This window comes from Hemiscyllium ocellatum, chromosome 42, assembly GCF_020745735.1.
Source record: "Hemiscyllium ocellatum isolate sHemOce1 chromosome 42, sHemOce1.pat.X.cur, whole genome shotgun sequence".
Classification (NCBI taxonomy): Eukaryota; Metazoa; Chordata; class Chondrichthyes; order Orectolobiformes; family Hemiscylliidae; genus Hemiscyllium; species Hemiscyllium ocellatum.
In genome coordinates, this window is record NC_083442.1 from 27237366 (window position 1) to 27309454 (window position 72089).

Sequence of the window (72089 nt, forward strand, 5' to 3'; positions counted from 1 at the left end):
GCAGATAAGGTGCAGAGAGACAGACCAACATTAATATTGGAAAGGTCTATTCACAGTTTGATAACAGCACGGAAGAAGTTGTTCTTTAATCTGTTCATACGTGTATTCAAACATTTATACCTTCTGCCCAACAGAAGACGATGGAAGAGAGTATCACCAAGGTGAGAGAGGTCTTTCATTATGTTGGCTGCTTTTTCCCAAGTTAGCAGGAAGTAGATGGAGTCAATGAATAGAAGGCTGGTTTGCATGATGTTAACAACTCTCTGTAGCTTCATGTGGTCTTGGGAAAAGCAGTTGCTGTACCACACTGTGATGCTTACAGATAGGATGCTTTCTATGGTGCATCTATAAAAATTGGTGAGAGTCGTTGTGGACATGCTGAATTTCCTTAGCCTTCTGAGGAAGTAGAGATGTTGTTGTGCTTTCTTGACTGTCACATCGACATGAGTGGACTAGGAGAGATTGTTGGTGATCATTGATACAGACAGGGGCGTGCCCTCCAATCCGCGTCCTGAAGCCAATGACCAGCTCCTTCCATTTTGCTGACGTTGATGGAGAGATGGTTATCTTTACACCATGCCACTAAGCACTCTATCTCATTTCTATATTCTGATCGTTTGAGATCTAACCTACAATGTTGGCATCATTGGCAAACTTGTGAATGGATGTACCTGGAACATCAAGGGGAGTCACTCACCAATTAAGAGGAAGAAGGTGCTTTCGGAGTCTTAAAAAGGAAAAGGTGGACATTGCTTTGTTACAGGAGATACACTTGGATGATGGGGAGCATTTGAAATGACAGCAGAATGGCTTTGATTGGGTTTACTTTTAATCTTTTAATACCAGAAGTAGGGGAGTGGCTATATTGGTTAGGAGGAATCTCCCATTTAAGTTACTAGAGTGTGTTCAAGGCACACATGGTAGGTTTGTAATTCTCAAAGCTCTGATAAACGAAGAAGAATATGGTGTTTTAAATGTTTATTGCCCTCTGGTCCATCCCCTCAAATTTCTGGTAGATGTGGTCTCTAAATTGATAAGTCTCGAGTCCCAGCATATCATTACAGGAGAAGATTTTAATTGTCTCATGGAACCCATAGTAGACAGGTTGCCCAAAGGACCCCTCCTCAATACTCTCTGTATAAACTAAACAATTAGCAGATCTGTGTGTGGAGTTAGGGTTGGTGGACGTTTGGAGGCATCTCCATCCCACAGGCAGGGATTTGACATTTTTTTTCCAATCCGCACAGATGTCACACTAGGATTGATTTTTTTTTTCTGAACTTGGTGGCATCTTGTACAATTGGTAATATCACCATCTCTGATCATGCTCCAGTGTACCTGTTGGCTAAGATTAGGGACGTTACAGAGGGTCCGAGGCACTGGCGAATGGATCCCTTTATCCTTAAGGATAATAAGTTTGTGGAGTATTTCTCTAGGGAATTTCGGGCGATCCTGTACATTAACTCAGGCTTGGTTAATAGCCCATCCATCCTTTGGGAAACTGCCAAAGCCTATGCCAGGGGGTTAGTTATTTCCTACTCTGCCAGTAGGGAGCAGCAGAAGGACAAGCAGCAACGTCTTCTCGAAGCAAGGTTGAAGGCAGCCGAGAAGGCTCGCTGTTGAGGATAGAAAAGAATTATGCAGTGGGTAACTCTCTCGTAGTGGTCTAATCTAAAGGAAAGTGAATCGCACCACACAAACCTTGAGTTATTGACTGTTTATTTGGGGAGAGACAAGTCGACCTAATGGTCACAAGTCACTCCAATGAGATTTAGAGAGTTGCATGATTATATAGGTTACAATCATTTAACAATAAGCAAACTGTTAATTGCAGTATAATGAGTAAATGGGCACTTTAGTCAGTCACTAGCTTCAGTCACATAGTATCTGGACAGTGCTGGTTAGTAGCTGATAAGCAAGTATTAGTATACAATAGATTCTTTTAAAAGAAGAACATTCCCATGCTGGGAAAGAGTTCACTATCAGGTCCTAGTACAGCTGCAAAGTCAACCACCTGACTCAACCTGGGAACGTACAAACTTAACAAGCACACACTAATATGAGATTTAAAATGGATTCCAGGCTTTTAATATGTGACAAGATGGCTGCTTTAGTTATAATGAATCTCCCACACTTACTTTGACAGGCCCTCATTGATCAAACTACAGAGGACTACGGCGCTGCAGTCTGCATTGAATTCCGTGCTCACGCACACAGCAAGGAAGGAGCTTACTTTCACAAAGTAAAGGTTATGTGAGCATGGTGACAAGCCAGGCAAGTCCCTAGCATATCTCACATAACGTCCCTCAAGCCATAATGTCGATTAGGGAAGGGTCTGGGAACCTAACAAGTGATTCCAAAAGATTAATGTTGCATTCCAGAAATTTTACTTTAAAATATACCAATGTGAGGGTTGTGAGGAGGGGTGGAGTCCTTTTTCAAGGTGTGACCTCCAAACAAGAGTCTTTCCTCAATGCCCCCTTACCAGAGCAAGAGGTGCAGGCGGCTGTGCAGCAGCTTCAGAGTGGGAAGGCGCCCGGTTCTGATGGACTTCCCAGTGAATTCTATAAAGAATTTACAAACATATTGTCAGGCCCGATGCTCAGCATGTTCAATGACTCATACAGATATGATCGTCTCCCACCATCTCTGAGAGAGGCCAATATTTTGCTTATTCTTAAAAAAGGGAAGGTTCCGGAGAATTGTGCTTCGTACAGGCCCATTTCACTCTTAAATGTGGACTTTAAAATCCTCTCTAAGACTATCGCGTTAAAGCTGGAGACTGTGTTACCTTCTGTTGTTAAAGAGGACCAGACCAGTATGTTCCCTGTAGGTGTGCATAAGAAAAAACTTTTCAACATCCTCACTTTCTGTGCAAGAAAGAATATCTTGTTAGGTTGGGTATCCGAAATCCCCTGGGCCTGTCAGGTTGGCGGAAGATTGTTATGGAGCATATCCCCTTGGGTTTTTTCACAAGTATGGTACACCACAAGACTGAAACTTTCGGTAAGACATGGCGGCCCTTTTTGGAATACCTGGACACAGATTTATCTGCCACAGTAACAAGAGCTTTTATATAACCACAACGATTGTGCTTTACAAGTCCAATATCCAGAGAGGGGGAACTGTGAACGTATGATTATGTGAAAACTAACGCTCTCGATTGTTTTGTTTGGCTGAGCTGAGTTATTATTTATTAGTTGTTGTTGGTTATTAGTTATTTAGTTAAGTAGTTAGTTGGATTTTTAAAAATTATTTCTAAACATATTTATACATTTGTGCATGAGGGCAGTTTGTGTTTTTTTACTTTTTTTGGTGTTCTTTCTTTGTATTGTTTTGTATTTGTTGTAATATTAAAAATCTATTTTGCAATAAAAATATATGATGAAAAAAATAGAGCATTGGTGAATTTCTGCAGTGCATCTATGACTGGGCATCAGTGGTGGAGGGAGTGGATGCTTGTGTATGTGATGCCAGAGACAGGGTCTCCACACAGTGTGATTTGCCCTAGATTGGGAGTCTCCACTTGACTACTGTACGAATTAAAAAACTTATCTCCATCGATAATAATGACCACATCGACTGATCTCTGCAATTCTATAAACAACTTCCTTGGAGCGAAATAAAAAGCACTCCTAATTTCATTCTTATATGGAAAACCTTAATTTCTAACTGTTCTACATCCCCTGATAAGGAGCAACATGGTTCCATACTGTTAGTTAAAAATCATACAACACCAGGTTTTAGTCCAACAGGTTTATTTGGAAGCACTAGCTTTCGGAGCGCTGCTCCTTCATCAGGTGTTTGAAGGAGCAGGGCTCCGAAAGCTAGTGCTTCCAAATAAACTTGTTGGATTATACCCTGCTGTTGTGTGATTTTTAACTTTGTACACCCCAGTCCGACAATGGCATCTCTAAATCATGACCACCCTGTTAGTGGTAGCAATAGCTCAACGTGTGCAGTCCCAGTTACACATAGTTTTACACTGACAGCTGCTTGCAGTTTGGAGTGTACATTTATTTAGGTGTATTAAGGTGAGCAGTCAAGGCGTATTAGATAGTCTCTTTGTGCTCGATGTTCTATCTTGCCCTGCAGGAAATGTGCACCCTTACAGAGCCTTTAATTATTAACAGCACAGTAGGACAATAGTCTCCTTCAATTATATTTATTCAGTCGGCCTGCAGAGATGCTTTCAGTCACGTCAGTAAAGGGTTCTTTTCTTTTCCTTCTTTGGAAATCTATGTAAATTATTATTGAGGTGCAGCCCTCAGGAAATCTGAAGACCATATTCCAAACAGTTGAAAGGTTAACATTAACATTTCATGGCTCTCCAACGGTTAGAAGTTCTGCATCAATAGAACTGGCATCGATCATATTTCCTGGGCAACAGCAATCTTCTTTTCCAATTGTGACCAACTCTTCTGCTGCCTCTGTCTCACTATGTTTTAAAGTTAATCGTTAAAAGTTTCTTTTGTGGTAGCTTCATTAAAGCTGAGAAACATGTTGAAGACGTATATCAGAAGGGGGTTCTTTACCCCTCTACCACAAGGCAAGCAGTATTAATTTCCTCCCAGAGTAATGAATGAATGAATGATTTATTGTCACATGTATTTTACAGTGACATACAATAAAATACAATAAAAAGCTTTCATTCATTACCATAACCCAGCACCATTTTGATAGTTTAATAAGTGAAATTGAAAAAGGAAGTCCATCTCCAAACTAAGTTTTGAGATGGTTCAGAACTACCACCACTTCGCCAGGCCCAACCAACGTCAAAATTGCGGCTACTCAGGCACTCACACCAACATCAGAGACCATCACCATGGTCAGTGTTGCCTTGGTGCCCCTCCTGCCATTACTCTGCTGCTCACATTTCCAGGCCCAACCAACAACAAAGTCGCTCAATCCTCAGGCACCATTTTTCACTGCTGGGCCTACCTTGCTGACATCACCTCAGGGCTCACTCTCTTCCCCCTGCATTGGGCTCACTCATAGAACATAGAACATTACAGCGCAGTACAATGTTGCGCCAATGTTATGAAACCAATCTGAAGCCCATCTAACCTACACTAATCCATTATTATCCATATATTTATCTAATGACCATTTAAATACCCTTAAAGTTACTACTGTTGCAGGCAGGGCATTCCATGCCCTTACTACTCTCTGAGTAAAGGATCTACCTCTGACATCTGTCCTATATCTATCACCCTTCAGTTTAAAGATATGTCTCCTCATGCAGGCCATCATCATCTGAGGAAAAAGGCTCTCACTGTCCACTCTATCTAATTCTCTGATCATCTTGTATGTCTCCATTAAGTCACCTCTTAGCCTTCTTCTCTCCAAAGAAAACAGCCTCAAGTCCCTCACCCTTTCCTCATAAAACCTTCCCTCCATACCAGGCAACATCATAGTAAGTCTCCTCTGCACCCTTTCCAAAACTTCCACATCTTTCCTATAATATGGTGACCAGAACTGTACGCAATACTCCAAGTGCGGCCGCACCAAAGTTTTGTACAGCTGCAGCATGACCTCATGGCTCCGAAACTCAATCCCTTTACTAATAAAAGCTAGCACACTGTACACCTTCTTAACAACACTATCAACCTGGGTGAAAACTTTCAGGGATCTATGCACCTAGATCTCTTTGCTCATCTACACTGCCAAGAATCTTACAATTAGCCCAGAATTCTGTATTGCTGTTACTCCTTCCAAAGTGAATCACCTCACACTTTTCTGTATTAAACTCCATTTGCCACATGCCAGCACAGCTCTACAGGTTATCTATGTCCCTCTGTAACCTGCAACATCCTTCCAAATTATCTACAACTCCACCGACTTTAGTATCATCTTTAAATTTACTAATTCATCCTTCTAAGCCATCATCCAGGTGATTTATAAAAATGACAAATAGTAGTGGCCCCAAAACAGATCTCTGCGGTACACCACTAGTAACTGAAGTCCAGGATGAACATTTCCCATCAACCACCACCTTCTGTCTTCTTTCAGCTAGCCAATTTCTGATTGAAACCACTAAATTACTCTCAATCTCAAGCCTCCGTGTTTTCTGCAATAGCCTACCATGGAGAACCTTATTAAACACTTTACTGAAATCCATATACACCACATCAACCGCTTTACCCTCATCCACCTGTTTGATCACCTTCTCAAAGAACCCAAAAAGGTTTGTGAGGCACGACCTACCCTTCACAAAACCGTGTTGACTATCCCTAATCAAATTATTCCTTTCTAGATGGTTATAAATCCTACCTCTTAGAATCCTTTCCAACACTTTACCTACACCTGAAGTAAGGCTCACTAGTCTATAATTATTAGGGTTGTCTCTACTTCTCAAACAAGGAGACAATACTTGCTGCCCTCCAGTCTTCTGGTACTATTCTTGTAGACAATGGCGATATAACAATCAAAGCCAAATGCTTTGCAATTTCCTCCCTAGCTTCCCAGAGAATCCTAGGATAAAACCCATCCGGCCCAGGGGACTTATCTATTTTCACACTTTTCAGAACTGCTAACACCACCTCCTTGTGAACGACAACCCTGTATAGTCTAATAGCCTGTATCTCAGTATTCTCCTCGACAACATTGTCTCTTTCCTGTGTGAAAACTGACAAAAAATATTCAGTTAGTGCCTCTCCTATATCCTTGGACTCCATGCACAACTTCCGACTACTGTCCTCGACAGGCCCTAATCTTACTCTAGTCATTCTTTTATTCCTGACATACCTATAGAAAGCTTTAGTGCTTTCCTTGATCCTACCTGACAAAGACTTCTCATGTCCCCGCCTGGCTCTTCTTAGCTCTCTCTTTAGGTTCTTCCTAGCTAACTTGTAATTCTCAACTGCCCTAACTGAGCCTTCAAATCTCATTTTTACATAAGTCTCCGTCTTCCTCTTGACAAGGGATTCAACTTCCTTAGTAAATCACAGTTCCCTCGCTCGACCACTTCCTCCCTGCCTGACAGATACATACTTATCAAGGACACGCAATAGCTGTTCCTTGAGCATGCTCCACATTTCAATTGTACCCATCCCCTACAGTTTCCTTTCCCATCCTAATCTGACTCCCCAGACATTGGGCTCACTCTCCCCCTCCCCCACTCCCCCTGCACTGGCCTCACTCTCTTCCCCTGCACAGGGCTCAGGGCCCCCACATTGGGCTGACTCTCCCCCTGCACTGGGCTCTCTCTCACCCCCACACTGGACTCAGCCTCTTCCCCCTGCACCAGGCTCTCTCTCTCCCTCCACTGGGCTCTCTCTCCCTCCACACACTGCACTCAACCTCTCCTCCTGCACTGAGCTCTCTCTCCCCCCATACCTAGCTCACTCTCCAGCCATGCTGGGCTCTGTTAAATTACTGACAATGGAAATCCTGGAAGTCCCTCCTCAGTCAGTTGAACATCCTGGATGTCATCCATCACTTTGATGATTTGTCTCCATATCCCACGATCTGTACTCCCACTCTGGAGATCTTGTGGTACAGGGAATAGTGGCCCTGTCTCAGAGCCAGGTGCTCCAGGTTTAAGTCCCACTCCAAGACAAACGCATAGCAATGGGAGGTATTTGATATTGGTGAAGTGGTGACGTGTATATGTGTCTGTCAGTCTATGCTGCTCACTGCTTCTCCCTGTCTTGGGAACTGAACCGATCTAACTCTGATGCCTCACTCGGAGGAGGGACAAAGGGTCGGTAGCTGAGGTCTTGTTGACTGCTGGCCCCAGCTCTCTGTCAACCATGTGTATAAGATAAATTATCACCTCCAGAACAAAAAAGAACCTATTTCCAAAAGGACTGTAGAACTGATAAAACCATAATACAACCCTGGCTTGTATATCGACAAGCTGGACAGTTCACTCACTGGTTACAATTAAGAAAAAATAAGATTTAAATTTCTCCGGGGTCCTGCAAATCTTCAGGACACATTAGTGTATTTGTAGCCAATTATTTTGGATAGTACCTAATTAGGCACAGCAAGCTCCCAAAACAGCACTGTGAAAATTAACAGGTAATCTATATCAGTGTTGTTGTTTCGGGGATAAATATTTGACCAGAAACCAGGGAAAACTGCAAAGCTTGTAGTTGAACTCTTAACAACATAAAATAGGAATTGGAGTAAGCAATATTGTTCCATATTCTAATCCTGGGATTAGAATAATCGATTGCTTTTCCTAACCGGTGCAGACCTGATGGGCTGAAGGGCCATTTTTGAGCAGTAGACCTTTTTGACCCTTGGAGCCTGGTTCACAATTCAATGAGAATGGGGCTGGACTTCTACATAAACTGCACATTCCCCTCACATCCTCTCCTTATTCCTTCCCTTGTCCAACAATCTACTGACACTTTGGCAAAATGCAACACCATCCCTCCTGCTAAGCTTAGTGACAGAGAGGGCATTTATTTGGGGTGGGAGGTTGGCATGTGGGTACCCCAGCACTTTACCACCTCTGGGAAATATAAATACAGGGCAGGAAGGTTTGTGGGCAACACAGTTCATGCCCCTTTAGGAACTGCATTGTAATGCCACTTGTTCAAAACGAGAGGACATAATTTTAAGGTGAGAGGAGAAAGATCTAAAAGGGACTTGAGGTGCAGCTTTTTCAGAGGGTGGTGGGTACATGGAATGAATATCCAGAGGAAGTGGTAGAGGTGGGCACACTTATAACATATAAAATATGTTTGGACAGGTACACGAATAGGCAAGTTAGAGAAGGATATGGGCCAAACATAGGCAAATGGGACTAGTTTGGTTTGGTAAATCTGGTTGACATGGACTAGTTAGATCGAAGTGTCTGTTTCCATGCTGTATGATTCTATAATAGCTAGTGACCCCTGCACTGCCCTTCCTCTCCTGTTGGCCCTGGAATCCTAGACCTCTCTGATGCAGTACAGGGAGCACACTTTCTCAACCCATACAAGCCAGCCTCTCGCTGTGGACAGACACTCTGCTTGTAGTGTCCTTGGTCTCAGGTAATGTCTGCCACTGGCTGTTTAGATACTAGCGTGGTTCTTAAAATGGTGAGGCTTTGTATTAAAAGAAGTTGCATGCACCCCTCATCAGCTCAACATCGAACCTTGGTACCCCCAGCACTTCCATTTGCCACCTCAGTGTCCTATTTGAATCCTCATGAAACTCTGATCCCATATCTTCCTCTGCCAAGTCCATCTATGCCCAATTCCCTTACAAGTCAATCTACACTCCTGCTGCAGCCCACATATGCTTGTTATAAACACCAAAAATTGGGAATGTGGATAGATCAGAAGACAGTAAGGACTGCATTTGCTGGAAGCCAGGGTCAATAGATGTGAAACTGGAAAAGCACAGCAAGTCAGACAGCATCCAAGGAACAGGAAGGTCAATTTTACAGGCTAAAACTTTGACTTTCCTACTCCTCAGATACTGTCTGACCTACCTGTGGATAGATTAGGGCTGTTCTTGGCAAGGGAATGCTTTAAGGAGGAAATTTTCAAAATTATGAGATAGGAGAGGATGTCTGGACAGAGTTGATTCTCCATGGTAAGAGGATCTGAGGTCAACGATTTAAGGTAATTATGGTGAACTCTGTGATGCCTGTGATGTGAGGAACAATATGATTGCATGTTCCTCTTGACCAGCTCTTGGGGCAAATGGAAGAGTGGGCCAGCTCTGCAGTTTGGTCTAGGAGCTAAGAAAGAAAATATGCTTCTGCTGGCATTAAAAAAACAGGTGTCCTCCTCTGAATTAGTTAGTCCAGCACAACTACTGAAACCCAATGGACTGACATCTCTACAATTTGGAAATCCCAATTTCCGAAAAACTGTTTGATTGGATTTTTATTTTGCAAAACACCTCACAGCACTGTCACTAAATAATGAATATGATGGCCATTAAAGTTATTGTCATATTCTTGGTTTGATGAAGAATAGAGTAACAGGAATAGAGAAATCACCTATTTACATAGGATTGGAAATTAAAATTCAAAACGTATCGCACTAATTGCCAGTGCCAATCTTTCTGAATAAAGAAATTTCAACTTCATTTTATGGTTAGTAAGCAATTATTCAAACCAATCCTGACTTTAGTGACAATGCTAACTCTGGGTGACTGATCCCTTGGCATCGTTTTAGCACAGTGTACTACTTTGGGAATATTGAAGATGCAGCATGTGGAATGAATAAAACAATTTCATTTGTGCGTTATAATGGTTAATCAATGTTTAATGTCATGGAGACATTTATTGCTGGCTCTCACACATACGTTACATTTGAATATTATTCTGAAATTCATAAAATTACAAATTTATTTCCAGAAAGATATTTTTTGCTTTTATTCATTCTTGTTATGTCATGTCAGCATCACTGGCAAAGTCTATATCCAATGCCCAGCCCTACATACCCTTGACCCAAGTGCCTTACATTTCAGAGGGTAGTAATCAGAGTGCTAGGGTCTGGGTCACATGTAGACCAGATCAGCAGATCCCCATCCTTAAAGGGCATTAATGAATCAGATGTGTTTTTATGACAATATGACAGCTTCATGGTCACCAATGGGGGTGTAAAGGCCAAGTGACATTATCACCAGACTGTTAATCCAGAGACCCAGGTAATTTTGTGGGGACCCGGGTTTGAATCCAGCCACGGCAGATAGTGGAATCTGAATTCAATACATATCTGAAATTAGAAGTCTAATGAAACCATTAGCAATTTTTGGAAAAAAAAATCTGGTTCACTAATGCCCTTCAAGGGAGGAAACTGCCATCTTTAACATGTGACTCCAAACACACAGCAATATGGCTGATTCTTAATTGGGCAACTAGGGATGAGCAAAAAATACTAAGTCAGCCAGCAAGACCCTCATCCTGCAAATGAATTAAAAAAACATTACAGAGATGAGCTTTAAATTCCAGGTTGCTTGAATTTAAATTCTACCTGATATTGTTGTAGGATTTGACAGAATGTCCTTCTAGAATCTGAACTATTGGTTTGATGATATTACATCCACTGTAGGATATCAACTTAGTCACATGCATTTGGTATTGGTGAGTTACAGTGTAATTCAGATACATTTGTTGACCTGTGAAGAACAGGGAGCAGAATGCTCATTGATAACGTGATTTTTGTCCTTGAGAAGCAACAAGGCTAATTGACCAGCACTCCATTTTTCACACAGCGAAAGGCAAAGTCACCACAACCCCACTCTGTCATTTGAGGTTTTATAAAAGGTGAGGGTTGTCATACCTCAGGTGAGGCAAGGGGTGAGACCAAACAATATAGGAGCAAAATTAGGCTATTCAGCCCATCAGGCCTGCTTCACCATTCAATCATGGCTGATACGTTTCTCTACTCCATTCTCCTGTCTCCTCCCCTAACCCTTGATCTCCATTCTAATCAAGAATCTCTCTCCCTCTCTTAAATACACTCAGTGACGTGCCTTCAGCAGCAACAAGTTGCACCAGCTTCTGACTGAAGAAATTCCTTCTCATTTTAAATCTAAAGGGTCTTCCCTTTACTGAGGCTATGCCCTCTGCTCCTGATCTCCATGCTATCCAGCCTCTCAGCGTTCTGTAAGTTTTAAGGAGATTCCCCCCTCATCCTTCCACACTGAGTACAGACCCAGAATCCTCAACTGTTCCACATATGACAAGCCCTTCATCCCCAGGATCTCGTTATAAACCTCCTCTGAAATCCCCCTAATGCCAATACAGCCTCCCTTAGATACGGGCCCAGAACTGTTCAATATTCCAAATGTGGTCTAACCAGAGCCTTATATAGTGTCAGCAGTCCATCCCTGTTTTTGTATTCGAAATATTCTGACATTGCATTTGCCTTCCTAATGTGTCAACTGAACATACATGTTTATTTCAACAGAATCCTAAACTAGGTCTCCAAAGTCCCTTTGTGCTTCAGATTTCCAAAGCCTTTCTCCATTTTGAAAATAGTCTGCATACCCTCACCCTTTCTATTGTATTCCATCTGCTTCTTTGCCCACTCTGCTAGCCTGTCCAAGTCCCAACAGGACGACAGTCCTTCATGGTAACTTCTGCCAGTGTCAGAGTTGTGGGATCGGTCCACTAGTCTCTGCATTGCAGACCAGCCATCCAGCCAACTGAGCTAACCGAACAAGAGACGTTTAAACAGCTTCTTAGACTGCAGATAGATCAGACCCGTTGCCATGACAGTCCCATATGGGTGTTGCAGCACAAAATATGGGCTTCTCTGACTCAAAACACGCCAGTTGGCTGCGCGAGGATTCTCAAACTGTAATAGTCCAATTGCATCACAGAAATGGCAACAAGTTTCATTTAAAATTAGGTTACTGTAACTTGAGAGCCTGTTAGTGTGACCAATGTGCTGATTCATTACAGTTTCATCATGATGGTTGTGCAATGAATTGCCTAGCACACTTTCCCATAAATTGCCTGAACATTTTTGTGTAAAAAAAAAGACATACTTGAGGTGTGCTCAATCATGTCAGAACAGGTAACAGCCAAAATCATTTATCCTTGCTGTAGTTCATAGCTGCCCTAGAACTAAAGTTCTGCCATTCCGGTAATTTAGTATTTTTGTTTGGTTTAATTCCAATTTTTTTTTTAAAAACACTTCCATTTCAGTAATAATCACAAATGGGCTAACATTATAATAAATTATAAACAGTAAATTCTCTTGGATCAATGAACCAGACATATTTTGATCAGATTGATTAGGACAGGCTATCGGTTTGTTCGCCTGAGCTTTGTGTTCTTTCAAACAATGAACTTGGACATTTATCTTTCTGTTTCAAGTGAGCATAAGTGTCTCAATTTAGCATCTCATTAAAAAAAGATAGTGTCTGCATTAATGCAGCACAGTCTTTGTACCATCAAGGTGTCTTTCAGATGCTGTGTGCTAGATGACCATGAAACTACTGCTTGTTGTTAAAAAAAAAATCCAGTGGGTTCTCAAACATTCAGTAATCTGCTGTCTTTCAATTATAGTACACAGTTTCTAAATGACTCAGTAAACCTTGTAGCAATTTGATTAACTCTTCATTGCCCACTGAAACGGCCTAGCAAAACACTAGACTGTATCTCAAGGGCAATATTGGATGGGTAATACATTTCTGCCTTGCCAGCTGCACCAGAACCTCAAGCCTAAATGACCAAAAAAAAAGAGGGAGTAAGGTTTGAGTTTTATCGCTGGATATTACAGTAAGATAACTGGTCTCTACAAACAACCCGCACCTGTTTGGAAATCTTGTGGCTACGGTGATAGTATTCATTTTAAGAACTAGTGTTTACACTATTCCACACAGATCCATATTCAAAGAACAGAATAATAAACCATAGATTCGGGAAATTTTAAACATGAACCATAATACTTCCACTCCACTAACACCATTTTAGTTCATTGGTCTCTCTCGACTGGTTAATCCATAGATATTCCCTGACCTGCTCAGAGCTGTCAACACTTTGGCAATGGACTTAGTGATTCAAATCAGTAACAGAACACAAATTAGCAGATTAGTCTTGAACAATGGATCGAGTCGGTCACTGACTAGACAAATTAATCTCAACACTACTCAGACAGTTAATAAAATGGAGAAGAGGAAAAAACTTCATATATTTCTCAAATTCCCGTTCAATTAATAGCAGGAGAATTGGGGAACTAGCATTACCACACTCTGAACAGTCTAGCAACACAGACCAGGCAAGGAGGTCACGATACTGTAAGGTTACAGAAACATATGCATAACGACTAAGCTTGAGTACTTGGGTCCAATACACTTGAATTCAGCTCAAGGTGAATCAAAATCATTTGATCAGTTTTGCTTCCTTCTGTAATCGTGCACGAAGGGTGGTTTAAAACAGAACAGCTCAGTTGCCATGGTTTCAACATAACATGACCACCAAACCATACTGGGTTTGACACGTTTGCACAGGGCAGACTGTGTACATAATTCTACTTCTTCTCTGCGATGGTCAGCATCGTTAGCATCTCTAACATACTAGATTAGAGTTAGAAGCTTCAAATTTAATGAGCAAACTTACTCGAGCACCTTTTCATGGACTTCATAATGAACTGCCAGAGAAAGTTGCGAATGCAGGAAGTTACAACATTTAAAAGGCATTTGAATAAGTTTATGAATAGGAAGGTTTTGGAGGGATATGGTCCAAGCTCAGGCAAGTGGGAGTAGTTTAGTTTGGGAACATGGTCAGCATGGACTGGTTGGACTGAAGGGTCTGTTTCCATGCTGTGTCACTCCACGACTGCAGCATTCACTTAATCAAAGTGCCATAATTAGGTCATTTGTCAATCCTTTTCTTCGGACAGCATGCATTACAGAATAGATAATAAAAATACCATAAAACAGTCTCAAGGACGGACAGGAGAGCAAAGCAATATTACATACGAGCAATATTAAATAGACAATTCTATCCAGTTAGGCACATTTCAAAGTAATTAAACCTCCGCAGCACGAACTCTACATTTCTGGTATCAACTAAGGTCACTTGCAGCAATATTCTATGATATTCTTTTACAGACCTACATATACAATACCCAATGCATTATTCGTACTTTAAAGGGATTTTTTTTTAAAAAGCCAGAAATATCGGTTCTTAAACAAAGGTTACTTAATTCCCTCTCAATATTTGCAAGCAAAACACAATTTACTCTAATTGCACACTATGTCTTTTAAATTGTGGGCGGCACGGCGGCACAGTGGTTAGCACTGCTGCCTCACAGCACCAGAGACCCAGGTTCAATTCCCGCCTCAGGCGACTGACTGTGTGGAGTTTGCACGTTCTCCCCGTGTCTGCGTGGGTTCCCTCCGGATGCTCTGGTTTCCAAAGATGTGCAGGCCAGGTGAATTGGCTATGCTAAATTTCCCGTAGTGTTAGGTAAGGGGCAAATGTAGGGGTACGGGTGGGTTTTGCTTCAACGGGTCGGTGTGGACTTGTTGGGCCGAAGGGCCTGTTTCCACACTGTAAGTAATCTAATCTAATTTAACTGAAATCTCCCATCTACTCCCCAAAACAGGTGACTTCCCATGTGTTTTTTTTTCTTTTCCTGGGTACAAATCTAGACAACATTCATTGGTTGCACACTCACTTCAGACTGAGGTAGATCATTGCTGCACATAGGGAAGGTTCAAATTAGATTTTTTTTTAAGATTAGATTCCCTGCACTGTGGAAACAGACTCTTCAGTCCAACAAATCCACAGCAACCCTCCAAAGAGTAAATCACCCAGACCCAGTTTTCCCTCTGACTAATGTGCCTAACACTGTGGGCAATTTAGAATGGCTAATTCACCTGACCTGGAGGAAACCCACACAGACACAGGGAGGATTTGCAAACTCCATACAGACAGTCACCCAAGGCTGATATCAAACCCGGGTCCCTGGCGCTGTGAGGCAGCAGTGCTAACCACTAACCCACCAGGAGATTCAAGCAAGTTCTCAGTACAGTGAGGGAGTTCTGCACTGACAGATTATCCACTGGAAGGGTCACTCAAATTCCTATCTGCCTATTCCAATGAATAGGAAAGGTCTCTTGGCACTACTGCCCCCGGAACATGGAGTTCTACTGGTATCTAAAACAAATACCCTTCCTTTTAATCACTTTTTGGTGAATTGATCTGTTGAGTAATGTGTCTCAGTGACACAAGGAAGGTTTTGTGTATAGTTATCATTAACAATCAAATAGCCCAAGGCATTTCAATAAAATGGAACAAAATATCACCAAACCACAAAGTGATTTTAGATAAGATAACCAAGAACTTGGTTAGAGTTGGGGTTTCAAACAGTTTCTTGATTGAAATGAGGGGCACGGAGAGATGTTGGGAGGGAAATCCAAAGTTTTGAAAACACAGATTCTAATGCTGGAACGGTGTGCTGGAGAAAACTCCAAGTTCAGAAGTGTTTGAATGTTCTTTGACGGGCTGTTAGCGATAAAGGGGGAAGGATATGGAGGAAATGAAGTGATTTGAAAATAAATTAGCACAAAGGAATCACAGGCCAGGATATGGATGATGAGGTCTTTTTGAATGCCAGGTTTGCTGAGTAATAGTCACTGAACTTGATAAAGGTGCTAAATTTGTTAAAAAGTACAATCCGCAAATATACGTAAACCATGCCTTGCTTTCAAAAGTGCACAATGCTTTCAGTCGTAATGCGGCAAATGGATACATGGTAATCCTAGGGGACCAAGCACACACTGGTCACCTGTAATACGCAAATTTACAACTTGCACCCACAATTATACCCATCAGTGCTTTTAATAGAGTTTTATACTTATGCTAACATGTTTTCACAGCAGCTAAATGACATCACGACTGGAGGAAATATTGCAGACTGATGCAGACTCAACAGTTCGAGGGAAACCACACAGGATGCACAATCAAACTTAGTTCATCCAGTCTCATTTGAAAGAGTTCAAAAAGAATTATTTCACATGTGGTGACACTGACAAGATCAACAGTCATGACCAATCTTCAAGGTGAGTGACTGTCATCTTGATCTGGTGAAGTGAAGTCCAAGTGGTACAAGTGCAGAGGAACAACACAGGAGCAATGTGGGCCAGTCAATAAGATCATGGCTGATAAATCATGGCATACTACACTTCCAACACTCCCATATCCTTTGATGCCTTTTAGTGCACTGCCACTGTGCTGTTAGAAGAGCTCAAAAATTTCAACCTGACAATGAAGGAACAGTAGTATATTGTTTAAAAGGGCCAGGCTAGTGTGATTTTGTGGGGGGGGGGGGGGGGGGGGGGGGGGAGCGTACAGGCATGTGGGCATTTGCTTGTGCCTACTGCCTGCATTCTTGACAGCATTTTCCTCAGGCATTTTTAAGCATACCAACATATTAAATGTGTGAAGAAACTTTTTATTTCTCCATAGTCCTGACAAAGCAGATCGAAATGGAAATGATCAAATGGGAAAGGCATAATTAACCTCCTCCTGCACCATTCTATGCAAAATCAGATCAATGCTGAGAATATTTTGCATTCTCACTGTTTCAGTCAAAATAAAAAGAACCAATCATAAGAGGTTTTGTTCAACCTGAACACTTTGAAAAATGGAGTCGCAGGTAAATAGGATCGTGAAGGCAGTGTTTGGTACGCTAGCCTTTATTGATCAGTGCATCGAGTACAGGAGTTGGGAGGTCATGTTGCAGCTGTACACGACATTGGCTAGGCCACTTTTGGAATATTGCATACAATTCTGGTCTCCCTGCTATAGGATGTTGTGAAACTTGAATGGTATCAGAAAATATTAACAAGGATCTTGCCAGGGTTGGAGGATTCAAGCTATAGACAGAGGCTAAATAGACTGGTGCTATTTTCCCTGGAGCGTCAGAGACTGCGTGGTGACCTTATCGGGGTTTAGAAAATCATGAGGGGCATGGATAGGGCAAACAGACAAGGTATTTGTTCCAGTGTGGGGCGAGGCCAAAACTAGACAGTATAGGTTTAAAGTTGAAGGAGAAAGATTTAAAAGGGACCCAAGGGCAACTTTTTCACAGAGGGTGGTGCATATATGGAATGAGCTGCTAAGGAAGTGGTGGAGACTGCTAAAATTACAACATTTAAAAGGCACCAGAATGGGTATATGAATAGGAACGGTTGAAGAGGGAGATGGGCCAAAATGGGGACAAAAGGGACTAGATTAATTTAGGATATCTGGTTGGCATGATGAGTTGGACGAAAGCTCATGAATCCTAATGTCCATTGTAGATGTTATTTCAAAACTATTTCTGCATCGATACCAGGAAACACTCATTCCAAACACAAAGTGATCGCATCTATTGCAGTGTTGTGAATAGAGGTTAGAAAAAGAAATACTAATAAATGCAAGTTGAGGGAAACATTCAACTCAACTGGGATTGCATAATTATGACTTTAGTGTTTCTGGACAAAAGCTCACAATTCAATAAAGGTAGTGTACTAGACATTCCTGAAGGGCTTATGCCCGAAACGTCGATTCTCCTGTTCCTTTGATGCTGCCTGGCCTGCTGCACTTTTCCAGCAACACATTTTTAAGCTCTGATCTCCAGCATCTGCAGTCCTCACTTTCTCCTAGTGTACTAAAACACCACCATTACAGGATTCATCCATGGCATTTCAAAGTCACAGGAAGTCTATGGTAATCTTTAAAACATTCCTTTATATCTTTCAACCATCTCAAAAATAAGGCAGGTAGAATTAAGCAAATATTAATGGAGATTACCAGAAAACTCAGCATGAGATTTAACTTGCAATTAAGTGCGTTTGGAATACAAGAACACATTTTGTATTTGATTTACACCACAGTTTCAAAATTAATTTGAATGAGTTTGAACTGATGGAGACTTTAACAATTTTTAGCCAAGTATCTCAGAATGCACAGAAGAGATTTTCTAGGATAGCAACAGAGAAAGGGATTTCAAGTATAATGGAGTTGCAGTAAGTCCAGAAAAAGTTAAAGGGTTTAGATAAAAGTGTTCAAAATCTGTGCTATTTAATATAAACAAAGAGAAATTTGTTCTCAGCAAACAAAGGTTTGCAACTGGAGAATCAGATAACCGAAAGAATTCTTTTAATGCAGCGAGTTGAAGTTTGGAATGAATTGCCAAAAGGGTGATGGAAACTGGTTCAATAGCAATATTCTAGAGAGCTGGATAAATACTTGGAAGTGGAAAACTTTGCTTGGCTGTGGAGGGATGCATGGTATTCCTGAAGAAAGGAATATGCCAGAAACGTTAATTCTTCTGCTCCTCGGATGCTGCCTGACCTGCTGTGCTTTTCTAGCACCGCACTCTCAACCCAGGAATGTATGGCAGCAAGACTCTGAATAGTTCTTCAAAGAGATATGATGGGCCAAATAGCATATTCGACATCAAGACCACCTTATTTTCTCTCCCTCTCAAAAAACCAAGCTTCAAAAAGTTTCCTTTTGGATGGCAAACTCAATAGTTAAAGATGATAGATATTTTCATAAGGTAGTGCTAAATAGCCCAAGAATTGAAAAACAGATTAAGGCAGATTGACTGATTATTTTCTCAATGTTCAAAGACAATGTTCATTTTGCCCTATAAGTAGGCAATGTCAGAATGGTTTCACCCACAATACCTTATCTCCTATTCAGCTGGTCAATATGCTTGAGAGAGACAATTATTTAAGCAATAATTAATTTTTTATTGAAAAATAATTTAAGGAATTACCAATGCATGCGGTTCAAAATCTAACTAGTATAGCCAATGCAATAAATTGGAGAAAGCATTAATCTGATTTAATAGAAAATGCAACTTTAAAAGTGGCTGAGTGACCGTATCATGGTTTACAAGCTGATTCCCTCACTTAACAATTCCAGTCAAAGTCAAGAGCAAGCAGTGCTGTCAAGTAATATCAAATTTCATGAAGCTTGGTCAGGATTCAAAGCAAATCACCAGATGCAACTAAGGCTTTGGGAGAGGAAGCAGCAGTTATTTAGGCCACCACAGTCTCAATCTAAACCTTGGGCACAAATACATGTGAAATAGGAATTTAGCCACACATGAACAGCTAGAAAAAAAAATCCAGTTTTCTGTAGAATCAAGTTCAATATTTACTGAACAAATGACCTCTCAGCAACAATGTCTAATTTCAGTAAAGCCACATCTGACATGAACATCAGTGCAATCAGCATCTGTATTGGCATGAACACTGTAAACTTCAAAAGGCTGATACTTGAGACTGGAATTACCTGGTACTGCTGGTAGTCCAAAGGTGAACTTGGAACAATTACATTTAACACATCTGCTTAATAACTGGTGAGCACTAAGTGTTTAATCCCATTCTTTATTGAATTAAGTTCACAGGTAGGCATAATGCATGTGACAGAACAAACTTTAAACGCTCAATAAAGTAATATTTTAGGTTGCATCTTGCATCATGTACAATCACAATGGACGAAGGTCTGAAAACCATCTGGAAGAAAAACATTACACAAGATTAGATTCATTCCAGAAATTCTGTCAGCTGTTAAAACTGAATACAGGTCAACTCTAAATGCAAATCACTGTCACCTTAACGGGCAGATGAGAAGTCAGAGTTTGTACTATTCCCATTTACATTCGACATTTTTAAATAGTCCTCTAGTATATGGTAAAATATCCCAAGATACTTCATTAGCATGGTATCAGACAGTTTGACATCAACTTAAATGACTCTAGCATTGTTGGCCAAGCTTGACTGGGGCAGTTTTTGAGTAGTGACTCAAGAGATTTAGCAGGTAGTTTAGCAATTGAGCTTTATGCCAGCTGAAGATACAGAATGGAGAACACGTCCACAACTTTTCTGACTGGTTAAGCTTCAACATTAATTCGAGTACCAGCACTGCAGAATGTAGCAGCAGGGGTCAGAAGAAAACAAGTGGACTTTGAGCTTGTGCACCTCACCCTCTGTACCTATACATAATATCTCCCTGAACAGATACTCAATATTAAATGCATTAGTTATCAGAGAGAAAAACCCTAGAGCTTATCTCGTGGCTTTATCAGAACATATAAATCACTTTTCCTGGTGAACGTGGTGAAAGTAAGGCCTTTAAATTGAACATTCTTGCTATCTCCAACTGAGATTGAATTCACTCAAGCTCTTTTTTTTCTAAAGACAAAACTGAACAGATTCAAATAATCAGAAACACTGACAAAGGATCCATTCAAAGTAAACCTGACATAACGTAAAGTTGGAGATCTTGCAGAATCTTGAGATCTTAAAGTCAAATGGAATGCAAAAGCACGATCTTAAATTCAAGCATATTCATTTGTTCACACATTGACCAGGGACTGACTGCTGGGCAAATACTTTCCAAGTAGCTTAGACACAAAAGGTTGCCTTTCTCGGAGATGTACCAGCAACATGCAGAAATCGGTACATCATCTCAAAACGGGTGCTAAATACTTGAAATGCCATCCATAGGTAAGAGCAGGCTGCTGTATCTGAAACTATGGAAAGATATTTGATAGAAAGATGCTTGCATCACAACTATCTGAATTTTAAGAACGATTGACACTTTTATACTTTTGCAACATTTGTGAAGGAAGAAGTGCAGGTACAGGCAATGTACTTTGTTTCATTTTCAAGTGATATTCTCCACTGGTGCAAGAGAAGTGTTACGAAATTCAGTTATATGGTGTACTTGCTTTTGGAATTTGATAGAGAAACCTCCAATTAATTTTTTTTGTGGATCTAACTGCAAAGCAGGAACAATATTTTCTTTTGAGATGTTGCACACCTCAACATAGAATGTTTTCAATTGTCACAACTCCGTAGAAGTATTAGGCTGGGTAGTAGTTTGGTAAGACACCATCACAAAAGCTGTACGTTACAGGGTCAGAACAACTAGTCAAAGCAACAATGTACAGTCTTTTCCAAAAAAAATGAAAGACGCCTTCCTTTCTCGCTTAAGATGACAGGAATTTCATTGTAAAACTGGTAAAAAATTAGTTCATGCTAACCTTTTTCTGCAGATTATTGGAAAGACAAGCACTTCATTAAGTTGTATAGTGAAATTTCAATTAGGCGAAAGTGGGTACTGCAGATGCTGAAGATTAGAGCAGTGCTGGAAAAGCACAGGAGGTCAGGCAGCATCCAAGGAGCAGGAAAATCGACATTTCGGGCAAAAGCCCTTCATCAGGAATCATTCCTGGGGAAGGGCCTTTGCCCGAAATGTCGATTTTCCTGCTCCTCGGATGCTGTCTGACCTGCTGTGCTCTTCCAGCACTACTCTAATCTTGACAGTGAAATTTCAAACTCGTTGACAGAGCCAGTCCAACTGAACCATAACTGGGCAAATACAGCATCCGAAATGCCAATGTTAACAGAACTGAGAAAGAGCTGTTCAACAGCATTGGAAAAAACTTTGAATTAAAAAAATTTGAAGTGACAATTCCACACCTAATGTGCTTTGACAATTATATTTCACTTTCTCTAAATCTTAGACAAGACAACCAGATTCTGTTTGCATGGTTGCTACAAATACGTGTACTTAATAAATCATAAAATTGGTCTTAAAGATTCTGTTGTAAACTCACCAGGTAGAACGTTATAACTTGTTTAAACCAATCTCCTCTGGGGTTGGAATACCCAGTTCAGTCAATGTGGGCCTGAGTTCTTGAATAACGTAAGGATAGATATCTTTGTGAGGGCCAGCTTTGTCCTGAAAAGTGCAAGGAGTCACATTTACAGCCAGCCGCATGATGCATTTTGTTAGAAAAACTGTTAAAATGAGCTCTTGGTGACATGACAACAGACCAGTGCATCCACTTAATCACACCAATAATTCAATGGTGTAAATGCAGATAGGAGAACTTGCTCTAAAATTATCCTGACTAAAAGCTACCCTCCCAAAAACAGCAAGATAAATTCAAAAGATTTGTAATGATCTTATTTAACATACAAAACCTAATTTTTGTTTCTAATAAGATGGCATTAACAGTGCATTGCGAACCATCCGTTTCTAGCTAAATATAGGATATACAATGAGCAATACCTTGTAGAACCCATGAGATGCTGTAGTTATGGTCTGAGAGGAAAGAAAATTTTTAAAACAGGTCTGCAGTTGAAATATTATCCTTTCTCTACTGCATTAATGTCAGATTATCTGGTATTATTACAGCATAGAAAGAAGCCATTTGGCCCAGCATAATGTCACCAACTCTCCTGATGTTTTGTTGAATACCCTTTCAGGAATGAAACTGATAGGCAATGGAATTGTACATAACCATTATTAAAAACATAAGCTGTTCAAGCAACAGTATTCTACAAGTTATAGAAGCAGCACTGAAATTACAGCATTTATATGCATCTTGCTGCATACTTTTGAATTGCTGATATTACGTGAACACAATGAATGAATGTGTGACCAGGTTGATTTTCAGTGGCAGTGCACAGAGAACGTCAGTCTCTCAGATTTTTTAGATGTTCCTTGTTAAAATAAATGTAGACGTTCATTACTTACTAATTTGTTCTTGACATGTGGCTGTTGTGGCACCACTGTATTTATGATTCTAATTAAATACAATTGCCTGGAGGTTTTCAAAATAAATCATTAAACAGAGTTAACCTATTCACTTAAGTCAACTCACTTCCTTCTTTTGGGAAAGTTCTTATATCAGACTTCATTCATGTCTCCTTTGAAGTGAATTCAGAAGCTTTTAACTCATTTTAAAAAATCTGTCCATCCTATCTTTTGCTAAATTAATTTTTTTTCCCCTCGGTCATAAAACACCACAATACTAACGAGCTTCCATTAATATGCCAAGGCGAGTCATCTGCACTGACACACCTACTGATTCAAAAGTGTCTCTGAAAATACTTAATTATGAAATCTCTTCACAGAGAAAGGACAACACCCATTAGTTTAAAATTGAAACTCTGAAAAGGAAATAAATTACATTTCATCTCACACTAAGCTACAGTGTTTCAACTCAAACTGCATTAGTTGCACACAGTATTGTTAACATTTTAGTGGGACCTTAGCAGTGGAGCTCCATAGTGCATACTAGGAAACAATATACAGCATTGACTCATGTTAATGATCAGGTTCTTTTCCATGCTGAAGTTCAAGTAATAGGAAACATTTCAGTATTGAAGTGCTTTAGGATAGATTGGGATCATTACGTGCTACAACTTGACTGAAGTTAGTGCAAGTTGGTTACATAGAATCATAGAAACAGATTTAGCCCCTCAGGTCTATTCTGCCCTTCAATTAGGTCATGGTTAAACTGGGCCAGAACTTTTGTTCTGGGATGTCACAGCAAAGTGGCAGCGTGGGGTAGCGTTGGATGGATGAAGGTGACGGCGGTAAGTGTGCTGGGGAGGGTGGCAGGTTGTTGTGTGGAAAAACAGAAGAAACCCAGCAAGAAAGTAATAATGAATGAGAGAAAACACGTGGGCAATTGCATTGAGGTGGAGAGGGTCACTGTTGGGAAAACAGGCGAGAATGGGCAAAGCTGGGAGCAAGAAAGAACAGAAAGTAAGCAGTAGTAAGCTGTTTAGCCCTGCAAGCCTGCTCTGACATTATGATCATGCCAGTCATCCAATTCAATAGTCCATTCCCAAGTTTCCCATATACCCCTTGATCTCTTTAGCCTCAAGTGTCTTCCAATACCTTCTTGAAATCATACAATGTTTTGGCCTTGACTGCTTTGTAGTAGTGAATTCCACAGGTTCACCATTCTGGAGTTCCGAAGCTTCTCATCTCTGTCCTCACTGGTTTACCCTGCATCCTTCGGTTGTGATCCATGATTTTTCACACCCCCAACTACTGAGAATATTGATTCTGGATTCAACCCCTTACATCTCATCAAACTTTATAGGTTTTATTTGTAATCCTCTCTCATTCTTTTGAGCTCACAGATGTAATTCTAACCAATTCAACCCTTCCCCATCCATCAGTCCCATCACCCCAGGAATCAGTCTAACAAATTTTTGCTGCAGTCCTTCTACAGCAAGAACATCCTTCCTCGGATAAAGGAAGCCAAGCAGCACATGGAGGCAAAAATGGCCATTGGAAAATGATGCTGGAGAGATACAATGAAATGGCTGAGGACCTGAATAATCTCAGTGCAATATCCCAACGATGCGAAAGAGGGAAGGGGCACAAAGGAGTACAGTGGTCATCACCAAAGAAAAGGTGGATAAATAACCTAGACCAGATGGACTACACCCCACATCTAAGTGAGATAACTGAAGAGATAGTGAAGGCATTAGTGGTAATCTTTCAGGAATCGCTAGAGTCTCAAGACTGGAAATTGCTACGATGACACCCTTTTAAAGAGGGAGTAAGGCGTAAGACAGAAAATTAAAGACCGACTATCCCAACCTCTGTCATAAGATAGATCCTGGAATCCATTGTGACGGATGTGATTTCTGATTACTTAAAAATGTATCATAAAATAGGGTTAAGCCAGCATGGTTTCATCAAGGGCAGGTCATGCATGACAATTCCGCTAGAATTCTTTGAGGAAGTAAAGAGCAGGTTAGACCAAGGATAGCCAATGGATGTCATCTACTTGGACATCAAGGAGGCCTTTATAAGGTGCCATACAGGAGACTACTGAGTAAGATAAGGGCCCATAGTGTTAGAGGCAAGGTTTTATCATGGATAGAAGGTTGGCTGTCTGGCAGAAAGCACAGAGTAGGGATAGGAGGGTCCTTCTCAGAATGGCAGCTAGTGACAAGTGGTGTTCCGCAAGGCTCAGTGTTAGGAAACTTTTCACTAAGTATTAACGATCTAGATGAAGGCACTGAGGGCATTCTGACTAATGTTGCCAACGATACAAAGATAGTTAGAGGGACAAGTAACACTGAGACAGCAGGGAGGCTGCAGAAGGATTTGGACAGGTTAGGAGAATGGGCAAGTAAGTGGCAGATGGAATACAATATGGGAAAGTGTGAGGTCATGCACTATAGTAGGAAGAATAGAGCAATGGACTATTTTCTAAATGGGGAGAAAATTCTGAAGCGCAGAGACACTTGGGAGCTCCAGTCCAGGATTCTCAAGGTAAACTTGCAGGTTGAGTTAACAGTTAGAAAGACAAATGCAATGATGGCATTTATTTTGAGAGGGCTTGAATGTAAAAGCAAGGATGTAATTCTGAGGCTCTCCAACGCTCTGGTCAGACCACATTTGAAGTATTATGCATAGATTTGTGCCCCATACCTCAGGAAGGATGTTCTGGCCTTGGAGTGTATTCAGAGGAGGTTCACGAGAATGGTCGCAGGAATGAAAAGCTTAACATTGAGTCCTCAAACGTTCCTCAATCTCTATTCAATGGAGTACAGGAGGACAAGGGGGATCTAATTGAAACATACAGAATACTGAATGGCCTGGACAGTAGATGTTGGTAAGATGTTTCCACTGTTGGAGAGAGTAGGACCAAAGGGCACAGCCTTTGGGAAAAGGGAAGACCTTTTAGAATAGAGAGAAGGAGAAACTTCTTCAACCAGAGCATGGTGAATCTACAGAATTCATTGCCAGAGGTTGTGGACGCCAGGTCATTGAGCATATTTAGGACATAGATAGATGGGTTCTTGAGTATCAAGGGCATAGAGGGTTATGGTGAAAAAGCAGGAGAATGGGGTTGAGAAACCTATAAGCCACAATTGAATGGCAGAGCAGACTCAGATTCATGGAGATATACAGCATGGAAATAGATACTTGGGTCCAACTTGTCCATACCAACCAGATATCCTAAATTAATCTCGATGGGCTGAATGGCCTAATTTCTGCTCCTATGTCTTATGGTCTTACAATATCACTGTGATCCTGTACAACTGCAACAAGATATCCCTGCTCCTGCACTCAAATCCTCTTGCTATGAAGGCCAACATGAGAGTATATTTTGAACAGTTAGGGTCCGAGCACTGATCCATGTGGTACCCTATTTGGCACTGCCTGCCATTAAAAACAAACATTTATCTCCATTCTGATTCCTATTCATCTTAATACATTACCCCAATCCCATACATTTTAACTTTCCACACTAATCTCATGGGACTTTGCCAAAGGCCTTCTGAAAGTCCGGACAAACCACGTCCAGTGGCTCCCCCTTCAACTCCTTAAAGAATTCCGACAGATGTGTCAAGTGCGATTTTTCAATTACAAATCCACGTTGACTCTGTACAATCTTGACACTGTTTTCCAAGTTCTCGAACATCAAATCTTTTATAGTGGATTCTAGGATTTTCCTGACTATTGGCATCAGGCTGGTTGGTCAAAATTCCCAGTTTTCTTTGTACCTCTCTTTTAAGTACATAGCTTACATTGAAGGATGAATCAATCTGTAGGAACTGCTCTAGAATTTGGAAGATGAACACCAATGCTTCCACTACTTCTAGAGCCACTTCCTTCAGTACCACAGACTGTAGATTCAGGTTACAAATTATAATTATTATACAAAACATCAGAAAAGAAAGAAAATCTCACTCTCAGCCTTGAGAGACACTTTAATGCAAAGATATAAAAGATATGATGTTACATGTTATTTGACGTTAGGCAATAGTGTTGTGAACTAGGCACCTCATAAGGAATCCTACATAATGGCTTAGGGTTCTAACTTTGCTTTATATTGAAGCAAGCGGGTCTTCAATAAACATTCATACAATTTACAGAATCTCTAATTATTTCTCTAGCATGGCTTACATATCAGTTTTTTTTTTGGAGGGGGGTGTGCTCAGGGAGGAAAGAGGGAAAAGAGAGAGAAGAACATCCATCATACTTTCATGATGACAGCTGATGTTAAGGAGCCAAGAGGTGAAATCCTGAGAAATCCTTAAGTGGGAAGAACAGGACAGTCCACCTTAGAGTGGGGTGCACTCAACAGCATATGCGTGGCACATGCAAATAAATGGGCACTGAGAATAAAAGAGGTCACAGAATGTAACAACTTGCATTTATATAGCACTTGTGTGTGCTTAGGAATTTGCTGGACAACGTAAATCTGGTATGTTGTGGTAGGGTCATCAGATGATGAATCTTAAGGCCCAAGCTCATGCTTTCAGGAAATGAATTCAAATCCTACCACCTCAGATGGTGAATTTGAATTCAGATAATAAAATCTGGAATTGAAAGCCAGCATCAGTAAAACTCTGAGCAAATTTTCTAATAGTTCACCTGCTTCACTATATCCTGTAGTGAAGAAACTTTGCAATCTTCACCAGGTCTGACCTATATTCAACTCCAGACCCACAGCAATGTGATTGATGCTTAACACAGCCCTCTGCAATGGTTTAGTAAGCTACTCAATTCAAAGACAATTAGAAATGGGTAAAAAGTGCTGATCTTGCCAACAACACGCTCATGCCATAAGTAGTAAAAACTAGATGTTAATAAATTGTTAATAATACATACCTGAACTGGAAAAACAATTGCTGCACTTTCAAAATGGCTAATAGTCAGAAAGCTTCAATTCCAGAAGGCAAGCGCATGCCTGCTTTCACCCAGTAATTGAAACTGCATCATCTTTTACCTTCAGTCTTCAAGTTTACAAAACAGACAAGAATGTTGGACAAAGGAGTTTCAATTCCACTGACCTTCACGGCTTCTAGGATGCGGATTGCACTAGCTAGATCATTTAACCTACGGCAGGCTCTCAGAGCAGCATCGAGAATTTTAGGTTCTGGTACAAGATCATATCCAATGAGGGTGTTCATTCCTGTCAATTAACAGACATTTATTAAAACAGGTTTACAAAACAGTAGATTTTCAAAGCAATGTCAAAATTCAAGCATAGAATCTGTGCAAATATTTTTAACCATGAGAAACAAGCTGGAGTTTAAAACCAGCACAGTAGCAACTAAGGGAAAGGAAACACCATAGTGCAGAAAACCATTCAGCTCAGAATGAATAAACTTTATATCATTCGCCAAACTTTTCTCCATAACGCTGCACATTATTGCCTTGTTTGAATCTGCCGAGAGTGAGGTGCTGGAAAAGCACAGCAGGTCAGGCAGTATCCAAGGAACAGCAGAATCAATGTTTCGGGCAAAAGACCTTCATCAGGAAGGGGGCTTGATTGAAACTATCCCCAGAACGGTGCATTCCAGGTTCTGACTACTCACTAAATTAAGAAGTTTCTTCTTTTATTACATTTACTACTTTTGCACTAGTTTAATGATTAGCACTGCTGCCTCACAGCACCAGAGACCCTGGTTTGATTCCAGCCTCAGGCAACTGTCTATGTTGAGTTTGCACATTCTCCCCATACCTGTATGGGTTCCCTTTGGCTGTTCTGGTTTCCTCCCACACTCCAAAGATGTGCAGACTGGATGGATTAGCTATGGGAAATGCAGGTTGCAGAGATACACGGTCAGTCGAGTGGGTCTAGATGGATGCTGTTCAGAAAATCAGTATGGACTCAATGGGCTGAACAGCCAGCTGCCACATCGTAGGGATTCTGTGATCACTAAATCTGTGCCTTCCTCATTTTTGTTTACAAGTAACAATTCAAATCTGGTCTTTAACAATTAAGTAGTGCTAAAATGACAAGTAACAATTTTTGCCTAATGTTTGCCAAATGGCATATGGGCCCAAACATGGCTGGAAAAATGATAAATGGAGCTTTTTTTTGAATTTCAAATTTACAAGTTAAGCATTACTACAGTTAGGAAACAAAGATGTGACAACTTTGCACTGTTAATACTGAACATCAGAAAGACTGTCTCGATCACAAACTTGCATTGCAGGTGAGCATGGGGATTCAAGACATCTCTCTCTCACTCTGTTGCACCGTGTGCACATTAGCCACGTTTGTGTTAAACAACAGTGTGGTAGGTAAGAGATATGCTGAAAGTTCTGCATACCTCCAATTACTTAGCCATCAGTCTTGCAGAGATAGGAGCTCATTAAAATTTGATAGAACTGACCTATGAAATCAAAACATTCTTGCTTTAAGGTTATGAATTTAATTATGCATTCATTGAATAATTTACTTTTTACCTTTTCTGAGTTCCCAGGCATCAATGTCAGGCTTGTTGAAGTACGTCACCCAACGAGCATCAAACTCCTCATCAGTTTCCTGTTTGCCATGTGAATACCAGCGCAAAGCAAGGGCAGCTGTCAAAGAGACAACATCAGTGCCTTAACAGTTTATATCAGCCCAGCTAACTTCCAGCTTCCAAAAATAAATCCCAATTCTATACAGTTAACAGTTCCTTCCAGTGATCCATTTCACAAAGTCTGAAATATTGCGTTTTATATTAAATATTAGTTACAAGCTTTCCAAAACAAACTTTTCAAAATGATCAAGCAATAATAATATGGAGAAGCAAGGATACAAATGAATGATTAAAACATAACCAGTCACCTGAACTATGACAAGGTCAGACTACACTAGGTTATAATTCAATAGTTTATTTGAAATTCTCTTTGTGGGCAGTGCTCCAAAAGCTTGTGATGTCAAACCAACCTATTGGGCTATAACCTGGTACCGTCTGACTTCTGACCTTGTCCATTCCAGTCCAACACCAGCACCAGCACCTCCACATAATAAATTATGACAAAGCATTCCTATATCAGTTTTAACATTTAATTAACTTGTTAAGAGCATCATCACCTCCTTTCCCACTTTTTGCCGTAGAAGTACATAATATCAGCTGGTGCTCTGAGTCCTCCCCTAACCCAAATGATGAACTTGATGCACTAGAAAGCATTTCTCTTCTTTTTTAAGTGAAGATTTAAAGTTTAAGGTTTAATGGGTCAATGCTAATTCAGCACTAAGGTGCAGGAGAAACAAACTTTCTAGAAAGCTCAGGATCATCAGCATTAGAAACCGATTCCCAATTCCTGATTCCCCTCCACAAATTCTAACAGTTCGATTTGAAAAAATGAAGGGCAAAACTGTAATATTTTCAGATAAAGACAAGGTAAATAATGATTTGGAGATGCCGGTGTTGGACTAGGGTGTACAAAGTTAAAAATCTCAACACCAGGCTATAGTCCAACAGGTTTATTTGGAAGCAGTGGCTTTCGGAGCCCTGCTCCTTCATTAGGTGGTTGAAGGTGCAGCGCTCTGAAAGCTATGGCTTCCAAATAAATCTGTTGGGACTATAACCTGGTGTTGAGAAATTTTTAACAAGGTAAATAATGTAGTCACATTGGGTCAAATCTCATTCAGGTGATCAGAAGTAGTTCAATCAAAGAATTCAGGACAGTAAAAACAAAATACCAATATATGGTTTGACAGTTGGAAACCTTGGCTAATTTATCTAATCCTGTTTTCACTTGAAAAGTAACTTGACTGCCGGAACACGCCCCACAAAAAAATGCACTGAAAGTCCACACTACTGCTTTGCACGTACCATGGCTGCAAATCTCCGTTTTCTGCACTCTCCCATCTACACAGAACCCGTGACCCCACCTGGGATCCAATCCCAACTTTGGAAATCCATGATCTACCGTAAATGTCGAAGTGCATTTAAGTGTTACCTCTGCATGACTTGGCATCCAGGTCATAACATTAGTAAGACCAGACTACGAAGAAACAAACTGCACATTCACAGTACCTTAAACCTCACATAGCCTGTCACAGGAATATCATACAAAACTTGACATCCAATCACAAACATTTGAACAGTGCTAACAGGTTAGTTTAATGGAAACTCATTGGAGGACAAAAGGGTCACTGTTAAACTGATTAAACTAGAATGTGCAAGTACTCAGGATTAGAGTGGGGATCTCTCTGGAGGGCCACTAAACTAGAAGAAACCATGGATACTTATAAACAATTTTAGAATGTACATTAAAGGCATGGAATTAGACAACCTTGATAGGGAAGGTTAGAGGGTTGGCAACTCACCTGAAGATCAAATAAGATGCTAACGGTCACATAAGATACTGGAAGGATTCAATTTTACATTAAATGGAAGGGGAAAAAAAAATCAAAGTGCACTAATATTTGACAGCTATTAGATGGTATTATTTATAAGGACATGAATCTCTCTCCTAACAGTCAAACAAGTATAAAATTAACGAGGGCTCTTGTGGTACAGTGTTAGCACTCCTACTTTTGAACCAGAAACCTTGGGTTCAAGTCCCACTTGCTCCAAAGGTATGTTGTAGCATCCCTGAACAGGTCGACTCAAAATTTTCACAGACAGATACAGGGAAGGAATAGAGGGATACAGACCATGTGCAGCCAGAATGGATAAGATTAGAATGACATCAGGGTAAGTGCTGACATGATGGATTGAAGGGCATATTTGTGCTGCACTGTTCTATGTTCTAATAGCATTCCACTATAAACTTATACTAGACACAAGAAATTGTGAAACACCAACAAGCAACAGTAAGCCAAGAACAATTCTCATTTGAATGGAAAAAACAATGTGGTCAGAAATAAATGTGGCGGGGGAGACAGGGTGAGAGAGAAGGGAGAGGGCTGCTCAATCCGGAGACAGCTAAATCGAAAACAGGAAGCGACTTCTGTAGTTAATTCGCTGTACCCTAAACGCTACTACTACAACAATGTTGTGCAAAGGAACAAAGCAACCTTCACCCGATTAAAAAACTAAATGTTAAGCAGGACTGAAAGCAAAACAAACTGACAAATGTACGACATTTTGAAAACAACAGGAACTGAAGAGTTGTCAAGAACCATGGGGACACGTGAAGCAAAGGACTTTCCAAACACTGCCTTCACATTAAATAATGAACATTGTTTGGCAATGTACCTATTGGACTCATTGTGAACAGCATGGATTTAGTTTCAAGTTGACTGCTACGTTGCAGGAAGCGGAGTGGCACTAAACTTAGTGTTGGTTTACTTTCACCACAGGCTGTCCATTTGGTGATTAATCATTGACAGAGCCAAGCCTACAAGCAGTTTCCCAGAACTCAACAGCAACAGTTCCAATAAAACGCAACTGGTCACAAAAGTATGAAAAGGTTTTACCCATTCACATCCAGTTGCTTTAAAGCTTGAATGCTCTCTGGTCTATTCAAAAACACCATGCAAGAACGCTCTTCAAAGAATTTTGCAGCAAGTTGAGATACCGATGGATCATCATATGCAGGAAACTAAATAAATTGCAAATGTTGCCCAACCTGTATACAATATCCATTTTTCTTTGGTCAGTAAGAACAGACAAATGGAACATTTTCCTTTCCAGTTCCAATCTCTACACATCGCTTCAACCTTTTAACACTGCATTTAATAAGCAACCTTTGACAGGTTCCAGGGTTCCCAGGTTAGAATCTGAGAGTTACAGGGCTAGAAATAGCTACCAACATTTTATTTGAACTAAATCAAAATCCAGATACTTTGTTAACTTTCAATTCATGGAGCCACAATTCCATTTGCACGCAGTATTACAATTTGACAACAGACTCAATAACTGCAGCTCTACAATTAACTTCTCACACTTATGGACTCTTAGTGACAGCAAGTCAGCTGCAGCTGACATGTTGATCAAAATTTTAAACCATCTTAAAACACCATACATTTCTGAGAACTTTACAGCTAATGACAGGCTTTTATGCAACTGGCGCACTTCAAGCTTAGGCCATCAGGAACTGGATTAACTTTGCAAAATAATCTCAATGTTTACAACCTCAAACTTTACAGCCATTAATTCGAGTAAATTCAAATCCATACCCTAAAGATGAAAGCAGACAGGTTAACACACATTCAAAAGTCATTTACATACATACAAAATGCGATAACTCAATGCTCCACATACACGGCACTCAAACAGTCTGAGACAATTAGTCATAGTTGATTCAACCATTTTCTACAGGAAAATACAAACGATTCAGCCATTCAGCTCTACCGCCATGCCCATCCTTTGACTGAACCATGATTGTGAAATCAACTCTACTTTCCTGTCTACTTCCGATAACCTTCATCCAATACAGCCAGAGAGATATATTCAACATTCCAGCCTTCATTGCTCTCAGCGTAAAGAATTCCACAGATAAAAGACTCTCAGAAGAAATTACTCAACTGTCCTAAATGGAAGAACTATTTTTAAACTGTGACCCCTCATTCTAGCTTCCGCCATAAGGGGAAGAATCCTCTCAGATTTACTTTATCAAGTCACCTCGGGATTAACTGCAACAACTTTTGTAGCTTCCTCCCATTCCAAAAGGATCAAGGAAATCAGCAAGTGGTAATCAAAAGCACAGTGAAGTGGGTAAGGGTGAACATACCCCTCAAATCTAACTGAAGTCTTCACTCACTGCTGGATGGATATGGAGGGATGAATTAGGGCCAACAAGGAGGAGAGGCGCAAGAAATGGGGTGTGGGCAGGAGAAAATGGATCTGGGAAGTGTGAATGGGGGAGACATAGTAAAGAGTGAGAGAGATAGTGAGAGAAGTGGGCATGGGGGTGGAGGAACATCCCTCAATTCTCAGATCAAGATTGGACTGACCATTTTCACCTAACACTTCTAAACTTTGCAGTGGCAGCTATCCTTTTCAAGTACAATGAAGTCAACTGAACGTTAGCAAGTTTTGAGAAGATTTGTAGCTCAGGTTGAGGTTCTGGCTGTAACTTGGCTTACTGAGCTGGAAGGTTTGTTTTCAGACTGTGCAGGAAATTGGTTAGGCCACTGTTGGAACATTGTGTGCAATTTTGGTTGTCTTCCTATCGAAAAGATGGTGTGAAACTTGAAAGGGTTCAGAAAAGATTTATATGGGTGTTGCCAGGGTTGGAGGATTTGAGCTATAGGGAGTGGCTGAGGGCTGTTTTCCATGGAGAGTCAGAGGCTGAAAGGTGACCTTATAGAGGTTTACAAAACTATGAGGGGCATGGATAGGGTACATAGACAAAGTCTTTTCCCTGGGGTCAGGGAGTCCAGAACTAGAGGGCATAGGTTTAGGGTGAGAGGGGAAAGATATAAAAGAGACCTAAGAGGCAACTTATTCACACAGAGGGTGGTACGTGTATGGAATGAGCTGCCAGAGGAAGTGGAGGAGGCCGGTACAATTGCAACATTTAAGAGGCATTTGGATGGGTATATGAATAGGAAGGGTTTGGAGGGATATGGGCCGGGTGCTGGCAGATGGGACTAGACTGGGTTGGGATATTTGGTCTGTTTCCATGCTGTACATCTCTATGACTATGATATTTCGTCATCATGCTAACTAACATCAGCGAGTCTCTAGTGAAGCTTACTGATGACATTACCTAGTTTGGTAACGAAATGTCTGAAACAAACCTTCTAGCTCAGCGAGTCCACTTACATCCAGACCGAATGTTGTTTTAAATCTCCAATTGCAATGTCTGCAAACAGACATCCCCAAGTTACCTTGAGCTATCCTTTCCTACATAGCTAATAATTTAAGTACTTTAAATGTGCACCAAATACCCATTCCTGAAGTGGATACTGAACATTGCAAGAACTAGTGTTTGTTGCATATAGTAATTAAGAGAGTGCAGCTAAATCTAAATAATGAAATATAAGCAACATTACATGAAGGCATTGCAATACTTCAGTGAAGAGTCTGAAAACCCCAAGCAGTTTTGAATCCTACCTTCTTTCTTAATGCAATTAACATTAACAAAATGGAGTTTGCTTTAAATTCAGTATAAATGTTGCAACCTTTGAACAGTTCAACCACAGACAGATAAAATCTATCTTTAAAACTACTGAGAGTAAAGGAGGAAGTGAATGCAATGAGCTCAGAAGGGAGAGTACACAAGGTTCTGTGTAGGTTCCCATCACCTCCCAGTCTACTCCAATTACTCCATCCCTTTTATGTACCACTCCTGACCTACCCCTTGCCCTTCCACACATACAGTCCTAATCTCTATCTCCCCTCTATTAACACTAAGGGTGGCATGGTGACTCAGTTGTTAGCATGGCTGCCTTACAGAGCAAAGGATCGGAATCGATTCCACCGTGTGGAGTTTGCACATTCTCTCCATGGGTTTCCTCCAGGTGCTCCAGTTTCCTCCACAGTCCAAAGTTGTGGAGGTTAGGTGGCATGCCAACAGTGTGCAGGAATTGCAGGTCATGTGGATTAACCTTAGGAAATACAGGGTTACAGGATTGGGGGGGATGGGCAGGGATTTTCTGGGTGGAATATTCTTCATAGGTTCGGTGTGGACTTGATGGGCTAACTTGCCTGCTTCCATACTGTGGGGGGAGTCAACAGTTGTGTCTCCACATACCCTCATTTTTTTATCCCCCCCAACCTAACCTCTCATCCCTCCTCCCCACAGGCACATCCCAAACTAAATCTCTATTCCCGCCTCCACCCCCTCCCCTCCCCGAGCAGCATTAATTTAGATTAGATTAGATTACATTAGATTAGATTACTTAGTGTGGAAACAGGCCCTTTGGCCCAACAAGTCCACACCGACCCACCGAAGCGCAACCCACCCATACCCCTACATTTACCCCTTACCTAACACTACAGGCAATTTAGCATGGCCAATTCACCTGACCTGCACATCTTTGGACTGTGGGAGGAAACCGGGCACCCGGAGGAAACCCACGCAGACACGGCGAGAACGTGCAAACTCCACACGGTCAGTCGCCTGAGTCGGGAATTGAACCCAGGTCTCAGGCGCTGAGAGGCAGCAGTGCTAACCACTGTGCCACCGTGCTGCCCACAATTTACTCCATCTCCACACACCATCACTTGCCCCCACACACAAACCCAAATCCTAACCTCTATTCCCCCTCTCACCATGAGCACTAATTTGCTCCCAGTCTCCACACTACCCCATCTCTTGCCCTCTCTCCACACACTCACCAATCCTAACTTCTATTCCCCCTTTTCTCCATCAGCACTAATTTTGCCCCATCTCCACACTCCCCCATCACCTGCCCCCCCAAAACAAATACTCCAATCCTAACCTCTATTCCCCCTCCCTCTACCAAGATTGATGTACTTCCTGTCTCCATGCTCCCTTACACAACCCCACCCCTCCCCCCCCCCACACAGCCCCACTTCTCCCTCCCCCCCCCACACAGCCCCACTTCTCCCTCCCCCCCCCCACACAGCCCCACTTCTCCCTCCCCCCCCCCACACAGCCCCACTTCTCCCTCCCCCCCCCCACACAGCCCCACTTCTCCCTCCCCCCCCCACACAGCCCCACTTCTCCCTCCCCCCCCCACACAGCCCCACTTCTCCCTCCCCCCCCCACACAGCCCCACTTCTCCCTCCCCCCCCCACACAGCCCCACTTCTCCCTCCCCCCCCCACACAGCCCCACTTCCCCCTCCCCCCCCACACAGCCCCACTTCTCCCTCCCCCCCCACACAGCCCCACTTCTCCCTCCCCCCCCACACACCCCCCCTCTCCCCCCCCCCCCCACACAGCCCCACTTCTCCCTCCCCCCCCCCACACAGCCCCACTTCTCCCTCCCCCCCCCACACAGCCCCACTTCTCCCTCCCCCCCCACACAGCCCCACTTCTCCCTCCCCCCCCCACACAGCCCCACTTCTCCCTCCCCCCCCCACACAGCCCCACTTCTCCCTCCCCCCCCCACACAGCCCCACTTCTCCCTCCCCCCCCCACACAGCCCCACTTCTCCCTCCCCCCCCCCACACAGCCCCACTTCTCCCTCCCCCCCCCCACACAGCCCCACTTCTCCCTCCCCCCCCCCCCACACAGCCCCACTTCTCCCTCCCCCCCCCCCACACAGCCCCACTTCCCCCTCCCCCCCCCCCACACAGCCCCACTTCTCCCTCCCCCCCCCCACCACACAGCCCCACTTCTCCCTCCCCCCCCACACAGCCCCACTTCTCCCTCCCCCCCCCACACAGCCCCACTTCTCCCTCCCCCCCCCCACACAGCCCCACTTCCCCCTCCCCCCCCCCCACACAGCCCCACTTCTCCCTCCCCCCCCCACCACACAGCCCCACTTCTCCCTCCCCCCCCCACACAGCCCCACTTCCCCCTCCCCCCCCCACACAGCCCCACTTCCCCCTCCCCCCCCCCACACAGCCCCACTTCCCCCAACCTTCCACTTGAATACAAATCCCAGTTATTCTCAGCTTGCCCTCTGAAACAAAAAAAATGACGGCACCATTTGCCTCCCCCCCCCCCCGGTACCCTGTCATCCCGGTCTGCCTTCCCTCCCCCTCCCCCCACAAACACACGAGAACCCCCCCCCACCCCGGGGCAATGTCACTAGGCCCCGGAGCCAGACTCGAGTAGCGGCGCGGGTCATTACAAGGACACGGGGCTGCAGCGGGCGGTGGAGGGAGCCGGCGGCACGGCAATGGAGGGAGGGCGGGGGGACACAAACCTGCCCCCACCCCCGGGGAGGGGGGAGGGTGACAGACACCGGGGGGGGGGGTGGGGGGGAATCCGGCCGCTCGCTCTGACCTTACCCGCCGGGTGCCCTCGGCCGGGGGCCGCCGCCGCCCCCGCCGTCCGTCTCCAGGCGACCAGGCCGTTGCCGCTGTACCGGAGCGCAGCTCGGAACATACTGAGACCGACTGTGAGCGGGTGTCTCTGGGAGGGTAAGGGGAGGTGGGAGCCGTCGCTCGGAACCGGGAGACCAGCAGAAGGAACGCGTGCGCGCCGCCCGGGTCACGTAAACCGTCTGCGCTCTGACGTCAACGCGCACACGCACTGCCCACCCCCCCCCCTCGCGAGCATGCGCTCCTCCAGGAGCGCCCCAGCTTGGGCGCCGCCATCTTTGCTCCTGGCGCTTAGCTTGCCTGCACTGCGTGGAATCTGAAGTCGCACTGGTTGAACAGAGTTAAAAATCATTAGACAACAGGTGTAGGAGTAGGCCATTCTGCCCTTCGAGCCAGCACCACCATTCATTATGATCATGGATGATCGTCCTCAATCAGCATCCTTATCCCCATAACCCTTGATTCCACTATCCTTCAGAGCTCTAGCCAACTCTTTCTTGAAAGTATCCAGAGACTTGGCCTCCACAGCCTTCTGGAGCAGAGCATTCCACACACCCATTACTCTCTGGGTGAAGAAGTTTCTCCCCAACTCTGTTCTAAGTGGCCTACCCCTTATTTTTAAACTGTGTCCTCTGGTTCGGGACTCACCCATCAGCAGAAACATGCTTCCTGTCACCAGAGTGTCCAATCCTTTAATAATCGTATACGTCTCACATAACACCAGGTTATAGTCTAACAGATTTATTTGGAAGCACTCGCTTTCGGGGTGCTGCTGTGGAGTACACAATTGTAAGACACAGAATTTACAGCAAAGGTTTACGGTGTGATGTAACTGAAATTGTACATTGAAATGTACCTTAAGTCCGGGTGATATAGTCACACAGCACAGAAACGGACCCTTCATTTAAAATGTCTTGTAAATGTTGTAACTGTGCCCGCATCCACCACTTCCTCAGAAAGTACATTCTGCACACAACCCCCCTCGTGCAAAAACGTTTGCCCTTCATGCCTTATAGAGACAAAAACAACTGCAGATGCTGGATTCCAAGGTAGTCAGGCAGGAGGCTGGAAGAACACAGTAAGCCAGACAGCATCAGGGGAGGTGGAGAAGGGTTATACCCGAAATGTCAACTTCTCGCTGTTTCCATGCTGTTGTCTTCCACCTGTTGCTTGTCTATCTCATGTCTTATAGTCATAGACTCGTACAGCACAGAAACAAATGCTTTGGTCCAATCTTTCCATGCCGAACATAATCCCAAAGTAAAGCAATGCCGCCTGTCTGCTCGTGCCCCATATCCCTCTCAACATGACCTATTCATGGACTTAGAGTCATAGAGATGTACAGCATGGAAACAGTCCCTTCGGTCCAACCCGTCCATGCTGACTAGATAATCCAACCCAGTCTGGTCCCATCTGCCAGCACCCAGCCCATATCCCTCCAAACCCTTCCTATTCATAAACTCATTCAAATGCCTCTTAAATGTTGCAATTGTACCAGCCTCTGCCACTTCCTCTGGCAGCTCATTCCATACACTTACCACCCTCTGTGTGAAAAAGTTGCCCCTTAGGTCTCTTTCATATCTTTCCCCTCTCACCCTAAACCTATGCCCTCTAGTCCTAGACTCTCCAACCCTAGGGAAAAGACTTTCTCCATTTATCCTATCCGTGCCCCTCACGATTTTGTAAACCTCTCTCAGGTCAACCGTCAACTTTTGATGCTCCAGGGAAAACAGTCCCATCCTGTTCAGCCTCTCCCTATTATTCAAATGTCTTTTAAATTTTGTAATTTGCTCAGGAGGTTCAGTCTATATATGGACCACCCTCTATGCAAAACATTAGCCCCTCATGTCTTATAGTCACAGAGTAATACAGCACAGAAACAGATGATTTGGTCCAACCAGTCCATGCTGAACATAATCCCAAACTAAACCCGTCCCACCTGCCTGCTGCTGGCCTATATCCCTTCAAACCTTCCTATTCATGTACTTTAGAAGGTTGAGGAGAGATCTAATAGAAACTTACAAGATAATGCATGGCTTAGATAGGGTAGATGCTGGGAATTTGTTTCCATCAGACGGGGGTACTAGGACCTGTGAGCACAGCCTTAAATCAGAGGGGGTCAATTTAAAACGGAAATGAGGTGACAATTCTGTTGAATTCATTGCCATGGAGTGCAGTAAAGGCTGGGATGTTAAATGTATTCAAGCCAAATGTTGATAAATTCTTAATCTCGCAAGGAATTAAGGGATACGGGGAGAGTGCAGGTAAGTGGTGTTGAAACATCCATTAAGTAAAAAGTGAGGTCTGCAGATGCTGGAGATCACAGCTGAAAATGTGTTGCTGGTTAAAGCACAGCAGGTCAGGCAGCATCCAAGGAACAGGAAATTCAACGTTTCGGGCCAGAGCCCTTCATCAGGATGTGTTTTAACCAGCAACACATTTTCAGTTGAAACGTCCATCAGCCATGATTGAATGGCAGGGTGGATTTGATGCACCGAATGGCCTTACTTTCACTCCTATGTCTCGTGGTCTTATGATCTTACTTACCTAATTGTCTTTTAAACACTGTGATCTTTGAAAAATTGCTATGGTATCTTTCACTCTCATTTGAGAGGGCAGACAGGGCCTCAGTTGAGTGTTACAGTCCAATGATTCATTTAACATTACAGGCTTTTGGAACACTGCTCCTTTGTCAGGTGAAGAATCATAGAACCTTACAGTAAGGCACTTCAGCCCATCAAGTCTATGCTAAATCTACACCAGTCCCATTTTCCAGCACTTGGCCCCATAGCCTTGAATGTTATGGCATTTCAAGGGCTCCTCCGTAAAATATAGGAACAGAATTCGGTAATTTGGCTCATTCAATCAGCTCCACTGTTCCATACACTGTCTAAGCTACGCTCAGCATATGCTGACTGCAGCACAACTCTTTTTTTTCTCCATCCACACATGCAGTGAAGAGCGAACTCGCTCTCAGTTAATAAAAGCAAAATACTTCATTGAGCTGGCTTGGTGGCTGGTTTATGACGCCAAAAGCATGGGTCCAATTCCCACTCCAGTTGAGGTCTCCATGAATACCTAACCTGAAGGGATTAGGTAGCTCCTCTAGTGATGGGAACCAAGTGGATCTCATTGACTATGAGATCCTTGTTTGGGGTTGTTAATCTGGACCAATCAGAGAGCCCCGGCTGACAGATATACACAGGAGACTCAGATTCTTGTAGAGAGGATGCCATTCCTCATTTCCCCTTCCCCCACCTCATCCCAGCTCCAACCTTCCAGCTCAGCACCGCCCTCATGAATTGTCCTACCTGCCTAACTTCCTTTCCACCTATCCACTCCAGCCTCCTTCATCCCCAGCCCCATTCACCTATTGTACTCTATGCTACTTTCTCTCCACCCCCACCCCCCTCTCATTTATCTCTGCACTCTGCAGGCACCCTGCCTCTATTCCTGATAAAGGGCTTTTGCCCGAAACATCGATTTTCCTGCTCCTCGGATGCTTCCTGATCTGCTGTGCTTTTCCAGCCCCACTCTAATCTAGACACAGGAGACTCAGAGTCTATTCACTTCAGGGACTGAGTCTGAGCTGGCTGACCACAGTCAGTGTGTTGTGCACTTTTAAATAAAGGTAACTTGTTGATGTTATACCAGCCTCTGTGCATTTATTTCAGCTCCGTTGGCTGGTCTCTGAGGTAGAGTGACAGCACCATCAATGGATTTAATTCCCACACAGGCTGAGGCCACCATGAAGGTTCTGCCTACCCCCATCACCTGACTGTGGTGACCCTCATATTAAACCACCATCAGTTGTCTGTCTGCCCCTGATGATACAGCAGCCCTACGGTCTGGTAAGACTACAGAAATTTTACTTTTGCTGCATTGTAGCTATTTTCTCACCTTCTCCACAGGTTTTCAGAATAGGTCGATTAGGAAAATCTAAAGCAAGATGTCATAGTTTTAGGATGGGGGTGGGCAGACTTAAAACAGAGGTAAGGAGCAATTACATCTTTTGAAAGATCATGAATCTATGGAATTCACTACCCCCCCCCCCCCGAGTGCAGGAGATGCTGGGACAATGAAGAGACTTAAGAATGAGATAATCAGATTTTTTTTAATGAGTAATGAGTTGAAGCGTTATGGGGAGCGGGCAGGAATGTGGAGTTGGGGCTGAGATGAGTTCAGCCATCATCGTTTTTAATTGTGGAGCGAGTCTGAGGGGCTGAATGGCCTACTGCTGCTCAGGCTTCTTATGTTTTTATGTTCGGTGTTCCCTAGTTCTAGTGTTACCTCCCAAAAGAAAACTACATTCCATTATCCGGAGATTCACACAGATGATCCCTGAAATGGTAGGCCTAACACATGATGATTGGATGTGGATCCTAGCATTGTATTTTTTAGAGTTTAGAAGTTTGAGGGAAGATCTAATAGAAACTTGCAAGATAATGCATGGCTTAGAAAGGGTGGACGCTGGGAGGTTGTTTCTGTTAGGCAGGGAGACTAGGACCATGGGCACAGCCTTAAAATTAGAAGGGGTCAATTTAGAACAGAAATGAAGAGACATTTCTTCAGCCAGAGTGTGTGAGCCTGTGGAATTCATTGCCACGGAGCACAGTGGAGGCCGGGAAGTTGGGTGTTCTCAAGGCAGAGATTGAGAAAATCTTGATCTCGCAATGAATTAAGGGCTGCAAGGAAAGTGCAGGTAAGTGGAATTGAAATGCTCATCAGCCATGATTAAACAGCGGAGTAAACTCAATGGGCTGAATGGCCTTGTTTCCACTCCTATGTCTTATGGTTTTATGGTCTCATTATCAGGAGTGCAAGGGGGAGTTGAAGTGTTGAGCCACGGGGTGGTTGGGTTGGTTGGTCCGGGTGTCCCAGAGGTGTTCTCTGAAACGTTCCGCAAGTAGGCGGCCTGTCTCCTCAATATAGAGGAGGCCACATCGGGTGCAGTGGATGCAGTAAGTGATGTGTGGAGGTGCAGGTGAATTTGTGGCGGATATGGAAGGATCCCTTGGGGCCTTGGAGGGAAGTAGAGGGGAGGTGTGGGCGCAAGTTTTGCATTTCCTGCGGTTGCAGGGGAAGGTGCCGGGAGTAGAGGTTGGATTGGTGGGGGGTGTGACCTGACGAGGGAGTCACAGAGAGAGTGGTCTTTTTGGAACGCTGATACGGGAGAGGAGGGAAACATATCCCTGGTGGTGGGGTCTGTTTGGAGGTGGCGGAAATGAGATCAGATGATACGATGTATGTGGAAGTTGGTGGGGTGGGAGGTGAGGACCAGTGAGGTTCTGTCCTGGTGGCAATTGGAGGGGCAGGGCTCATGGGCAGAGGAGCGGGAAGTAGAGGAGATGCGGTGGAGAGCATTGTCAATCACGTCTGGGGGGAAATTGTGGTCTTTGAAGAAGGAGGCCATCTGGGTTGTTCGGTATTGGAATTGGTCCTCCTGGGAGCAGATGCGGCGGAGACGAAGGAATTGGGAATATGGGATGGCGTTTTTACAGGGGGCAGGGTGGGAGGTGGTGTAGTCTAGGTAGCTATGGGAGTCGGTCGGTTTATAGTAAATGTCCGTGTTGATTCAGTCGCCCAAGATAGAAATGGAGAGGTTTAGGCAGGGGAGGGAGGAGTCTGAGATGGTCCAGGTAAATTTGAGGTCGGGGTGGAAGGTGTTGGTAAAGTGGATGAACTGTTCAACCTCCTCTTGGGAGCACGAGGCAGCACTGATACAGTCATCGATGTAGCGGAGGAGAAGGTGGGGGGTGGTGCCAGTGTAGCTGCGGAAGATGGACTGTTCCACATACCCTACGAAGAGGCAGTAAAATTCCCCTACCTTTGTATTTCATTTCTCTTCCAATAAGTAACATTATAATATATTTGACTTCGTAATAGCTTACTTTATGCGATTTCATGGAATCCCTGTGGAAGCAGGCTATTCGGCCCATCAAGTCCACATCAACCCTCCCACACTATCCCTATATCTCCTCATTTCCTATAGCCAATCCACCTAACCTACGCATCTTTCGACAGTAGGAGGAAACCAAAACACCAGGATGTAACCCACACAGACATGGGGAGAATGTACAAACGCTACACAGACAGTCACCCAAGGGTGGAATTGAACCTGGGCCCCTGTTGTTTTGAGGCAGCAGTGCTAACCACTGAGCCACCGTGCCACCCAAATTTATGCAACAGGACAGCCACTTACTTCTGAACCACAAACTCCCCCAAACTCTCTCCATTTAAATAGATATATTTTTATTCTCTTATTTTATTACTTTTGTTTGAAGTTATGCTCTCTTCTTCCTTGGCTGGGGTCCATTATCTCAGTTGGCTGGTTTGTAATGCAGGGCGACCCCTGTATCCGGGGAATTGTTTCCATGGTTTCAGTTACCCGCAGTTTACCACAGTGGAACATATTATAGGGAATCTTCCGAAGCCAGGGACGAAGGGGCTGCCAGGAAGGTAAATTTCCCATTTAAATAAATGGGTTCACTGCTATCCGTGCTTTCGGACTTCCGCGGTAGATCTTGGAACATTTCCCCCATGGGTATGGTGGGGACGAATGCAAACAGTGTGGGTTTAGTTCCTACACCAGCTGAGGTTACCGTAAAGGATTCTGCTTCTCATCCTGTACCCTCACTTGAAGTTTGGTCACCCTCACATTAGTCCACCATCTGGACATGCTCTTCTGATGCTTGCTTGCTTTTTCCAGCCCCACATATTATCGACACTGATTTCAGCATCTGCAGTCCTCACTATCTCCTCACTTTGCTCCATTTCTGCATTTTTAAAAATCAAGCATTAATTCATGGATTCGTCTTTTCCCCAGGGTAGGGGAGTCCAGAACTAGAGGGGCATAGATTTAAGATGATAGGGAAAAGATTTAAAAGGGACCTAAGTGGCAACTTTTTCATGCAGAGGGTGGTGAGTGTGTGGAATGAGCTGCCAGAGGAAGTGGTGGAGGCTGGTACAATTACAATGTTTAAAAGGCATTTGAATGGGTATATGACTAGAAAGGCTGCAAATCCTCTTGCCAGGATGCCTGCCTTGAAGAAGTTTTCCTCCTCTCTCTACAAGAATCTCAGGGAGTCCCTCTCCCACTGCAACTCCCAGGTCATTTCCTCTGCCCTGACTCTATGCTACTCTCTCCCCACCCCCACCCTCCCCTAGCTTATCTCTCCACGCTTCAGGCTCACTGCCTTTATTCCTGATGAAGGGCTTTTGCCCGAAACGTCGATTTCGTTGCTCATTGGATGCTGCCTGAACTGCTGTGCTCTTCCAGCACCACTGATCCAGAATATGACTAGAAAGGGTTTAGAGGAATATGTGCTAAATGCTGGCAAATGGGGTTAGATTTATTTATGATATCTGGTCAGCATGGACGAGTTAGTCCGAAGGGTCTGTTTAAATGTGGACAGCTCTATGACCCTACAGGTCATTCTGGTACAACACATGTTACATCACCACAAATTTGCTGTAATGCAATTGACGAATTGGGGACACTGCCTCAACAGCACAAACTTTTAAAACATGTGTTGGCTGTGAAGAATGGGCCTGGCCTCGCTGCCGCGGAACGCTCTGAGTAGTTGGACCGTTCCATATCACCTGTCCTTCATGGAGAAATTTATGAAGAAAAACACCTTTGACCACAAGTCCATCAGGAAGTGGTCAGCACGTAGTGTCCTTGAGACCCTCCGGGAAAAGGAGAGGGCAGATCCTATCGAGCGGTTCCCTGAGCAGACTGTCAAAGCCATTTGGCAGAACGCCTCATCGCCAGAACTTTCCAACAAGCACCAAGACATGGCTTGGCTGGTGGTGAGAAGGGCTCTGCCTATGAGATCCTTTATGCACGTCCGGACTCTCAACCGCACCACACGCTGCCCTCGAAGCGGCTGCGGGGGGAACGAAACTGTCAAACACCTCCTTCTGGAATGTACCTATGCGGAAGAAGTCTGGAGAGGAATGCAGTGGTGTTTATTGAGGTTCGCCCCGAGCAGTGCCGTGACGTGGGACTCCGTGCTCTACGGCCTGTTCCCCGGGACACACACCGAGACGATCATCAACTGTGCCTGGAGAATCATCAACTCGGTGAAGGATGCTCTCTGGGCTGTCCGAAACCTGTTGATCTTCCAGCTGAAGGAGCTGACCCCGACTGAGTGTTGCAGACTGGCACATTCCAAGGTCCAGGACTATGCATCAAGGGATGCGCTGAAGCATGGGACAGCTGCCGCAGTGGGGAAAGACCACCGTGTAACATCTGCCTGCCTAAGAAGAACAGGGGGCCCACCCAGTCTTTTGGGCTCTGTTGACTCCTCAGCTAAATATATGGATGGTAAACGTACAGACCTGTATATACAAATGATAAATTCTGATCTCTGTATGCAAATGTTTACGTATGTATGGCATGACCAACTGTACAGACCATTAAATTATTTTATGAATAAAGTATATTTTTGGAAAAAAAAGTGTTGGCTGCAATGCGATTACATCACCAACACTTAAAGCGCTGTTTGTAAAGCACAGCTTTTCTTTCACACAGGGTAGCCCAAGAACGCAATCATCATGTTAATGAAGAACTGACTATATAGCTTAAGGTGTGACATTCTGTCAGTAGACAAAAATTGTTCATAATTGCAAGACTTTACTTGATGAAGGGGCAGTGCTATGAAAGCTTGTGATTTTAAATAAACCTGTTGGACTATAATCTAATGTCGTGTGACTTCTGACTTTGCCCCATCCCTGTCCAACACCGGCACCTCCAAGAAATCTGAAATAATAAGCAATTTTTTGGGGGGAAGCTATTTCGTTCACATCCTACAGGAGGTGCAAGCGAGCCATTTTGTGCAGATACAACATAAAGGGCCAAACCAGTGATGTATTCGACTGCCTCTTAAGTTGTGTTTCTGCGCATTTTTCCAAATGCGCATTTTCCTTTTCCAAATCTAACATCCTCTGACCTTTCTTTTAAAAAATAATGTTTAGGAATATTTCTCTTGAAGATAATTTCCGAATGAACGATCATATTTGGCAGTGAACTTTAAAAGTTGCACCTTTCTGCAAAACAAATTTTCACAAAGCCACAGAAAAACTGGAGTCTCGTGTTCAATTATTTTAGTTTTTTAAAATTTATTTACCTCAATATAAGTATACTTGTTGCTCAATCGAATGGCCACCTGAAACATCAACAACTGATTCAATTTCGAGTCAATTTCTCCTCAAATACCGATATTTACTGCAATGTCTGAGTAGTCAGTGTAATAACTACCTGACTGGCAAAATCCCTCTGTAATTTTAACAAAATTCAAAATTTTCCTTTTTATTTATGAAAAGTATCAGTTTCCTTGGAAATAATTGTTAATGACATCCTTGGCTTGAGAGTCCTTCCCTCAGTCCATGACAACGACACAGCAATAGCCTACAACAAGCAGGTAAACACCTCCATTCAAACACCAAACAGGAGTGTGATACAATTGCAACATGCAGTACTCTAAATTGCTCAACATTGTTCCCTGGCTCTCAAATCAAGTTAAAGAAATTCAGTGGCCGCAAGGTTTATATGCAGTTTGATCTTGAAGTATGATGACGTTTCACATCAATTCAACTGTGCAAAATAAGAAGTCATTGTAGGGACTAGTGTAATATGGTGGATAGAGGACTAGTTTGCTAACTGGAAACAGAAAGTCAGTATAAATGGGTCACAATTGGAGTTGCAAGATGTGGCAAGTGCAGTACTACCAGGAATTAATACTGGGCCTCAAATTTTGACAATTTAAATTCACGGCTTGGATGACTGGGCTGAATGTGAGGTGGCAAATTTTGCTGATAACACAAATATAGACAGGTAAGTAACTTGCAAAGAGTTCATTAGGAATCCACAAAGGGATGTAGCTAGGTTAAGGGAATGGACAAAAACTTGGCAAATTGTGGATAATGTGGGAAAATGTCAACTTGGCCACTTTGCCAGGAAGAATAGAAAAGCAGCATGTTATTTAAATAGAGAAAACTTGCAGGAGTATGAATTCAGAAGTCATGCAACACCGGATTATAGTCCAACAGGTTTATTTGAAATCACAAACTTTCAGAGCGCTGCCCCTTCATAAGTTGATCTGAAGAGAAGTCTTACAAACCCAGAATTTATTATCAGAGAGATCAAAAGATCATAGAAATGGTATCTTTTGTTAATTTCACTTGATAATGGAGCAGCACTCCAAAAGCTTGTGACTTCAAATAAACCTGTTGGACTATAACCTGGTGTGTGACTTCTGACTTTGTCCACCCCAGTCCAGTACTGGCACCTCCACATCATTGCAGAATTATGAAGTACAGAGTGATCGGAGTGTTCTGGTACATGAATCACATGAACTTAGTTTGAAGTTGCAGCAAATGATTAGGAAGGCGATTGAAAAGGTATTGTTTACCGCAAGGGGAATAGAACATTCCACTTGGGCAGCATGGTGGCACAGTGGTTAGCACTGCTGCCTGACAGCACTAGAGACCCAGGTTCAATTCCTGACTCAGGTGACTGACTGTGTGGAGTTTGCACATTCTCCCGGTTTCCTCCCACAGTCCAAAGATGTGTAGGTCAGGTGAATTGGCTATGCTAAATTGCATGTAGTGTAGGGGAAGTCGTGGGTCAGTGTGAACTTGTTGGGCTGAAGGGCCTGTTTCCACACTGTAATCTAATCAAACATTATAGTTGAGATATTTTGTGGCAGTTGTACAGACATTGGTGAGACCACATCTGAAATACTGTGTATAGTTTTGTCTCCTCATTTAAGAAGCAATGTAGTTAATTGAGGACAATTCTAAAAGGTTCACTCGACACATTCCTGGGATGAGGAGGCTATCTTATGAGGAAAAGTTGGAGAGGCTTGCCTGTGTCCATCAGTGTTTAGAAGAAGCAGTGATAATCTTGCTGAGCCTTGAGAGGTCTTGACAGATTGGATGCTAAAGGCAGATCCCCTTTGTGAGGGAGACTAGGATTAGAGGAGACACTTTAAAAACGCAGCATTCCATTTAAGATGTAGATGACAAGAATGTTTTTGTCTCAGGGTGTCCTGAATCTTTGGAACTGTTTTCACTAGAGAGGCTGACAAAGATTTTCATGCTAGAGGTAAAGATCTGGACAATATCCAGGTTTGGGCTGATAAGGGGCAAGTAACATTCACACAAGACAAATGCCAGGCTATGACCATCACCAATAGAAGACAATCTAGCCACCATTCCTTGATATTCAATGGTGTTACCATCACTGAATCCCCCACTATCAACATCCTAGGGATTACTGTTGATCAGGAACTCAAATGGACTCACCACATAAATATAGTGGCTACAAGAGTGGGTCGGAGGCTAGGAATACTGCAGCAAGTAACTCACCCCCTGACTCCCCAAAGCCTGTCCACCATCTACAAGGCACAAATCAGGAGTCTGATGGAATACTCTCCACTTGCCTGGATGAGTGCAGCTCCAACAACACTCAAGAAGCTTGACACCATCCAGGACAAAGCAGCCCACTTGATTGGCATCACATCCACAAGCATCTACTCCCTCGACCTCCGAGACTCATTAGCAGCAGTGTGTACTATCTACAAGAATCCACTGCAGAAATTCACCAAAGATCCTCAGACAGCACCTTCCAACCTCATGACCACTTCCATCTAGATACGTAGGAATATCACCATCTTCAAGTTCCCCTCCAGGCCAAACACCATCCTGCCTTGGAAATATATTGCTGTTTCTTCATTGTCACTGGGTCAAAACCTTGGAAGCCTCACCCTTAGGGCATCGTTGATCAACCAAGAGCAGGTGGACGGTAGCGGTTCAAGAAGGCAGCTCACCACCACCTTCTCAGGGGCAACTAGGGATGGGCAATAAATACTGGCTTAGGCAATGATGCCCAGAGGAATTTTTAAAAGATTCTTAACAAAGAAGGGAGTCAATGGCTATTAAAGATAGACAGGAAAGTGGAGCTCAAATTACAGTCAGAACGGCCATGATCATAATGAATGGTGTAGCAGGCTTGAGGAGATGAATGGCCTGCACCTACTTGTCGAGCAAGTGAGGACTGCAGATGCTGGAGAGTCAGAGTCGAAAAGTTCGGCGCTGGAAAAGCACAGCAGCTCAAGCAGCAGCCGAGGAGCAGGAGCGTTTACATTTCAGGTATAAGCCCTTCTGTTTGTCCATGAGCATTCATATACATTACCTTTGCCTAGTGCTTGAACAATTATAGCTGCAAATGTGTTGCTTGTCAAAGCACAGCAGGCCAGGCAGCATCTCAGGAATAGAGAATTCGACGTTTCGAGCATAAGCCCTTCACCAGGAATGAGAGAGAGTAGCCAAGCAACAATTATAGCCTGTTTCTCTTATGAAGTCATAGTTAAAATTATAAGTTGACTTTTTTTTAAGAAGTGGCATTAAATTCCCACTTTACAGTGCTACTCTCTTGTTAAAGGATTGAATAAATCCAACTCCTTCTGTACACGAAAGAGTTTCATGTTATTAGAAGACAGCTGTAAACTGATGCCATTAATGACCAGCGGAGAATTGTATTTTAATGAATGGCTGGAGGATGCTTTTATTTTTGACCCCAGATACAATAACCATGTTGTTAATCTTGCACATTTAAAAGGCATACTTATCCAGACTTTCATCACTGAGATGTTGCCTGGCCTGGAGAGTGTTAGTTATGAAGAGAGATTGGGTAGGCTGGAATTGTTTTCCTATGGGCAGAGCAGACTGAGGGGGATCGTGGTTGAGATGTGTAAAGTTATGAGGGTCACACATAGAGGAGAAAGGCATAAACGTTTCCCCTTGATGAAAGGCTCAATGACCAGTGGGTGTAGATTTAAGGTAAGGGGCAGAAATTTCAAGGAGAGTGTGAGAATTTTTATTTCACCCAAAGGGTGTGGGAATCTGGAACATGCTGGCTAAGGGAGTTCAGCATGTGCAAACAGACGCTTACCAAGTTTTGCAGATGCACCATGGCTTGTTACAGCAACTGGTCTACCCAGGACTGTAAGAAATTTCAGAGAATTGGGAACACAGCCCAGTTCATCACACAAACCACCCTTTCATCCATTGACTCCATCTATACTTCCCACTGTCTCGGGAAGGCAGCCAACATCATCAAACACCCCTCTCACCCTGGTTATAGACTCTTCCAACCTCTTCCATCAGGCAGAAGATACAAAACTTTCCAGCCAACTGCTGGAAAATGAGATTAGATTGGTACATAGAACAGAACAGCACAATACAGGCCCTTCAGCCCATGATGTTATGCTGAGCATTTAGCTTAATCTAAGATCAATCTAACCTACACATCCCCCAATTTACTGCTGTCCATGTGCTTGCCCAGCAATCGCTTAAATGTCCCTAATGTTTCTGACTCTGGCAGTGCATTCCACGCACCTACCACTGTCTACGTAAAGAACCTACCTCTGACATCTCCCTAATACCTTTCTCCAATCACCTTAAAATTATGACCCCTCGTGATAGCCAATACTGCCTTGGGGACAGGTCTCTGGCTATCTTCTCTATCTATGCTTCTCATTACGGGCGGCATGGTAGCTCAGTGTATAGCACTGCTGTCGCACAGTGCCAGGAACCCATGTTCAATTCCAGCCTTGGGCGACTGTCTCTGTGGACATTCTCCCCCTTTCTGCGGGGGTTTCCTCCGGTGCTCCAGTTTCCTCCCACAGTCCAAAGATGTGCAGGTCAGGTGAATTGGCCATGTTAAATTGCCCATAGTGTTAGCTGCATTAGTCAGGGGGAAATGGGTCTGGGTGAGTATCTCCTCGAAGGGTTGCTGTGGACTTGTTGGGGCCAAATGGCCTGTTTCCACACTGTAAGGAATCTAATCTAATCATTACCTTATACACCTCTATCAAGTCACTTTTCTCCAGTGTGAAAAGCCCGAGCTCACTCAACCTCCCTTCATAAGACAAACCCTCCGATCTAAGTGTGTGTTTCTGACTGATGCAGACTCAACGAGGACCTTGTTAGATGCTGTAGACCGCTATGATTTAATGATTTGAACATGGAAGAAAAAATCTTCTTGGAGTTGCTATTCCTGGAGCATTTGAGGTTGTTCTCCGATCTGCAGAGAAAGTTAAATGGAAATTAGCAAGTTTTGAGAAGATTTGTAGCTCGGGTTGAGGTTCTGAATGTAGGTTTGCTCAGCTACATGAGCAAGCATACACCAGGATACATGAACATCAACTAGCCACAAAACAACGTGACCCCCTCTCCCTAGTATCCTTACACACAGATAAGGGAGGGAAACACATCCATCCTAGGACAAGCCAACCAGAGACATGCACGAGAATTCCTAGAAGCATGGCATTCCAACCGGAACTCCAACAACAAACACATTGACTTGGATCGCATTTACCACCCCCTGAGAAAAAGGATAGGAAATTATATCACCGTGGGAAATGACATCACCACAGGAAATGACATCACCAACTCAAGGACACCCAAACATATAAATAGAAAGCAGGAAACACCATCAGTGTTTCAGTTGGAGGCCCACTAAAGATGTTACCTAGTGTGGTGATGAAATGTCTGAAAATTAACCTTCTAGCTCAGTGAGCAAACTTAAATGGAAGTGCTCCTGATTGTGAAGCGATGTGATAGTGTTGTTAGGTGGAAATTGTTTCCAGTGGGTGAAGGGCAAGAGAGTAGAGGGCAAAGACCAATGTTACATTGGGTAAAACAGTAATGGGGTGGAGAGAGGGGGCTGAGGAAATTTGTATTTCATGGAATGTATTATAGAAATGCACTACGCAAAAGGAAAGAAGAGGCAGTTTCCAGACCTTTCAGAAGAGAATTGGATAAATATATTGAGGGTGAAAAATATCATAGGGTTATAGGGCAAGAGGTGGGAGTTGTATGAATCAGACAGTATCTTTGCAAGGGTGGACACCGATACAATGGAACAAAAGGCTTTCTGTGACGTATGGTTCTCTCTTTTCATCTACTCTTTTTTGAAACAAGAGGAATTTCTCGTCCTTAGCTTTGTAAGTGGAAGTCAATTTCATTATATTTCTCACAACAGACATTTTTCAATATGTACCCTTCACCTGACCTGGAAGTATGAACTCAGGTTTTACATAATTTCTGTCTTTCTTCTGGTCCTGTTGATTCAAGGAAAGAAAAGATGGAAGAATTGTTTTTTATTCATTCATGGGATGAGGGCATCACTGGCTAGGCCAGTATTTATTGTCCTTCACTAATTGTTAAGAGTCAACCACATTGCTGTGGTCTTGGAGTGACATGTAGGCCTAACCAGGTAAGGATGGCAGTTTCCTTAGGTGTGTGGGGCTGCAAGAAAATCTCTGGATTGTGAAAAGATCCTTTGGGGCCTTGGACAAAGGTAAGGAGGGAGATGTGGGTGCAGGTTTTACACCTTTTGTGGTGACAAGGAAAGGTGGAGGGTGGGTTGGTGGGGGACATGGACCTAACGAGGGATTCGCAGAGGGAATGGTCTCTGTGGAATGCAGATAGGGGTGGGTAGGGAAATATATCTCTGATGGTGAGGTCTGATTGTAGGTGATGGAAATGGCAGAGGATAATGCGCTGTGTCCAGAGACTAGTGGATTGGAAGGTGAGGACTGGGTGGATTCTATCCTTGTGTGGTTGGAAATGTGGGGTTCAAGGACGGAGGTGCAGGAAGTAGAGAAATGCACTAGAGGGCATCATCAACTTCATGGGAGAGGAAATTGCAGCTGTTGAAATAGGAGGCCATCTGGGATATCCTGGAGTGGAATTAGCTCCCCTGGTAGCAGATACAGCGGGAAGCGGAGGAATTGGGAGTAAGGGATCATGTTTGTACAGGAAAGGTGGTGGGAAGAGGTGTAGTCAAGGTAGCTGTGGGAGTTGGTTGCTTTGAAGTAGATGTCCATGTTGAGTCAGTCGCCGAGAGTTCCGGGAAGGGAGGGAGGAGTCTGAAATGGTCCATCTGAACTTAAGGTCAGGGTGGAAGGTGTTAGTGAAGCTAATGAACTGTTCAACCTCCTTATGGGAGCACGAGGTGGCAAAGATACAGTCGTCAATGTAACAGAGAAAAAGGTGGGAGATGGTGTCAGTGTAACTACAGAAGATGGACTGTTCCATGTCTCTCCCAGCATCTGCTGTCCTCACTTTCTCCTCTCTGAATTCACAGTTCAATAATAATATCATTCCGGTCATCACCTCCCCCTAATTGGGACTATTTTTCTTGGAGAGAAGAAGGCTCAGAGGAGATCTGATAGAAGGTTTCAAAATCGTGAGGCTGCTGGGTAGAGTGAATAGGAAGAAACTGTTCCTGCTAATAAAGGGATTGAGAACAAGTTTAAAGTGGTTTGCAAAACAAGCAAAAATGATATGAGAAAAAAAATCTTTCACGCAGCAAGTGGTTCAAGTCTAGACTGTACAGCCTGAAAGCAAAACCAGGAAATTAAAGCATTGAATTCTTTTACTTTTAATGTAAAATTTCAGGTTACAAAAAATAAATGATCATATTTGGATTAAAACTTAAATGTTCTCAATAAGCTTTTTAAGGTATTATTACTGAAATATGTGGAATTTCTTTCTATCATAGTGAAGAAATTTGACATTCCATGAGTTTATAATTAGCTTCTCAAGGCCCATGAGGGTTTTTAGAAATAATTATTAACATTTAGAATCGTAATTCGACTTCATTCAACAAATCGTACTTTTTTCAAGTTTTTTTTTACATTGGATCTTAACAGCAAAAGTGTAAATGCTTTGGTCAATGCACTGAATAATTTAGGGTTTCACTTTTCAAGAAGACTGCAACAGTACACCGTCCGAACAGCTTCAACCTCCAACAGAAATGTCTGGCTTTGTTGTGGGGAGTTCCTCTTCCCTCACTCAGAACATTATGGGTCGACCCTACAGCACATGCGGTTCAGGAAGATAGCTTACCCTAACCTTCTGAAGTCCAGCTAGGGATGGGCAATAAATGCTGGCCCAGCTAGCAACATCCCAAAAATGAACTTTAAAAATGACCAGCTGAAAATGTGTTGCTGGTTAAAGCACAGCAGGTTAGGCAGCATCCAAGGAACAGGAAATTCGATGTTTCGGGCATAAGCCCTTCATCAGGAATCCTGATGAAGGGCTTATGCCCGAAACATCGAATTTCCTGTTCCTTGGATGCTGCCTAACCTGCTGTGCTTTAACCAGCAACACATTTTCAGCTGTGATCTCCAGCATCTGCAGACCTCATTTTTTACCCTTTAAAAATGACCATATTTGCATTTAGTAAAAGTTCCATTTCAGATTTCTTGATTTCAGACAAAACTAGGTCTTCAGTTGACTATTTACATTCTTCGGAGTATCAGGAGGCAGGGCATTTGCTCGTTTATTTCACTGGGAGGACTGCAGATACTGTCAACAAGTGTGGTGCTGGAAAAGCACTAAACAACTCAACCACACTGTGGCCAAACACTTCAATTCGCCCTCCCACTCCACCAAGGACATTCAAGTTCTGGGCTTCTTCCACCGCCAAATCCTAGCCACCCGACGCCTGGAGGAAGAACACCTCACCTTCTGCCTTGGGACCCTCCAATCATACGGGATCAATGTCAATTTCACCAGCTTCCTCACCTTCCCTTCCCCCCACCTCATCCCAGAGCCAACCTTCCATCTTGGCACTGTCCTGTTGAACTGTCCTACATGTCCATCTTCCTTCCCATCTATTTGCTCCACCCTGTGCTCTGATCTATCACCATCATTCCCCCACCTTCATCTACCCATCGCATTCCCAGCTACCTTCCTCCCAGTCCCACTCCGTCCCATTTATCTTTCATCCCCCTTGTTCCCCACCCCTCCACATTCCTGATGAAGGGCTTATGCTCAAAACTTTGACTCTCCTGCTCCTAGGATGCTGTCTGACCGACTGTGCTTTTCCAGCATCACACTTTTTTTTGGAACAGAATCTCTGACAGTCCGCTTCATTTTTTAAATTTTTTTTTTCTTTTACTCCTGTTTATTTTTTTTTCCTCCCACACTACTGCCTAACTGTGGTAATGGTGATTTTTTTTTTCCCTCGCACCCATGATGTGTGTGTGTGCAGATGTGAGACACAAGGTGCACAAATCTTTATTCGGTTTCCACCACCAGGAAGGAAGGAAACACCCAAGTGGCCAGTGACAAGCAGTGCACAGTCCTGTTAGTATCACACTTTTTAACTGCTTGTTTATTTCAATAATTTTTTTCCATTATTGATGACTGCATAAGGAGTGTGTGTGTGTGTGTGTGTGTACTCTGAAATATAAAAAGGAATCCAGGTTTCTTGTGAGGTACACATTAATGACTAAAGGAATTTCAAAAGGAATATTCATGTGCTTCTTAATAACAACTCCAATTTCAACCTCTAAAACCCAAGGTTATACAAGTGGATAGATGCCAACTATTCATTCCAGTTTCATTTCATAAAAGACAAACAGAAGCCCAGTAATGCTTACACATTGGTATAAATGAAGATAATTTTTTGAAGTGACAGCATTCATTTGGCTGCTTTATAATCAGGGTAATTTAAAACACATTGAAGTTCAAAGCATGGAATTATAACCATTTGAAATGCATTTGTTTAGATTACAAATTCTCAGAACAGCTGGAAATAGTTGGTTCACTTAGTTCAGTATTAAACACATGAACATGAGGCCATTCTGCCCCTTGGAATTGTTCCATCATTCAATGAGATTAGGGCTGACCTCTATCTCTTCATACTTGTACTGTACAAAAATCTTACAACCTCAGTTTTGAAATAGACAGTTGACAGTTACACCCCCCCCCCCCACCCCCACCCCACATCTTCAACAATTCTTTAGAGGGGAGGACAGAGTTTCAGTTTTTGACCAATCTTCATGCTCCCGACCATCAGTTTATTGAGCAACCTAACTCAATTTGAGTTTATATTCCCCTGTGTGGCCCTGCATTGAAGTTTTCTTTTTGATAAACATTTTTAATTGATTGTTTGACATTGACCTGTTTTGGTGGCATTGTTTCAGGTGTCAAATTCTAGAGTAAGAATATCAAACTTGATTTTTGTACTTAAATGCAGGAGAGTGACTTGAACCTGAACCTATTTACCTCAGAAGCAGAAATACTAACAATTAATGAGTTTTGAGAAGATTTGTAGCTCAGGTTGAGGTTCTGGATGTAGGTTTGCTCACTGAGCTGGAAGGTTTGTTTTTAGATGTTTCGTCACCATATGTGGTAACATCTTCAGTGAGCCTCCGGATGAAGCACTGGAGGCGTGGCCCACTTTCTGTGTATGTGTTTGGGTTTCCTTGGGTTGATGATGTCATTTTCTGTGGTGATGTCATTTCCTATGGTAATGTCATTTGCCGTTCTTTTTCTCAGGGGATGGTGAATGGAATCTAAGTCAATGTGTTTGTTGATAGAGTTCCAGTTGGAATGTCATGCTTCTAGGAATTCTTGTGCGTGTCTCTGTTTGGCTTGTCCTCAGGATGGATGTGTTGTCCCAGTCGAAGTGATCATCTGTATGTAAGGATACTAGTGAGAGTGGGTCATGACTTTTTATGGCTAGTTACTGTTCATATATCCTGCTGACCAATTTTCTGCCTGTTTGTCCAATGTAGTGTTTATTACAGTTCCTACAAGGTTTTTTGTAAACGACATTAGTTTTGCTTGTTGTCTGTATTGGGTCTTTCATCATGGTAGCCCATAAACACACCAACACACTCAGACAGAAGCTAATGAACTTGAAAGGCCATGTTGGTTTCAGGTTTTTCATATGTAAATTGCAAAACTTTCGTAAAAGTTACATTCTCAATTGAACTTTAACAATTGGTATCATGTTGGCCCAGATAATGATTTGAAGGTCATTCTAAAAGATAACAGACTTAACAAACAATCCAGGTCTTTTTAAATATATAATTCCAGTTACATCACACTGTATAAAAATTCTGTGTCTTATGATCTTATACTCCACAACCACCTGATGCAGGAGCGGTGCCCTGAAAGCTAGTGCTTCCAAATAAACCTATTGGACTATAACCTGGTGTTGTGTGATTTTTAACATCATTATTTATGGGATGTAGGCATTACTGGCAGGGCTAACATTTATTACCCTGCCCGAATTGCCCTTGGGCTTTTCTGGATGGTCACTTAAGAGGGCATTTAAGAGTCAACCATATTGCTGTGGGTCTGAAGTAGATGTCAGCTTTGATTTCCATTTCCTTGGGTGCATTATGTTCTCTCTAGATATCAGGAATCCGAGGGAATTACCATCTTTCGACTATCTGCATCTTTCGACTAGAAATGGGACATCAGCTGGGTGTCCCATTAACTATGGGTTACCCTGCAGGAAATGGACCATGGACCGAATAAAACAGAATCTGCCCTAGATCCATTGCTAGAGAAGTTTCAACCGGCCTCAGGTTTATACCTTAAGGTAAGGTGAGGCAAGAAAATGTAGGTTTTATTGTCATGTGTACAATGAAAATGGTACAATGTCGCCATTCCCAGTGCCATCTTAGGTACAAAGGTAGCTAGCTACAAAATCTTAGTTACAGAAGTAGAAAACTAAAGGTATAGGTTTGAAAACTTCTGCACTGCAGTCGTCTTAGTATCAAAGTTAAAACTTCAAACATTGCAATCCTTTCTTAAGCCATGGGCCTGCAGGGTGTGCCAAGCTGGGCTTTCCCTAAGAGGGCTCACTCTGCTCTGTGCTGGGCTGAGACCCTCCTGTGTTCACCAGCTGCCTTCGCCTCTGATCTCCATCGGGCCATCTCCATCACTGCCACTCGCGAGGCTTTGGCCCTGACCACTGCTGACTGCTGCTGCTGCCAGCCTTTCCAACAAACCGTCACTGCCACCCTCTTTCGCCACTGACCACTGCCCACCTCATTGCTGACTGCTGCAAATCGATGCGCTCAAGATTTTTGATGGCCTTCTTGCAATTTTGCAAAGAACTAACAAAGGGATAGGGTCACATTTGTCTTCAGTGACAGATTAGTAACTAGAACACACTGCCTGAGAGTGTATAGGTAGGTGCCTGAGGTGAAGCGTCTGCAGGGCTAATTAGAGACTCACTGATTTGCTCCTGCTGAGGGCTGACCTGGACAGACAGACAAATGGCCTCCTTCTGCAATTCTCTGATCCTTATCTTGACCCCCCTACTCCCCCCACACGTCTTTCAACTCACCCACAACCCATTCTGGAGATTGGGCTCTGAGAAACGTTCAATGGTGAGGGATCAGGCATATCCACCGAAGAAGAGGTGGCTTAGTGGTTAGCACTGTTGCCTCACAGCACCAGGGACCCAGGTTCGATTCCAGCCTCAAGTGACTGTCTGTGTGGAGTTTGCACATTCTCCCCGTGTCTGCGTGAGTTTGCTTCAGTTTCCTCCCACAATCTAAGGATGTGCAGGTTAGGTGATTTGGTCATGCTAAATTGCCCATAGTGTTAGGTGCATTAGTTAGGGGTAAATGTAGGAGAATTGGTCTGGGTGGGTTGCTCTTCAGAGGGTCAGTGTGGACTTGTTGGGACGAAGGGCCTGTTTCCCTACTGTAGGGAATCTAATCTAATGGCCGTAGCTTGCCCAGACCTATGGCCCTAAACAGGACCAATCTTCTTCAGCCAGTGAAATAGTAATTCACAGGCATTAAAATTGCCAGAAGACTATCAAATTGAACTTACATCATTGCATTTTTATTGGTGTAGATTTTCTCACAGGGATTCCCACGTGGCTGAACACAACTGTTGGTTTCAAATCAAAATATCACCTGGATCAATAAAGCTTTGTGTTCACAAACATCTGTCACAATGTCAGAATTGCAGGGAAGGAGTAAACAGAGCATGTTAATCGAAAGATCAACACGGCTTATTTCAATGGTTGGTAGAGACTTATGAATGATGTCGCCTTCGCAAACTAATGTGCGTAGTGCCTTGCATTATAATGTGAGAATGTTAATGCACTTTGCATTTGCCTAATCTAATTATTGGGAATTTGGTCTCGGGTGACATTCTGCCACTCACTCACATTGCCAGGTTGTAGGAACATTGGGAACAAGACCTGGGCTCCCAAACAGTAGGGACGGGGATCTGGATGGAGTCTCTAGACTGAGAAATATCTTCTTTTCCTTTGTTCTCGTGATTTATCAACATCACTGGCAGCACCAGTGGAGTCATAGAGTCATAGAGATGTACAGCATGGAAACAGACCCCTTGGTCCAACCCGTCCATGCCGACCAGATATCCCAACCCAATTTAGTCCCATCTGCCAGTACCCAGCCCATATCCCTCCAAACCCTTCCTATTCATGTACTCATCTAAATGCCTCTTAAATGTTGCAAATGTACCAGCCTCCACCACTTCCTCTGGCAGCTCATTCCATACACGTACTACCCTCTGCATGAAAAAGTTGCCCCATAGGTCTCTTTTATATCTTTCCCCTCTCACCCTAAAGCTATGCCCTCTAGTTCTGGACTCCCCGATCCCAGGGAAAATACTCTGTTTATTTACCCTATCCATGCCCCTCATAATTTTGTAAGCACCTATAAGGTCACCCCTCAATTTCCAACACTCTATGGAAAACAACCCCAGCCTGTTCAGCCTCTCCTTATAGCACAAATCCTCCAACCCTGGCAACATCCTTGTAAATCTTTTCTGAACTCTTTCAAGTTTCACAACATCTTTCCGATAGGAAGGAGACCAGAATTGCACACAATATTCCAACATTGGCCTTAACCAATGTCATGTACAGCCGCAACATGACCTCTCAACTCCTGTACTCAATACTCTGACCAATAAAGGAAAGCATATCAAACGCCTTCTTCACTATCCTATCTACCTGCGACTCCACTTTCAAGGAGCTATGCACCTGCATTCCAAAGTCTCTTTGTTCAGCAACACTCCCTAGGACCTTACCATTAAGTGTACAAGTCCTGCTAAGAGTTGCTTTCCCAAAATGCAGCACCTCACATTTATCTGAATTAAACTCCATCTGCTACTTCTCAGCCCATTGGCCCATCTGGTCCAGATCCTGTTGTAATCTAAAGTAACCCTCTTCGCTGTCCCACAATACTTTTGAATTGAGTGGCTTATGGTAAGATAAATCAAAGACCAGTTAAGAATCAAACAGCTACATTACCACTGGACATTGGCATGTCATAGAATCATAGAATCCCTACATTTCAGAAAGAAGCCATTTGGCCCATCGAGTATGCACCAACTCTCTGAAGAGCATCCCACCCGAAAGCGGCCCCTGCCCTATTCCTATAACTCTGCATTGCCCATAGCTAATTCATCTAACCTGCACATCCCTGGATGCTTTGGGCAATTTAGCATGACCAATCCTTTGATTTGATTTATTATTGTCACAAGTACTGAGGTACGGTGAAAAGTTTTGTTTTGCATGCAGTACAGGCAGATCATCCCATACAAAGTGCAATGGGGTAATAAAACAGAGTGAGGAATACAATGTTACAGGTGCAGAGATGGTGCACAGAGAGTGAGATCAACATTAAATTTAAAATTTGAGGGGCTCATTCAGAAGTTTAATTACAGCAAGGAAGAAGCTGTTCTTGAATCTGTTGGTCCATGTGTTTAATCTGTTGTATCTCCCACCTGACAGAAGAGATTATAAATGGGATAGGAGGGGTCTTTGATGTTGGCTGCCTTTCTGGGACAGCGAGAAATGTAGATGGAGTCAATGGATGGAAGGTTGGTTTGCATGATGGACTGAGCTGTGTTCCACCTAACCTACACATCATTGGACTTTGGGAGGAAACCCATGCAAACATAGGGAGAATGTGCAAACCCCACATGTAGTTGCCTGAGGCGGGAATCAAACCTGGGTGCCTGCTGCTGTGAGGCCACAGTGTTCACCATCTTGAAAATGACTTTTTGTCAAATTTATCCAGCTGATTGGCTGCAACTTTAACACACCTTTCTTATTGGTAAGGTCCCAGAATGGGACTTGTACCTGGAACATTCTATTCAGAGGCAGAAATACAAACCATTAAGCCATAAGGTCTCCCATTTGATAGCCATACGTTTCTATCAGTTAAATAAAAAATAACCCACATCAAATGTCTAAGAGTCTCTGCAGTTTGCAATATTTTAAAACAAATCAAATTGCATACCACCTCCTTCCCCTGCAATCCCCCACCCTCACCCAAATACAATATTGTATATAAAGTTTGCCACAGCACTTTCAGAAGGCGATATTAGTCTTGGACAGAGTACATTGCAGGTTTACAAGAATGATAACTTAGCGCCCAGAATCCAGTTATGAGGAGACATTATACAGATTAGGCCTGTTTTCTTTCGAATTTTGAAGGTCAAGGGGTGATCTGATCAAAGTTTTCAAGATATTAGCAGGAAAAGACAAGGTAGGTAAAGATAAGCTATTTCCACTGGTTAGGGATTCCAGAACTAGTGGCATAGTCTGAGAATTAGGGTCAGACTGTTCAGGAAAGATGTTAGGAAGCACTTCTACACACAAAGGGTGATAGATATTTGGAACTCTCTTCCACAAATGACAATGGATAATGGATTAGTTTATAATTTTAAATCTGAGATAGATTTTTTTTTGTTAAGCCAAGGTATTAAGGGATATGAGCCAAGGGCAGGTGTATAGAATTAGGTCACAGATGATTCATGATCTCAATGAATGACAGAACAGGCTCAGAGGCAGAATGGCCTCCTCCTGTTCCTGCTCCTTTATTTACCCTGTCTTTTCCTGTTCATATCTTGAAGATTTTGACCACCTAACCAGGGCAGCATGGTGGCTCAGTGGTTAGCAACAGGCACCAGCTTGATTCTACATTCGGGTGACTGTGGATTTTGCACACAGTTCTTCCCGTCACTGCATGGGTTTCCTCTGGGTGCGTTGAGTTTCTCCAACTGTCCAAAGATGTGCAGGTTAGGTGCGTTAGGCACGGGACATGCAGGGTTGTAGAGTAGTGGGGGGCTGGGGCTGGGGCTGGGTCAGGGTGGGATGCTCTTCAGAGGGTAGGTGTGGTCTTGATATGTTGAGTAGCCTGTTTCCACACTATAGGGATTTTGTTCAATGATTCTAAACCTTAACCTTCTAAATTCTGGAGAAAATTTATACAATGTCTCCTCATAACTTAACCCTTGATGTTCAAGTGTTATTCTTATGCCCCATTAAGTGTTTAAATGCAAAATAATGACATTACAGCAAACCTGAAGTAACATGTAGGAAATGCTCAGGAGGTCAGGCAGCAACTGTGGAGAGAAAGTAGGTTTCAGGTCTGTGACTGTTCATCAAAACTGGGGGAAGCTGGCCATCTAACTGTGTTTGGACGAGTTTGAACAAGTTATCATTCCAGTTGGGAATTGAATGAAAAGGGAGTTCTGAGATCAGGTAAGGTGGGTGGGACCAGGGGAGATTAAATGACAAAAGGGTTTGTGGTGAAAGGCCAAAGAGAGTTGGACTGGGACATGTAAACAAAAAAAAAGGTGTTTGGAGGTGGTGTGAATGAGCAGGATCTGGGAAACTGCCATCCAAAAGGCACTCTGGGTTAAGACAGTTTTCCTGAATATCCAAGTGGATGTATGAGGGGCTATCTCATGCTAATGCCCCTTTGTTTTGAATGTGAAAACATCTTTTGCAGGTCATTCTGCTATTACATGCATTGCTTCAACGTAAGTTCGCTGTAACGTGTTTGACAAATAGGGGACACTGTTTCTAAAGCGCAAACTTTTAACATGCTCACGTTGCCAACCCTTTAAGCGCTGTTTCTAAAGCATGATTTTTATATAACGCGGGTTTACACAAGTTTGTAAGCATTGTTTTAGAGAAGAAGTGATTGTATATGTCTAACTTCTCAAATCCATCCATAATTTTCAAGGTTGCTATCACTATATTGGATCCTAATAGTCCAGAAAGAGTGGGGTTCTCTATCCAATCCTAATGCAAGAACTAAAATAAAACAAAAGACGAAAGTCAGTTTTACTTAAATTCTTCATTGGGATTTTCGGAGGCAAGGCCATTGATCTCCATAATTTATTGTTGCCTTGTCCACTTCCTTTTTATCCCAATTATTTTCCGTTGTCTTGATTTCATCATCATCATTTCACCACAATGATGGGCTCAAAATAAAACAGGAACAACTCAAAACTGAAAAGGTGGCAGAATGCACAAACAAAATCACAGCAATAATGCAACAAAAATAATGACAATTTCCCAACAATGGTTTCAGTTTGAGGAAGAACATCTCATCTTTCAACTAGGCACCCTACAGCCTTCTGCATTCAACACTGAGTACAACAACATTGAATTGTGACCTTCCACAGTACTTGTTTGGTTCCAGGTTGCTGATTCCAAACTTGTTTCTCTCCTATGACTAAGGGAGACAAAGCGCAAAAGGACAAAGAAAAGCAAGGAGGCCGTGAGCACCGAGGAAGGCACAAAATGAGTCAGCGTTGAGACAGCAAGTGCTGTCGGACAGACATCCCCGCAGTGTCCTTGCAGCAGTATTGCAATGAAATATTGCCAGTGCACCTCAAGGTGCAACGTTGAAGGGCAGATTGTGCTGTAAGCAGATTGAAGATGTGCCATGCTGATGCCAGAGGGCTGGTAAGTGTCAGATGTCAATGTTGTGAACAGAGGTGAATGCAGTCGCTGCCCATGGAACATCCCCTGAGATGCTGGTGCTGGGTCACCAAGATAGCAGTTGAGAGGAGCAGGGATTTATACAACAATGCGTATTGAGAATAGGAGTTGAGAGGTCATGTTGCAGATGTACAGGACATTGGTTCAGCCACTTCTGGAATGTTGCATGCAGTTCTGGTCTCATTCACGTCCGAAGAATGCTGTGAAACTTGAAAGAGTTCAGAAAAGATTGACAAGGCCATTGCCAGGGTTGGAGGATTTGAGCTATAGGGAGAGGCTGAATAGGCTGGGGTTGTATTCCCTGGAGCTTCAGCGGCTGAGGGGTGACCTTGTCAAGGGTTATAAAATCATGGGGGGCATGGATTGGATAAATAAAAAAAGTCTTTTCTCTGGGGTGTGGAAGTCCAGAAGTAGAGGGCATAGGTTTACGGTGAGAGGGGAAAGATATAAAAGGGACCTAGGGGGCAACTTATTCACACAGAAGGTTGTGCGTGTATGGAATGAGCTGCCAGAGGAAGTGATGGAGGCTGGTATAATTATGGCATTTAAAAGGCATCTGGATGGGTATATGAATAGGAAGGGTTTGGAAGGATGTGGGCCAGGTGCTGGCAGATGGGACTAGATTGGGTTGGAATGTCTGGTTGGCATGGATGAGTTGGACCGAAGGGTCTGTTTCCATGTATATCTCTATGACTCTATGGACGGTAAGTCATGGACTCCAGGGGTTTTCAGACCTTAGTCGCTTAATCCAGAGTTAGCAGCTTGTCCAGACTCACCTGCATCTTGTTATCTCAAGACTTTCATGTTAGAGGATTGGAAGTGAGATAACTCCACAGAGGCCAGTAGCCCGTCACTAAGTCACCCTTTATTTACACGTGCACAATACATGACACTGGCCCAGCTCTGAGTGAACAGAGCCGCTGTTGATATCTGTCAGTCAGGGCTCCTTAATTTGATCAGGTTAACAGTCCCAATCAGGAAAGTCGTTCTATGAGATCTATCTGGCTGACCTTGTTCAAATCACAACAAAAACGCGAAGTAATTAACACTCATGTTGAATTCTAAGACAGTCATTGCTCATTCACAGTTCGTAATCCCAGAAACGGGGCTCCTCCATTTAAGACTGAGGTGAGGTGCAATTATTTTTCCTCCAAATTTAGATTAGATTACCTACAGTGTGGAAACAGGCCCTTCTGCCCAACAAGTCCACACTGACCCTCTGAAAAGTAACCCACCCCCTACCTTTATGTTTACCCCTGACTAATATACCTAACACGATGAACAATTTAGTCTGATCAAGTCACCATCCATCATTGGATTGTGCGGAAGCCCACGCAGACACAGGAAGAATGTACAAACTCCACACAGACAGTTGCCCGAGGCAGGAATTGAACCTGAGTCCCTGGCACTGTGAGGCAGCACTGCTAACCACTGACCCACCATGCCATTCCACAAGTTTAGTTGAATTTGTGGAATTCTTTTTTGTGAAGAGCTGTCGAGGCTGAATATTAAGTGAATTCAAGGTTGTATTCATGTACAGGTTTTCAATCTATAAGGCAATCAAGGGTTATGGGAAAAAGGCAGCAAAAGTGGAGCTGAGACCAGCCATGGTTTCATTACAAGATGGAGCAGAATGATGGGCCAAATGGCCTACTTCTGCTCCTATGCCTCATGGTCTTATGGTTAGTCCTGTTTGCAACTCATAGTTTGGGAAGCCTTGAGATAATTCCGAATGCTTCTTAATCTTTATGAAGTCTTTTCCATTTATGATGCATGTTGATAAATTGCTCCTTCAGTATTTACAGGTAACATAGGCAATGCAATTTAATTTGTAGAACTATACATTAGCTTCTGACATCTGTAAAACCTCATTCCAAAGTTTCAAATCTACTGCAAGATGAATAATGTACTGTGCAATATTCTTTAATGCAAAGAACATAATTATTAATCTTTCAGTGTACTTCTGTAACAGCAAAAGAACTGTCATTTGTGAACCATTGGAGACATGGTGAGTTGAAGTGAATTAGTGCGTCGCTATCAAGTTGGAAGGCTGTTCTATAATAAACCTGATTGTAACCGCAATGGTGATAACAGCAGGAGCTTCTGTGCATGATTGTCAGCAGTTTGCAGCCTTCTAGCGTTCTTTGTATCAGCCTGCACAGATTTTCCAAATGAATAATTCCTAAATTTAATGGAATTTTCTCTGAGACATTATCTCAGCCCCCCCCATGCGCTCTACCTCCTGAAAGTCAAAATGAACTCATTTGAAATACTGCAAAGGAATGAAGGGAATATTTACAAATCAGTAACTCCTCTGTAATTGTTCTACTTTGCAGCATTTTTTCTGAATATTCTGATCATTCGTGAGTGACACTAATCCTTAGGGCTGGAACACCTTCCATTTCAAATATCTAGTGTCAGAACTAACCTCTCCCACAAAATATGATTAAATACAAAGTAAATCTCTCTCTGTCTCACACAAACCTCGGGCAGGCAAACCTTATAGTGCCTGTGGTTTAGGGCAAGTCCTGTGAATGTAGCTAATGAGAACTGACTTGTGACACAAGGCTGCTGTCATTATAAAGCAGTCTCTGTTCCAACTTGCCTTGAGCAAAGTCATGGAAAACCCACATGTACGTTCTAAATGCTATCATATTGGTGGCACGGTGGCCCAGGGATTAGCACTACCACTTCACTGTGCCAGGGAGCTAGGTTCATTTCCAGCCTTGGGTGACTCTGTGTGGAGTTTTCTCGTTCTCCCCGTATCTGTGCGGGTTTTCTCCAGGTACTCAGGTTTCCTCTCACAATCTAAAGGTGTGCAGATTAAGTGAATTGGCCATGCCAAATTGCGTATGATGTTCAGGTGAGATGGGTTAGTTAGGGGAATGGGTCTGGATTGGAGGGTCAGTGTGGACTTGTTTCCACACTGTAGGAATTCTATCGTAATGCTATATCTCCATTTTCCATGATTCTTTCTCTACAGGTGTCATCCAAGTGCATGTAACCTCTTGAGTTTGATCTGTTGGTAGGATATGGATGTTGTTGGTAAGGACAGTACATATTGCCTGCCTCCGGCAATGAGCTGCCCTCTTGGACTGCTGCAGTCCATGTGCTGTAGGAACAGTGAAGGAATGGCAATATAATTCCAAGTCAGGATGGCATGTGGCTTGGAGGGGAATCCGTAGGCAGTGGTATTCCTGTGCATCTGTTGGTCTTGTCCTTCTAGGTGGTTGAGATCATAGGTTTGAAGATGCTGTAGACAGAGTGTCAATGATATGCTACAATGCACCCTACAGATAGTACTCACTGTTGCTGTTACATGTCAGTGGTGAAGGATATGTATATCTAGGGTGGTAAATGGGGTGCCAATCAAGCCTAGCCCCATTATTATCATCAAATTGCTCAACTTTGTCTTTGTTACCTCTAGGCTTGTTTATTCCAACGTTCTCCAGGCCAGGATTTCACCTTGCACCCTTTGTTGAGTCTTTCTGAAATTCTGTTATCCGTGTCTACAGTTGCACCAAGTGTTGTTTGCAGATGGTCCCTGATTTACAAACAGTTATATTTATGATCAAGATCCCCTGCTTATCGTAACTTTAAAGATCCAACATGTGAATGCTTGCTTGTACTTATATTGCACTGTAATGTGTTCTGACTTGCATAAAAATCAACGTCCAATCATACTCAGGAACAAAACCCATTCTTAACCCATGTATCTATCATCCTTGTATTGACTGGCCCTTCTTTCGGAAAGATGTTGTTAAGCTTGAGAGAGTGCACAAAAGACTTACAAGGGTGTTGCCAGCATTGGAGGATTTGAGCTATAGGAAGAGACTGAATAGGCTGGGGCTTTTTTTCCCTAGAGCGTCAGAATCTGAGGGGTGACCTTATGGAGGTTTATAAAATCATGAGGGGCATGGATAGGGTGACTGGTCAGGCCTTTTTCCTAGGTTGGGGGTCTGCAAAACTAGAAGGCATAGTTTAAGGTAACAGGGAAAGATTTAAAAAGGACCTTTAGGGGCAACATTTCATGCAGGGGGTAGTGCGTGTATGGAATGAGCTGCCAGAGGAAATGGTGGAGACTGATACTGTTACAACATTTGAAAGGTATCTGGATGGGTATATGAATAGGAAGGGTTTGGGAGATACAGGCCAAGTGTCGACAAATGAGACTAGGTCAGATTGGGATGTCTGGTTGGTGCAGACGAATTGAACTGAAGAGCCTGTTTCTGTGCCGTATAATTCTCACTTGGTGCATAGGTTACTAAGGCTTGAATTCAAAATTTTCACCTTTATTTCAAATTCTCCATGTCTCACACCTTTAACTTTGTAACTTCCTTTAGCCCTAAAACTCTTTGAGATGCCCATATTCTTTCAATCCTAACCTCTTATCCATTCCAGTTTCTTTCTTTCCAAAAGTGTTGGCCATGCCATTGGCTTCTTGAGCCCTACGCTTACAAATTCACTCTCTAGACCATAGACTCCATAAAGGAACACCTAGCTTTAACTGGCAGATGCAAATTTGCAGTTGGAAATCAATCCCAAGCTTATCTGAATACTCATCCTTCACAGAGCTCAGTTTCTCCACCAATTTATTTTTCCCCACTTGCTCATGATTGGTCACCCTCTTAGGTTTTCGTATCTTCCTCTCTTCCATCAGTTCCTTCTCAAAACCAATTGCTTTCATCAAACCTATCCGTGATAAACTTTGCACAAATATTGTTCCTGTCAATTTTTCTATATTTGCAGTGCTATATAAATGCAAATTGTTGTTGTAGTATGCCTTCGGGGAGCCTAGCCCAGGGCTATTAATTGCTGTACAGAGTAAGAGACAAAGACACATGTGAGTGTAACATAGTCTCTTCACACACAGCTAATGAAGCACAGTTTGTAAAGAATGGTACCAGTGGCCAGACACAGGAGGGGATGGGCTAAGTCAAGGGTTAAAATCGAGACAGTGGCAAATGTTGAACAAGCAGCTAAATCCATGCAGTAACTGAGCTCTGTAAAGTTTGAGTATCCAGATAAGCTTGGGATCAATTTTCAACTGCAACCTTGAATCTGCGAGTTAAGCTGAAGTGTTCCTTCACCATGGAACTGCAAAGGAGAATATAGCCCTCAGTATTAACCCCTGACGTATTCCCTCATCTCAGAGCTGACAGGAGAATAGCAGCTCTCAGTGTTAACCCCATGGATTCTGCTAAAATGCAACAAGAATTTCTCTTTAATATCCAACCTCTAGTTTTGACCTTAGAAGTTCTTTATAAGGATCCTTCTCAGAACCAATTCAAGGCACATGTGATTAAGAACCAATTTCAGGGATGGAATTGTGAGAAAGCTTGCTGAATTTGCAGCACATTCAATGCTAATGGAGAGATTCAGTCTTAACTGCATTATACAACAGGGTGTGCAGCAATTTCAAGGCGATTCCTTCAATTCGTAGTCTGCATCTTTGGATTCAATCATGACAGCCGAACAAGGGAACTCATATTCAATGCAATGAAAGTCCATTTTCAGGCTGCATTGGAATACATGCTTTAAACAGGGTTTCGAATTGTACTGAATCTGCACACATACATAAGGTACCTGAAATTCCCCAGATATGGGGAGGAGCGAAGGTGAGGAGTGTGAGGTGCGTTACAAATGTGTAGAGGTTCTTAAAAGCTGAAATCTCAACCAAAACAAATGGCAGCTGAATTCATTGTTAAGCTTTGGACACTGCAGTGCCTGGTCTTTTGATTCCATTAGCATTGCCATTACAGTAGAATGGGAGGCACGGTGGCACAGTGGTTAGCACTGCTGCCTCACAGCGCCTGTAGACCCGGGTTCAATTCCCGACTCAGGCGACTGACTGTGTGGAGTTTGCACGTTCTCCCCGTGTCTGCGTGGGTTTCCTCCGGGTGCTCCGGTTTCCTCCCACAGTCACAAAGATGTGCGGGTCAGGTGAATTGGCCAAGCTAAATTGCCCGTAGTGTTAGGTAAGGGGTAAATGTAGGGGTATGGGTGGGTTGCGCTTCGGCGGGTCGGTGTGGACTTGTTGGGCCGAAGGGCCTGTTTCCACACTGTAAGTCTAATCTAATCTAGAATAACAGCATTGCCTGTGGGGGATTTAAATTTGAAAATAAAACAATTCTTAACATCAATGCGCCATTGCTGATTCAATTACTGAGAGTGTGGTCTTGCTCCAGTCAATATGAGCCAAGCAAGTGGAACCAACTGAATATAAAAAACATTGGAGACCACTGCAGGTCAGGCAGCATCCATAGAGAGACAGCAAGCTAACGTTTTGAGTCTAGATTAGATTAGGTTACTTACAGTATGGAAACAGGCCCTTCGGCCCAACAAGTCCACACCGGCCTGCCGAAGCGTATACCACTCAGACCCATACTCCTACATTTACCCCTTCACCTAACACTAGGGGCAATTTAACATGGCCAATTCATCTAACCTGCACATTTTTGGATTGTGGGAGGAAACCGGAGCACTGGGAGGAAACCCACGCAAACACGGGGAGAATGTGCAAACTCCACACAGAGAGTCACCTGAGGCAGGAATTGAACCCAGGTCTCTGGCGCTGTGAGGCAGCATTGCTAACCGAGCTGATATGAAGTGTGGAGGGGGCAACATTGTGTTGGAGAGCTGAGGGGAGAAAAGATGTTGATATTCAGATTAAATGATTGGAATGCAAACATGGCAGAACAATGGTGTGTCAGACTGGAAAGGACAGACAGTCCCATTGGGGTCGGTAGGGTGGGGAGGTGGGGGAACACGGTGACAGAGAATGTAACAAGTAAAGCAAAAAGAAGGGGAAGGAATGGTTTCACAGTCTGAAGGTGTTGAGTTCAATATTGAGTCCAGGAGGTTGTAAAGTGCCGAATTTGAAGATGAGATGTTGCTCCTCCAGTTTGCGCTGTGATTCCATGGAACACTATGGCATGAGGGCAGACTTGTGGCGTACGAGCAGGATGCTGTGTTAAAATGACCAGATACGGGAAGGTCAGGGTCATGCTTGCACATGGAACCAATATATTCTCCCATTGGAACTAACTGTCAGTTCTCAATCGAGGTAGAATACCCCTCCACGTTTCTGGACACATTACGCATGGTTTCGAGGAGAAACAACAGAGAACGTAATCTTGGAGTTAGAAATAGTAAATAGTCACTTTCAAGGTCCGTGGAAAATAAAGACTTGCATTTCTAAAGTGTCTTTCATGATCCTAGGTCACCTTAAAGTATTTTACACCCAATAAAGTACTTCTGAAATTCTGTCTCTGTTGTCACATAGAATGGTTCTTGTAATTGTGTGTACGTAAATATTTTTAATAAATGCAATATAGTTTTGTAATTTAAAGGTATGATTCTTGTAATATTATCCTGGTAATGGTGAGTTCAGCATGCGCTTTTCCATGCATGTTGTTATCTGGAACTATGATTAGTGACAGTAGAGGCTCCAATCTTCTTTTCATTGCATTGGTTGACCTGGGGTCACTCCTGCTGTTATCTCTTGCTGTTTTGGGTATGTCGGGAAGGATTCGCAGGCTGACATTTTTTTGTCCAGCTGCATTATGAATGCACCTTCCTTGGCAATCGAGCCAGGCAGATGGATCAGTGGTTAGCCGGATTCTGGGTTCGATTCCAGCCTTGGGCGACTGT

The 72089-nt window shown here is 43.1% G+C and overlaps 1 protein-coding gene across 1 annotated transcript; it reads right to left on the minus strand.

Moving 5' to 3' along the window:
- Window positions 1-19777: 19777 nt before the first annotated feature.
- On the minus strand, window positions 19778-38019 carry LOC132834671 (cytochrome c oxidase subunit 5A, mitochondrial-like). The gene is made up of 5 exons (XM_060853618.1): window positions 37793-38019; window positions 29444-29560; window positions 28039-28160; window positions 22035-22159; window positions 19778-19926 (listed from the first exon to the last, which is right to left on the minus strand). Exons 1-4 carry the CDS (start codon window positions 37887-37889, stop codon window positions 22046-22048), a joined length of 450 nt encoding a protein of 149 aa, XP_060709601.1. The 5' UTR covers window positions 37890-38019; the 3' UTR covers window positions 19778-19926; window positions 22035-22045.
- Between the last annotated feature and the right edge of the window lie 34070 nt (window positions 38020-72089).

Coding starts and splice junctions, on each gene's coding strand:
- LOC132834671 (XM_060853618.1), bottom strand. CDS start 37,889: ATGTTCCGAGCTGCGCTCCGGTACAGCGGCAACGGCCTGGTCGCCTGG. Junction 29,561..37,792: donor CGGCCGAGGGCACCCGGCGG/GTAAGGTCAGAG, acceptor TCTCTTTGACAG/CTGCCCTTGCTTTGCGCTGG. Junction 22,160..28,038: donor GCATCCTAGAAGCCGTGAAG/GTCAGTGGAATT, acceptor TGCACTTTTCAG/GACAAAGCTGGCCCTCACAA.